This window comes from Lactuca saligna, chromosome 4 (genome assembly GCF_052625555.1).
Source record: "Lactuca saligna cultivar CGN05327 chromosome 4, ASM5262555v1, whole genome shotgun sequence".
NCBI lineage: Eukaryota > Viridiplantae > Streptophyta > Magnoliopsida > Asterales > Asteraceae > Lactuca > Lactuca saligna.
Genome location: NC_136420.1, coordinates 7,474,938 through 7,547,026, shown reverse-complemented (window position 1 = coordinate 7,547,026; position 72,089 = coordinate 7,474,938). Strand labels below are relative to the sequence as shown.

At 35.8% G+C, this 72,089-nt stretch overlaps 1 protein-coding gene, 1 long non-coding RNA gene and 1 pseudogene across 2 annotated transcripts; 1 reads left to right on the top strand and 2 right to left on the bottom strand.

Moving 5' to 3' along the window:
- Positions 1-2,518: 2,518 nt before the first annotated feature.
- LOC145041143 (RING-H2 finger protein ATL46 pseudogene) lies at positions 2,519-4,289 on the bottom strand (annotated as a pseudogene).
- Positions 4,290-53,805: 49,516 nt separating this feature from the next.
- LOC145044312 (uncharacterized) lies at positions 53,806-55,234 on the bottom strand. The gene is made up of 3 exons (XR_013681276.1): positions 54,946-55,234; positions 54,612-54,741; positions 53,806-54,529 (listed from the first exon to the last, which is right to left on the bottom strand). It is a non-coding gene; the product is annotated as an uncharacterized LOC145044312 (long non-coding RNA).
- A 1,724-nt stretch (positions 55,235-56,958) lies between these two features.
- On the top strand, positions 56,959-60,908 carry LOC145041142 (Threonyl-tRNA synthetase). Its single transcript, XM_078989091.1, has 19 exons — positions 56,959-57,268; positions 57,373-57,610; positions 57,710-57,769; positions 57,871-57,960; positions 58,067-58,141; positions 58,250-58,378; positions 58,467-58,556; positions 58,640-58,728; positions 58,809-58,905; positions 58,975-59,061; positions 59,152-59,236; positions 59,322-59,416; positions 59,512-59,544; positions 59,614-59,700; positions 59,783-59,968; positions 60,051-60,272; positions 60,356-60,427; positions 60,524-60,595; positions 60,681-60,908. Exons 1-19 carry the CDS (start codon positions 57,000-57,002, stop codon positions 60,774-60,776), a joined length of 2,172 nt encoding a protein of 723 aa, XP_078845217.1. The 5' UTR covers positions 56,959-56,999; the 3' UTR covers positions 60,777-60,908.
- Positions 60,909-72,089: the final 11,181 nt, after the last annotated feature.

Genomic DNA, 72,089 nt, shown 5'->3' with positions numbered 1-72,089 from the left:
AAATACGGCTTCACTAAGACTTAGAAAATGTAGAAAATAGCCATAAATAGAGATCTAAGAAATGAATAGTCAAGGTATCAACTTTATACCTCAAATGAGTTGAGAATGTGACAAAATCTTTGGATCTACTTGTTTCCTCTTTATCTCCCAAGCTTCCTCTTTCTTCTCAAGCTTCAAAAACTCACAAATGCCTCAACAATGGCTCTCACACTTACAAAATGCTCCACGGTTTCAAGTTAGGGTTTTCTGGACTAAGGGAGACGATGGAGGCTAGAATGGAGGCCAGTTAAAGTGTTTAAATAGGATGCAAATCCTAAAATTTAGGGTTTCATTCAGACAGATCTACTCGTCGAGTCGAGGCTTTCGACTCGTCGAGTAGACTCTTCCACCCACGTCTAAGATTCGCTCCTACTTGACGAGTTTGGGGCCTCAACTCGTCGAGTTCAAGTATAAAAATGCAAAAACTTATATTTAAAATACGTACCAGGAATCAGACGTTATACAAAAAGAGAAATATATGTTGAGTCCCATCGAATAAAGTATTAGCTCCTAAAAAACAAGGAGGTCTTGGTGTCATAAGCTTGTGTATCATGAATCTATCATTTTTCACAAGTGGTGATGACGTTTAAAAACAAAACGTAATGCTTTATGGTGTAGTGTAGTGTATACAATTCACAAAGTGGACGGATACAATTGTTATAAATTGACAAGTTTAAATTATACACGAACATGGAAATATATACCAAAAGTTGAAGATGATTTTAAAGTTTTTAATTTTCATTTGTCAACATTGTTTATTAGGAAAATCGAAATTGGTAATTCATGTTATTTAAGGTATGATGCTTGGGCAGATCATAGACCTCTAAAAACTTTGTTTAGGGATCTATTTGCTCTTGAAGGGGCTAAATTGTGTTTTATTTGTGACAGATACTCATTTAATCAGAAAAATGTAGAATAGAGATGGAACTGGAGAAGGTTGCTAAGCATAATGCAAGAGACAAAACATTTCAATGTGGTACAACACATAATGCCCACCATCAAACTCAACACCGAGAACGTTACATGGGAGGGGAATGTAGGTGAATCTGATGTCCATCTGTCAAATCTTTGCATGGTTTATCATCAGAATGCTACTTAAATTCCGAAGCAATAATGTTTTTTCTAAGATAAATGTTTTTTCTTGGCAATGTGGCAAAACACAATACCAACAAGCGATAATCCTATAGCAAGAACAATAAGTTTGCAGTTTCTATCAAGGTGGAATGGATTCAATTTTGCATGTATTTTTGGAATGCGCATTTTCAAAGATATGAAATTTAATTCAAAACTGGTGTTGGCTATATATCTCAGATATTAGCAACACAAGTTCCATCTTTTCATTGGTATCGACAATTAGATACACAAAAAATGCGATACAAATATTTCACTCAATATCGATGGACATTATGAGCACGTAACAAGGCAAATCTTCAATAAGGTGAAATCAATTCTCAAAAAGGTGTTAGCACAAACATTGGCAATGGTCTTCCTATGGGTTAAATTTAGAGCAAAACTCTACTCAATTTGTTGGAATGATTGGTATGTACGGCCTTTTGGCATCATGTAACTTTATTTTCTTATATTGCCTTTGTACTCCTTTTGCATTTGGCTAGTTTCTAACTAGGCGTAGTTTATAATATATCGACTTTTTATCTTTCAAAAAAAAAATAAAAAAATACCAATTTGATCATTACCCATTTACCCTTGTGACAATCTTCCATGACAAATATCACTCATATTTTAACATTATTTCTCTTTAATCATATCCATTTTAAACTTTAAATTTAATTATCATCTTTTTGGATTTGGATTGTACTAATAATCAACAAAGCCGTCAACATTTACCAAAAAAAAATTATGTGGCTCAACTTTCCTATTAGCTGTAATTACGTTGTCATTTTCTTAAACATTAAATACTTTAATTATATCTCGAAAATACTTTATACAAACATTGTATCGAAAAGGACCAAAATTTTGGTGGAATGAATGATTGTGACAACAAGGGGGATTTGTCATATCACTAAAGTTTATCTTTTCCAAAACCATTCTTGTTCCATTTCAACTTTTCCTACAAATGAATGACAAAAAATGATCTTTTACATATTTTGTGGGGGGCAAAAAAGAAGCTAGTGGCCAAACATTCATGTTACAATTACATGACCCACAAGTCATGGGGGCACTAACCCCATGTCAACCCTTGCGTTAAATCATGAATACCTTCCATCATATGAACCTCACTCCCCCCCTTTTCATGGATCCCACTTCATAATTTCACACTCACTCAACTCCATTTAAAAATCCCATTAAAACAAAGAATAAAATCTATTTGATCTAGTGGGTAACGCCTAAAATCCGGTTTTTTATTATTCTTATAACTCTTCGGTTTGAATCTTATACCTATACATGTTATAGATTTTTTTAAATTCATATCGGTTCAATTAAAAACTTAAAGCGTGTTTGGAACATCCAAAATCATGTGTAAATAAATCAATAAGAGTATTTAAAAAAGGACACAATATTAAACAAAATGATAAAAGTAATGAGTACATGTTGCCATCTTTACTAAAGTTAATCATGAAAAGGAAATAAGAATCATTCACAAAATCTTCACTCCACTAAAGAAACAAGAATGGAAAATTGAATAAACAACTTCATTAAAAAAAAAAAAAGTATTGGCTCTTGAAATGTCAACTATGAGTATTATTTGCATTTCTAAACGGTAAACTAACATTAACAGACGAATTAACCATATGGGTATTGGTACCTGAAGATATTTGACCTTTATGATGATCTCTCTTTGACCAAAGCCAAATCTTGGAAACTGAAAAGCTCTCACCTTTGCTTCGATTGCTGATTTTCTTTCCATCATTACCCCCATCAATTGAGCTATTTTCTTTATCTTTATTACCAAAACTGCCCCTTCTACTACTACCCCTATTGGGAACAAATGCCACTCTTAAATCTGAGTTTCCCACCACATACTCATAAGATCCCATCGAGTAACATCTTCTTGCATCAAAATTGCTATTACTTGTCTCCCCAACTTCCTTTTCATCTCTTTTTCCAACATTTGTGGCTCTAAACTTTCCAAGTCTAACCGGATACACCCTCTTTTCGTTACCAATACTACCCTCGGATTGCTTGAAATGACCAAAATGCCCCTGGTCATCATCTTCTTCCCTTGAATCATTAAACTCGAAGACAGGATTTTCAACAGAAAAACCAGGAGTGAAAAGGGTTCCTCTGCATAAAGGACAAGTTGAATTTGAAAGCAACCAAGTGTCGATACATTGCATATGGAAAGCATGGCTGCATAAAGGTAACAATCTTAAATTGTCCTGTTGTGTAAATTCACAAAGGCAAACAGCGCAATCGAAAGGCTCTTTTAACCCCATTAATTCTTTGTAAGAAAACACTGGGAGTGCATCAATGAAAGCTTGATCTAACCCAGAATCATGTAAATTGAAAAGCTGTTGTAATTGTCTCTCGTACGCATCACCATCACCATCATCATCGACACCACTTTCTTGAAATCTTGAAGATTGAAAATGGGAATTTGAAGATCGTTTCCTCTTTATCAAATACCTCACCAGTAAATGGAGTAAACCACATATAAAGAACATAACCGCTATCACAATTATAATGTTTCTAGCAAATAACAGGGTTGAGTTAGTTTTGGAATCCGTATGAGAAGGGGGATTAGCAAGAGGGGTAGGAGGAGGAGGAAAAGATGAAAGAAGGCGCATTTTAGCAGATATGAAAACCTACAAGAAGCATCAAGTTTTCTGTATGTTTTCAAAATGCGTGAACTGTGAAGAACGCTCAAGAAAGGTTTTTTATTTGGTTATTTTAATCTTCAATCTAAACCCAGTTCGTGAATTCAATAAACAACCGATATAAACATCTACTAGTTGAAATTACAACAAACCCACTTGATAAAAACTAAGAAATGCTACAAGAATCAGATCTTGATTCAAAAAAAAAATCAAGAAAAAAGAAAAAGAAATAGGGTTTGGAGAGTTCAAGATTTTAGGTTACCCAGCTCAGAATGTCAAATAAACATTAGTCTTTTAGCACAAACCTGTGCTGATTCGAAGGCGAAAAATACTTCTTTGACACTTTCTTGATGAGTGGAATCTGTTGATATATAGTGGTAAGCGGTAAGTGAATCAAAGAAATCCTCGGAGGGTAAAATTACAGAGAGATGTAGTCGTGTGTCGAGGGAGCCTTAAAAGAGAAGTAGTGAAGGCATGGGTAGTTTTGTCATTTCCTCAAAATGATTACAAATGTTTTAGTGCACTGTGTTAACTGTTCACAGATCACACACCAGACTCCAGAAGGGCTTCTCTTGATTGCACATGGCCCAAGAAGGAATTTTGTGGGCAATAATGGTGCAAGTCAAATAGCAAAACTTTTTTATATATTTTTTTAGTTTTCTTGAAGCACCCATCTTTTCTTAATAACCATAATAATACTTAAAATTTCAAAGCATGTAGTTTAAGGAAAAGAAGTAGTGATATTTTAAGGCTATTGAAAATAACGGTTCATATGAATTATAGAATTGATAACATAAATCCCCTATTATAATAATTTTTTTTTGTCTATATAGCATGTTTATCATGTTTCTTTGGTTCAAGTTCAATTACTAAACTATTCTTTTAAAACTCCAAATTGTTCAGTCTTATAATCTGTATAAAGATATTTATTATCAATCTTGTAAATTTTGCATATGTTTTGCCCCAGATCACGATATCTCCCCATCTTTAGCTTTTTTATTTTGAAAATCAAATCACATAAACACTTATCACATTCATTAGGCTTTTTGTTGTGGGTTATAAGTTATAACTTGTACATGTATTGTAAGCACTATATGAGACCTTTTTACTTGATAAATAAGTGCAAAATTAACTCAAAGTACTCTCTACAGATTGATCATGAATTTAGCATTTTTATTTAAACTAATTTTGTAACATCCTGTATCGAGAAATTTATTATTTTGGGATTGTGGACAATAAATGGATCAAGTAAAAGCCTTAGGCTTCAAGGGAATGAATTTTAGACCTTATTGGATGATGATAATGTTGGATAAGTGATTAAATCATTGGTTTGTGTCTTGGAGTCAAAGGGTAAATGAGAAAAGCGATGTTTCAGACTTCCTTCATGAATTAAGGATTTTAGTTCGATGTGTTAATTCAAAAGTAATTAGATAGGGTTGTGGGGATCGTCAATACCTTTCCGTGCATATAAAGAACGTCGAAAACGAAGTTGAAACGAATAAGTTATAATTGTTTGAAGTTGGAGTGAAATTGGGTGAAAACCTGTTCTCATGGGAAGAGAAGTAATTCTCATGACTCGAGAGTCCTCACAAGGTGATAATATATTCTCACAGCATGAGAACTGTACAACTCAAAGCCCACAAAATGTTTAGGATTTTCAAGGTATTTATGTTGGGTTTTGAGTAATCTAACACTTCCTAAGTGTGCATGCAACCCTAATAAACCTTGGATCTATGTTTTCTTCTAAAATACATGCAAATAATAACTTCCAAGGTTTCTTCCTAACTAGCATAGCATAAGGATTATGAATCATAAAACTACTAGTAGAAATACATACCTTTTGATGATGGTTGATTGTTTGGAGTTTGAGAGTCAAGCACCAATAGTGTGAATGCCTCAAATGGAATCACAAATCACCACAAACGTTTGGAAAACTTTGAGAGAGTAGTATACTTTCTTATGAAATCGGCCACCACTAAGTCTCACACAACTAGCGTCTACCTTTTAGAGCCATATTTCTTGCATCATATGCTTCTTTATATAGTGTGCATGGTTAGGGTGAAACCCTAATAACCCATGTCTTTTCCTTTCCAAGGATCCATGGGTTAAAAGCTCCATGGATCATCCATGGACTTCCATATTAGCTTAGCCCATTAACAAATGAGTATTATCCCACACTATATAAAATATAATAGCCCATAATTTAATCAGTCTTCTTTTTAATCTCTAAATTAATTCATAATTAATTTAAGACTAAAACTAATTAAATAACATGACTTCATATTAATATATTATAACTTATAATATATTAATAAATCGTAAGTATACAATTCTCATAAAATTATCCATAAATCGTTTGGATGAAATGCAACCCAAATGGACCATGTCGGGTCGGGTCAAGTATGTACCAAATAAGTTATGGACTTAGACACCTTATCCAACAAACTCCCACTTGGATAAGTCTAATAACTATATTTGTGTATGTTACTTCAGGAACCAACCATCAATCGTAGCTCTCAAAAACTCTGTTGAACTATGAAGCGCCATTTTAGATAAGTGATCATATAATCCTCTCTTCTAATGATATCAGTCAGACAAATACATGGAACAACGTCGTACTTATTGTCCAACAGTTTGTTTCCCGATTTTCGATTTGTTTGACAAAGAACTTAATCGAACACATCAATTTAGTTCTGACCTGCCGGTACATAGGTCACAACAAAATCATCGAGGGGCCCAGATATCGCTTCTATTTCTAGAAGGAACAGATAAACTTCGACTCATATGCTTGTTCTACTACTTGTTGAATTGTACACAAAGTCATGTTTTATAACATCAATTTACTGATGCATTTACGTGCAATCAATGCACAACCAACTCATAGGTAACAACTCATATCTCTAGGTTTGAAGATTTATATGATATTACTGTCTCACGATCACTCGAGATAAATTCCATGCAGTGATACCAGTAAACGTGGGTTTATTCCAATACTCATAACTTATGAGCACTCATGAATGTTGTAGAAACCATTGCTATGACTAAACCCATTTAGCCATCTACAAACTCGATTCATGACAGTCTTGATTCATACATACTTCCAACATATGAACGACTATGGAGTGTTTAAATAACATAGTCATTCGGAAAGAATAACCTAGCTATTTTGGAAGTCACAACATGCAAAGTGAAACACAATAATAATCGAATCCAATATGGTCTCAGAACCCTTTTGAATATAAATAGAACCACCTTTTATTTATCACCATATTGATTACACATTATTCATTGTATAATGTTTCAAACAATCAACTTAAGACTTGAATAAAAACAATAGTCGTCCCATGCTCCTGGCATGTACACTTTGTTTTTCTAAACAATAGTTATGCCATACTCCAAGTATGCACACTATGTTTGTCTATGATCCTTACATTGTGATGTAGATCAATTGAACATGATTCCAATGATACTCATTTCACAATCCCAAATCCTTATTGTAAATGTGAGAATCCCCGATTCCTATCATTTGCCAAAAAATTTGTTAGATTTTAAACTTTTATGCAATGTTCCTCTTGTAATGATTATTCACAAAGTCACCAAAACCTTGTCACCAGTCATTACAGAGTATTCCAAAAAAGATCAACTTCTATGGAACGGAAGTCTCATATTCAAAGTACATTGCTTTGAACATCCTTCTTGCATTAAGGTTTTCTAATCTTACATAGATTGAATAACTTCCACCTATGGAGACATTTCCATAGTCCCATTTTGACTATCACTTCCGAACAAGAGTTACTTCTTTTCAGAACATGTCAATACGGTCCTTTCCGACAACTTACATCATACTTCCAACTTTCCCTGAGCAACCAATCTTTGGCAAACCTCAGATTGTCCTCAACAATTGCTTAATCACTTTAGTCATATCCAGTTCTAGACTTTTCCCTTCTAAATGCCCTGAGCATTTGGAAAATTTAGAAAGGATGAATATTATAGCACATGAAATCGATCCTATATCCGAAGCATATGGGACACGAGTCATGATGTCTCACATAAAGACATGATACTAGACCAGTCTTTTGCTACAATATTTTTTATTTGTCATGTTTTCAAGATTTAACTATGAAGAGGGATGTCGTAGTCATAATTGAATTTTGAGAATGCAATACATATAGAATTTCCTTAAGTCGAACCATTCAGACATAAAATTCATATATATGTCCTTGACTAAAGGTGATTAAAATCTCAATCTAAGCTTCTAGAATTGAAATGAAGTATAGTTTTCTCTCCCTTAATTATAGCAAAACGACTTTTTCAACCCCTGCAACTTCATGAATTGAAACTTTTGTTTTTCTATAATTAACATTGCTAGCTTGCAATACTAATCATAATTATCATGCTCCCACTAACATGATGATTATTAGCATAACACTTATGCTCCCACTAGCTCTGACATATTTCCAGAAATCTGTTGGACTTTTGAAATTTAGATTCATACACCCTTTCTTAGATAGCTCACATGTGTGTCTAAACAATTTTCAGAACTATGAAAAGGGATGCCATAATCATAGTCTCAATTGCTTAGGCATTTGCCATTTCTCACAAGTCCATGTTAGTGTGCCGGTTAACCACACACTTAGTGAAAACATTTCCTCACCATCATTCTCATGAATCGGAGAGAAACCTTAAGACACTTAGATTTTATGGTGCATGAGTTCCTATCCATGTGAATTTGTCAAAACCATAATCACAAGATAAGGTTAGTGACAAATTCAGTCTTACATGGATTAAACTTGTTCAATATTAGTTTCTTGTCACCTTGGTAGCACAAGGACCACCAACGCTTCCAAGTTGAACTCTGATAACTCACATGCAAATTCAACTTATTTGAAGTAGGTACAGAAATAAGAATTATGTCAACACGATAGGTTGCAAACCTTAAGTCGTGTGCTAGTGATAAATTACAGGTTTTACTCTTGATTAAATCTTGAAACTCATTCAGGATCTTTAAGGCTCCCACTGTCCCCTTGACATATAAGTTTCCCCAGTCAAGAACCATTCCTTGACAAAACAAATATTCAAGGGATAGTGCGGATTCTTATCAAGACTAACACTTCACACAATTGGTCTTAGTTGGTCTTTGTCTCATCCAAGACATCACAACTTACCAATCTCAAATGTACAAGAGTAGAAAACATTTTACTCTTATATTTGACTAGTGTTAATAAATCTTCCTTTATGTCACTCAAGGTTACAATCTTGGAGTATGACTCTAAGAATTGTTTTGGAACGAAGTATGACTCATCTTCTTGATTTTAACCAATCCAACAATTCATGACCTCTCTTCTTAGCCATAACAATGCACTAAGACGTCCTTAGAGTATGAATTTGTGATATGGTTTCATAATCATTAAGATGATCATGAAATATGATACTAAAGTACTCTCCCATCCTTTCAGATTTGAGAAACTTTTATCTTTCTGCCTAATTTGATTCTTCTCATTTGTTTTGTCATACATTGTAACCTTTCCAATGTTACATAATTATTCTTAACCTTATAAGTATAATTATATTTACTAATCTTTAGTAAATCATGACAAATCAATCTTTGTGGTGGACCTTGACCAGCGCACACCCAGTGTACCTAATTCCTTAGTCCTTCAATTGACTCACATATACATGTGATCAAAGAATTAGTCTTAATTTTCAAAGATGAAAAATTTCATTCATCATACAATACAACTTGTATGATTCCAAGTTTCTGTCCAATTGAAACTTGGGTGATGAAAAACTTTCTTCATTTGGTAAATTCAAACACTACCACAAATGAAAGAATTAAATCCACTTTCCAATATTGCTATTACTGGAAACATATAAGCAACAATTTTCCACAGATGCCATTGTAAGGATATTTTTAAAATAAATAAAATTAAAACCCCTTTTATTCTTTTTCTTTTTTTAAACTTTGCGTAAAAACTTATCCTTACAATCCACATGAAAACCTTGTTGTTATCTATTCATAAGCAATATATTATAACTCTTAAGCAACAGCTCAAAATTCTGATTACCGAACCATGCGATCGAAACCCACCTTCGCAATCAGAATCAACATATACTTACTTTAAGCTTTCTATCTTTTCTTTGATTCTTAAAAACATCAACATGTGACCCATTCACATTATGTAATAAGAAATCTCCAAATAGAAACTTAATAGAGTTAGTCAGTGGACTTTAACTGAAGTAGAGTCAAACTTTTTGACTTGATCAATCTTATGATCTTTTAGGTAAATATGGCAGCTTCGCAATCAGTATCCCTCCCTTTGGCAATAAAACATATAGACCCTTTGGTAATGGCACATGAGACTATCTCAGACTTAGCCTTTCTCTTTACCATTTGGTCAACCGAGTTGACTATGGCCGATCCCTTTCCATTGGGAAGAGAAATGCTTTTCTAGATATCCAATGCTACCATTGCCAATGTCCATTTAAGGTTTGGGAAGTTGATCTTCTAATAAAATTTTCTTTACTAGTGTTCCGAATCATTGCTGAATCTGCAACACTGAGCAAATAGATAAGATTATTAAGGCTCGTGTCATAGTCTGTCTCATAGTAGTCCCAAAGAGACTCACTATGTTACTAAGAAAGTGATTGAACATCCAACTTTCACGAGACTTTGACACCCAACTCTCCCGACTTGTCAATATGTGACTTTATCTCCAAGATGTGAGCACACATAGACTATGCTTTCCAATAGGGATTGAGTGACTTTAAACTTTTCAAGAACTTGTGGGCGAGGGAGAATAATTGGAGGAGGTGGAGGAAGTAAAGCATGATGTTGAGGGACACCATCTTCAAGAGATTTGGGAAGATCATAGTTGTCTGAACCAGACATCTATAATGGGAGAAAATCAAGTTAGTTGATTCAAAATCCTTAATATAACACCCAATATGAAATATTAAGGCTAGGACCCAACACAATATTTTATAATTTGGAAGAGGGATGCCGTAATCCAAGCTATAAAATATTTGAAGGTAGGCGAATGACGATTCACCAATTTCCACCATGAAAAACGAAATAATTTATTAGGTTTTAATTGGATTTGAAATTCCTAGATCTTTTGAGATTCATTGAACTATTCATTGGCATGTTTCAATCTCGAGTGTGCCCTCTCAAATTTTGTGATTGGGATGCCGAGGATCACAAAACAAGGTGTGAATAACCATATCAATTCACTTGGTACCCTTAATATTATCACCTAATCAATGTGCCGGTTAACCACACACGCTCCATTGATCTATGACAAACATTAAGTCACCCTTCGTGATCTTTACCAGTCCAAGTTAGTGTGTCGGTTAACCACACACGCTCCACCAACGACTTGGTAAGGTACAAAGTGTGAATTCCATGGGCTAGCACCAAATTCACATTTTTCCTAAACTAACTAAGATTGAGAATTAAATAAAACATAGTTACTTTATAATATTCATCATACTTTTAATGGGAATTTAAAGTCATTATCTTACCCGTTCGGCTAACGACCCTCCACCGATCAAGCAAGCGGTGGGTGAGAGTGGACACCCATTAAGTTGCCATTTTATAGGCAACAACCTTATACCCACCTTATAGACCGGCTTCGTGAATGAGGCCTACTAACGGTAAAACGACTTGTTCTTATACATATATATAATAATTAACCATTAACCTTATAATAGTATAAGGGTAGAATTTTAACTTTTAAAACTTCTAGGGTATGGAATTAAAGTTTGTGTGAGACTTTACAAATTCCAAAACTTGAGGGAAAGTTTTGAACAATTCATAAACTTTGGATATTCATAACTTATGAGTTTTAATTAATTGTTTAATACTTTTAATGAAGAGTCTCTTGGAAATCCATAACTTGAGGACAAGTTATGAAGTCCATAAAAGCATTTGTAAGAAAAACTCATCAAAAGTGTAACTTATGACTTCTTAAAAAAACATTTAAAAGAAATTTTTTTGGAATTCCATAACTTAAGGAAAAATTATGAATTCCATTAAAACACATTAAGATCAAGAATTAACTAACAAACAATTTGCAAATAATTCCTATGATCTAACAAAACTCATATGAACATGAACATCCACATCAACAATTTCAAGAATCATATGAACACATATAAACTTAAAATTTTGATTATAACTTTGAAATTAGTCCACCATCATCATTACCACATCAAAAATAGATTTTATAAGATCAAAACAGTTTAAGGTAATGATTCTAGACCAATTCCAGCACCAAAACTCGAAGATATGCTGTCTAGGGGTCCAACTCGTCGAGTGCATGAACCAACTCGCCGAGTTAGATGAATTTTGTCTTGGACTCGTCGAGTCCTTTCATGTACTCGGCGAGTCTGCTGTGCAGACAGCACATAAACTTCGATTTTCAACAATTTGCATCAAGTATTCAAGAAAACAAGCCTAGACTTTGATACCACTGTTGGGTTTTGAGCAATCTAACACTTCCTAAGTGTGCATGCAACCTTAATAAACCTTGGATCTATGTTTTCTTCTAAAATAAATGCAAATAATAACTTCCAAGGTTTCTTCCTAACTAGCATAGCATAAGGATTATGAATCATAAAACTACTAGTAGAAATACATACCTTTTGATGATGGTTGATTGTTTGGAGTTTGAGAGCCAAGCACCAATAGTGTGAATGCCTCAAATGGAATCACAAATCACCACAAACATTTGGAAAACTTTGAGAGAGTAGTATACTTTCTTATGAAATCGGCCACCACTAAGTCTCACACAACTACCGTCTACCTTTTAGAGCCATATTTCTTGCATCATATGCTTCTTTATATAGTGTGCATGGTTAGGGTGAAACCCTAATAACCCATGTCTTTTCCTTTCCAAGGATCCATGGGTTAAAAGCTCCATGGATCATCCATGGACTTCCATATTAGCTTAGCCCATTAACAAATGAGTATTATCCCACACTATATAAAATATAATAGCCCATAATTTAATCAGTCTTCTTTTTAATCTCTAAATTAATTCATAATTAATTTAAGACTAAAACTAATTAAATAACATGACTTCATATTAATATATTATAACTTATAATATATTAATACATCATAAGTATACAATTCTCATAAAATTATCCATAAATCGTTTGGATGAAATGCAACCCAAATGGACCATGCCGGGTCGGGTCAAGTATGTACCAAATAAGTTATGGACTTAGACACCTTATCCAACAATTTAAAGGTAAGGATTCATGTTTTAGGGTATTTTCTTAGCCTCCATCATATCTAAAACCTCTTGGGAGAAATCCTAGCCTCCATTTTCAAGATTTGAGCCTTTATATCTCATCTATCATCCATTTTTGGAGTTCTTGGTGGTTTTGGAGCAATATTTTCATGCAAGATTAATCCTTGCAGCTTGGCATTGAAGATCTCAACTTCTATATTCTTTCTAGACCTTTGTAATTTATAGAGATCCATGATTTGTTGCATTTCATCTTTGGATCTAAGTGTATTTGGTGTTTTGGTCCATTTTAATGAGTTTTGAGTGAGAGCTGCGAATAAATTATCAACTTTATTACTCCCCAAGGTCCTAAGAACATTGTATATTTCCAATCTAGATTCCAACACCTGTTGATCAATGTAGAATGCTTCTTGGACCTCATGAACTAGGATTTTTTTGATATTTTGCCTTCCCTTTCAGCCATGAAAGTATATTGGTCATTTAGGTCATTTTGGTGCATTAAAGTTTAGATCTTGGAAGCCTGAGATATTATTATGGATAAAGTTGGAAACTCTAAACATCATGTTGATTCAGATCTGAAGGTTGGAGATTTGGACTTAATGGATTTAACTGAGAAATATGTGTTCTTGATCCCTTTGAGACTTAAAGGTTAGATTTTGGTTGTTTAGACCATCCTAATGGATAAAGTTGGAAACTTTATCCATTATAAAGCTATTTAGGGACTAAATATGAGGTTATGGGACTCGGTCTGAAGAAATTAAGCACTAAATGAAGATTTTGGTCTTTTGAGCAGAAGTCACGATGTGACATAAGATGTGTCATGGCGTGACAGTGTCCAAGAATCGTGATTGTTTTGTCGTTGTATTCTTAGTACGTGACCGAGGAATGGTCACGATGTGATGTTGACTTTGATCGTTGAATTTTTAACCAATGTAACTTTTGGTCAAACTTGGGTAGAATTGAGTATCTGACTAAGGATTTGGTCTCGGTTCAGTTTTAGGAAGCTTGGGTTGGATGTGTTGTTGCTGATGTAGCTATTGAGCTTTTGTTGATTAATTCAGGTTAGTATTCCGCACTGTACTCATGGGTCGAAGGCACCAATGTTGATCCACTAGGTCGTGTTATGTATCCTGGTATATAGGATGTTGCTTTGTTGTAGTGATCTATTAAATTGGTAAATATGTATGACTACTTATACTTGCTTGTTATATGTTTATTCGTTGCATATATCGATATAATGCAGTTGGTTTGAGGCAATATTACTCTATGCAGAAGCCAACAAACGTGGAAGCAATCTAGACATAAGTTGTGGGCTGAAAAGGAAAGCCAAACTTATGTTGTGGGCTTGAGAGCAAGCCATACATAAGCTAAGGGCCGGTAAGGCAAGCCAGACTTATGTTGTGGGCTCGGGAGCAATATAAACATAATTTGTAGGCCTGAAGGGTAATCTGGACTTATGTTGTGGTCTCAAGGGTAATCCAGTCTGATAGTTGTGGACCTAATATGCATGCGGTTATATGTTTTGTGTGGTGATACTTTGGGGGAACTCACTAAGCACTGACTTACAATTTTGATTTTATGGTTTCAGATTCATCTGAGGATATGGGCAAGGTGAAGGTGTGATTGTGTACATCATCCCAGATGTTTATTTGACTTATGATTGTGGGGTACTCTGATTTACATTATGACTTTTGGGAAACTATGTTTTGTATAATTTATGGATTTTAATATGGTTTAAAAAATTGTCATGATAGTTGGGATGCTACAAGTTGGTATCAAAGCCCTATTTTGAGAGAATTGGACGAACACTTGTGTGAATCCAGACTCAAACTAAGGATCTACAAAAATATTTTTCAATATTAACTCTAAAAAAAGAGACCGGTAAAAAGGATGTGATGTGTACAATCAACAGTAGCCAAGTAAAATGCTCCTTAAGATACCCACACTTGTTATCTGTATTATTGATATAATAGAATTGCATGGTAGCTGTAGGCTAAGGATCTTCAGGAATTGCATGATTTATGATGCCTGAGAACCTAGGAGAATTTCTTGATATGCTATATGCAACTGACATTATTACTATGGTTGCTTAGTGTATGCATCATAGTCATACATAACTAAGATTTAATAGCTTGAGAATGTTTGATTTATCCTTATTTCATGTTCCTTGTCTAGTTTTGGGCTTAGGATAGAATCAAGTTTTCGACTGTCTACAAAATCTAGTGTTATGTATGATTAACATACACGAGCGGCTGCAGGGTTAGTGGAAGTTTCATGAGTGAGTATGGTTTTTAGTATTGCCAATAGGAGGAATGATTGGCCACTCTCAAGAGAGTGAGTATAGGATGTATATGTATCCTAAGAAGTGATTTAGTGCGATCGGTGCTCTTTTTATCAGGTTTAAGAGTATCAACATGATTAGTTACCTAGAGGATCTGAAACAATTCTTGAGGAATGTGCAGATAAGTATGGAAGGTAGTATTGGGCATGTACTACCATAAGCACAAGATCTGTACTCGAATCTATGAAAATTTTAGGGATTCTAAGGATCTGATTGAGGGTAGATTGTATGGTTTGGAACCATGATTCATTGCAATGTGTTTCTGTCTTATCCGGATTATCGGTTATGGTTGTTTAGGCCGAGGATTAGTCAGATGATTGTTTGGGCCTTAGTGGCCATGTCAGTATTGGGTTTAAATGGTGCGGACCTAGGTGAGTTAGTTGATTTTGAGGTCTCGGGGGCCTTGCTCGAGGTAGTGCTAGTTGAGTCGTAGGACTCAAGAAGGAAGCGATTGTGATGATCGGCTCGAGGGTTGTAGTTGAAAACTGGGTGATTGGAAGATGGATTGGGATGTCACTATCCACAATAGGGTTTATGTTACTCCAGCTTTCCGTTTTTGGATGAAAGAGAGAGCAGACATGTGATTTTCAGAGTTAGGATGTTGACCCGACTTGGGGCTAGTAGTTGTGGTTTTTGGCAACAAGTATGATAGTGTGGGAATACACAAGAGGATCATTGTCGTATGATTGTCTTGATATATACTTTCTTTAAATATAGTCAGGTCAGGTGCTATTTGATTGTTTCAGGTGATCAAGGAAGTCAATCGGGAATGAAAACCTTTATTGTCTCATATGTATCCCAAATATGAGAACGATGCCTCTTGTGTTTATGAATGATTCTCGCAATGAATTGATGGTTGAGGATTTGCATATGAGGTGTGTGGTATTTCATTTGTTTCTAGATAAAGCATCAGTGCTATGAATGGACTGTCAAAATTATTGCTTGTGCATTTGTATGGACTTCTTGAGGTTAGAGGCGGTTATGATTGGGAAGTTTCTGAGGTCTCCATCTGATATTCAGAATCTATTTGATTTTGATTGGTCTTTATATGTAAGATCATCTTGTGTTGTGTTATATATTCCAAGGGTCAAAGATGTTGTGTAGCTGGTTGAGTTCCGGTATGTTTGCAATGTCACTTGGTGCTAGTTCGAACCCTAAATGGGGGAGAACTGGGTATTCTGCTTGGGGGATCATCTATGTTAGAGTTAATGGTTTTAGAAGAATGGGTCATAGGGATCCGTGGTCCGAGTATGTGAGACTTAGGTTCAAGATAGGTCAAGTTGGGGATAGAGAACAAATTTGTAATGCATGGTTTCCTGGTATGAATTTAATTTAATTATTTATCTATTTTGTAAGAAGGACTCGACGAGTTGGTGTCCCTAACTCATCGAGTAGAGGGCAGGATATGTGTGGGGTTTAAGCTATTTACTTAATGATTTGAGTCCCTGACTCGGCGAGTAACCCGACCAGGGTGAAACCCTAATTTTGAGGTTTTGCACCCTATTTAAGCATCCTAATCCCCACCCCTTGGAATCATTTACATCCTCCTTGTCCTAAACCCTAATCTACGAAACCCTAGAGTGTTCTCTGAGTGTGAGAGCCATTTTGAGTGTTCTTAGTGTCTTTTGAAGCTTGTGAAAGAAGAGGAAGGTAGAGGAGTCAATAGAGAAGGAGTAGATCTAGAAGCTTCATCCCTTTAGCTGCAGTTTCTGGTAATAAAGCCTCAAACTTGATCATTATTTTCTTAGATCTATTCATTTCCATTTTATATGGGTTTTTAGTCCAAGATTGATAGTTTTTAGGAAAGGATCGATCATGGTGGGTAATCTTCCAAATGTAGTGTCTAGAGGGGCTATGAGGGCATAAAGGTGCAAACTTTATGCCCTTATGGTCCCCATGCAAGTGATAAGGACATTATAATGGATTTTAAGCTTAAAAAGGCCATGCATGGAAGCAAGCTTGAGACTTTTCATGGTTAGTTGGTATCTAGGCCATATATCTAGGTTTTCATGCTTTGGTTTGGAATACTAAGGTTGTTTAGACAAGATCTATGTCCTAAAGGAATTAGGGTTTTAGCTAAACCCTTCAAAAAGGGTTATCAACGGGTAAAGTTGGAAACTTTACCCTTATAAAGGTCATTTCGAGTGAACAATCGAAGTACGGGCTTTAGACCTAGAGAATAAGGGCTTAATTTATTAAGATCACCAAATAGACAGAATGACTCGTCGAGTCCATGAGGGAGCTCGATGAGTCGGGTCATGTTGTCCCGTTCCAGTTTATGGTAGAACCCGACGAGTCTGTAGAGGGACTCGACGAGTTGATTCGCCAAGTCGTGACTATGAACAGCTCGATAGGACTCGGCGAGTTGAGTTGTGATTCTAGGATTTCTGAGTTATAGAACTCAACAAGTTGAAAGTTTGACTCGGCGAGTTGGTCAACCCAGAATGTTAACTTTGACAAGAGCATTGACTTTGACTAGGGGTAAAATGGTCATTTTACCCTTAGATGGATTTTCAGTTTTCTAACTAAGACTGTTGTATAGAGTTAGCCAGGGAGTCGTGGGAGCAGCCAATAGATATTCCTCACGCACGAGATCTATATCCAGTTTGAGAGGTGAGTTTTCCTCCAGTAGGAGCGGGTCGAAGGCACCAATGTCGGCCCGTTCTTGTATGTTAGTGTATGTCGGACTTAGGTCCGCAGCTTATATGTTCCAGACTCCGGTTTGATGTTGGGGAAAGCCCATGGAATGTGGTATGCTTGATGTCTTTGTGATTCGTGCATGTACTTGTTTGTATGTTCCGGACTTCGGTTTGATGCCGAGGCAAGCACGATGAAGATTTAGCTTATATGTCATATGTTATGTGTTCCGGACTTCGGTCCGATGTTGGGGCGAGCCTGAGGAAGCTTTACATGTTATATGTTATATGTTTATGTGTTATGTGTTGTTACTATGATATATATATATATATATATATATATATATATATATATATATTGGGCTTCAGGTCCAATGTCGGGTGGGGCCCGATGCTTGACTTCGGTCCGATGCTGGGCAGGGCCCGATGCAGTGGGCAAGGCCCATTATATGCAATTATGTGTTTATGTATGGTATGTGGTAGTTTGGGTAGCTCACTAAGCTTCGTGCATATAGTTTTTTTTTTCAGTTTTGGTTTCCGGTACTTTTGCTAGCAAAGGGAAGGGCTTGGGATGATCGCATGGCACACACCACACCTCTTATCCTGGGATATTTACTCTGATATTTGTTATGAGATCATTATATTGAAATTTGTTATGACATTTTGAGATACATGGTTCAAGTGTGGCCGAACTGGGCATATGAGCAAGGATTGTATAGCTACTACCACCACCACCACAACATTATATCTAATTTGCTTTCAGTGCAATCAGAGGGGACACAAGAGGTCCCAGTGCCCGAGTTTAGCAGCTACAAGGCAGGTGGCAGCACCTTCCCCTATAACATTGAGGATTACGGACGGCCGTCAGGGCCAGGATGAGACGAATATGGTGAAGATCAGGGCCTTTCAGTTGATAGTTGAGGAGGCACGGGTAGCTCCTGACATGGTGAAGGGATCGTTCTTAGTAAACAACATATCATCTTTGGTACTATTTGATTCGGGTGCCACCCGATCTTTTGTGTTGCTTACACTCAGCAAGCAATTTGTAGGAGCTTTGGGGGAGCTGGATTGACCATTTGATGTAGAGATAGCAGGTGACGGGACTGTCAGGGTTGCTAGGGTTCACCGAGGATGTACTCTACAGTTATTCGACGAGCAGTTTTCAGTGGATTTGGTTCCTATTCCCATGCGAGGGAATAATGTTATAGTTGGTACGGATTGGTTGAGCCCCAACAGGGCAGTTATTAACTATGAGCAACAACTAGTGAGGATTAACACTCCTAGTGGGGGAGGGTTAGTGATCCAGGACGATAGGACACAACGCGGACCGGTTCTATTTTGAGCAGCGAGGGCGAGGCGCCACCTTCAGCAGGGTTGCGCAGGATATGTCGCCTTTGTTATGGATACCCAGGATAACGGTAAGGTGACAATTGATGATGTTCTGGTAGTGTGAGAGTACCCAGACGTATTCCCGGAGGATTTACCAGGGATACCTCCGGAGAGACAGGTTGAGTTTAGGATTGACCTAGTCCCTGGTGCGGCTCCGATAGCAGAGACACCATATGGGTTAGCTCCTCCCGAGATGCAGGAGTTGTCTACACAGCTGCAAGAGCTGCTAGACAAGGGTTTATCAGGCCGAGCAGTTCACCATGGGGAGCCCCGATCCTATTTGTGAAGAAGAATGACGGGTCACATGGCATGAGTATAGACTACCGGGAGCTGAACAAGGTAACGGTGAAAAACCTTTACCCACTTCTGAGGATAGATGTTTTGTTTCACCAACTTCAGGGGGAATCTTGGTTCTCCAAGATTGATCTACGGTTAGGGTATCACAAGATGCGAGTTAGGGAGGATGATGTGCAGAAGACAACTTTTAGGACTCGCTGTGATCATTATGAGTTTACGGTGATCCCATTTGGGCTCATCAATGCTCCAACCGCGTTCATGGACCTCATGAACCGCGTGTACAGACCGATGCTGGACCGGTATGTATTAGTCTTCATTGAAGACATCTTGGTTTATTCCAAGACTCAGGAGTAGCATGAGGAGCATCTGAGGGAGGTGCTGGAGACGCTGAGGAGGGAGAGACTTTTCACAAAGTTCACCAAGTATGAGTTCTGGTTGCGTGAGGTGCAGTTTCTTGGGCACGTTGTCAACCAAAAGGGTATTCTGGTTGATTCGGCCAAGATAGAGGTCATGATGCAGTGGGAGATTCCAAGGTCTCTAACTGAGATTCGAAGTTTCCTAGGTCTAGTGGATTATTACAGGAGATTTATTCAGGGCTTCACCAATATTGCAGTTCCTTTGACCCAACTGACCAAGAAGTCGATGGTTTTTTGTTGTGGGGCTGAGCAGCAGGTGACCTTCGAGACCCTCAGGTAGCAGTTATGCGAGGCACCGATTCTGACCTTGCCGAAGGGAGTTGATGACTTTGTAGTTTAATGTGATGCTTTGATCACAGGCATGGGAGCAGTTTTGATGCAGCGGGGTCATGTGATAGCTTATGCTTCAAGGCAGATGAAGCCTCACGAGGCTAACTATCCAACACACGATTTAGAGTTGGGGGCTAAGGTGTTCGCCCTCAAGATTTGGCGGCATTACCTCTATGGGGTCCGTTGTACCATTTACATGGACCACAATAGTTTGAGGTACAACGTCGGTGGCTAGATGTGGTGAAGGATTACGATTGTGAGATCCTTTACCACTCATACAAGGCCAACGTTGTGGCCGACGCCCTGAAATGCAAGGCGGTAGGGGTGCCAATTCGACACATTTTTCTGAGGATGACAGTGATCACCCTATTGCTAGAGTAGATTCAGAAAGCGTAGGTTGAGGGTATGAAGGAGGACCGTCGGAAGTGCGATCGGATCATAGGCCTGGTGGCCTCCTTTGATTACAACATCCGTGGATTGTTGACCCTGCATGGAAGAGTCTGGGTACCGTACTGGGGTGGAGTACGAAAAATATTGATGGATAAGGCCCACAAGTCCAGGTTATCCATCCATCCTGGGGCGAAGAAGATGTATAGAGATCTTCGACTCGATTACTGGTGGCCCTGCATAAAGTTGAATGTAGCATGGTACGTAGAGAGGTGTCTGACCTACAGGAAAGTCAAAGCAGAGAACTAGAGGCCTCATGACAAGATGCATCCGTTAGATATCCCCATGTGGATTTGGGAGGATATTACTATGGATTTTATCACTAAGCTTCCCAGGATCGCACGTGGGGTCGATTTGATATGGGTCATCGTAGATCGGTTGACCAAGATCGCTCACTTTATCCTGATCCAGGAGAGCATATCGGCCAAGAAGCTGGCCGAGATTTATGTGCGAGAGGTGGTGGCATCACATGGAGTACTTGTCTCAGTGGTGTCAAATCGAGATGTTCGTTTTACTTCTAGGTTTTGGAAGCATTTTCACATCGAGATGGGTACTCGTCTCCACCTCGGCACCTCTTTCCACCCATAGACCGACGGACAGAGCCAGAGGAGGATTTAGACTTTCGAGGACATGCTACGTGCATGTGTTTTGAATTTCGCTAGTAGTTGGGATACATATCTTCCGTTAGCAAAATTTTCGTATAACAACAGTTACCACGCCAACATAGATCGACCTCCCTTCGAGATGCTCTATGGGAGGAAGTCTACGACCCCAATATGTTGGGGTGAGATCGGTCAAAGGGTCTTAAGGAGTACTGAGGTAGTACTCAAGACCCTAGAGTGGATCCAGCAGGTCCGAACTAGGTTCCAGACTGCTCAGAGTCGAAAAAAGAGCTATACTGACAAGAGGCGTTCACATTTGGAGTTTCAGGAGGGCGACATGGTCCTCATGAAGGTGTCACCCTGGAAGGGTTTTATCCAGTTCCGGAAGCGTGGCAAGTTGGGTCTTAGGTATATCGGCCCCTTTAGAGTCATTTCCCGGGTGGGAAAAGTAGTGTATCGATTGGATCTTCCCATAGAGCTCAACCAGATCCATAACACTTTCTATGTTTCCCAGCTATGGAATTGCTTGGTGGAAGACATGGAAGTTGTGCCCTTAGAGGATATTTAGGTTGATGACAGCCTGAATTACATTGAGAGACCGGTGGCGATTCTGGATCGCAAGACAAAGGAGCAGAGGAATAAGAGGTGTTGAGCTAGTGAAGGTGCAATGGGAGCACCGTAAGGATTCGGAGTGGACATGGGAGCCCGAGGAAGAGATGAGGGAGAACTAACCTGAGTTGTTTCCAGATGCAATAGACTTTGAGGATGAAGTCTAAGATAAAAGGGGTGAATTGTAACACCTGGTTTCCTGTTACGCAATTAATTTAATTATTTATCTATTTTGTAATAAGGACCCGATGAGTTGGTGGCCCTAACTCTTCGAGTAGAGGGAAGACTATGAGCAGGGTTTAAGCTATCTACTCGACGAGTCGAGTCCCTAACTGGATGAGTAGCCCGACCAGGGTAAAACCCTAATTTCGGGGTTTTGCACCCTATTTAAGCATCCTAATCCCCACCCATTGGCCCCATTTACAGCCTCCTTGCCCTAAACCCTAATCCTCGAAACCCTAGAGTGTTCTTTGGGTGTGAGAGCCATTTTGAGTGTTCTTTGTATGTTTTGAAGCTTGTAAAAGAAGAGGAAGGTAGAGGACTCAAGAGAGAAGGAGTAGTTCCAGAAGCTTCATCCCTTTAGCTACAATTTCTAGTAATAAAGCCTCAAAATTGATCATTCTTTTTCTTAGATCTATTCATTTCCATTTTATGTAGGTTTTTAGTACAAGATAGATAGTTTTTGGGAAAGGATCGATCCTGGTGGGTAATCTTCCAGATTTAGTGTCTAGAGGGGCTATAAGGACATAAAGGTGCAAACTTTATGCCCTTAGGGTCCCCATGAAAGTGCTAAGGACGTTATAATGGGTTTTTAAACTTAAAAAGGCCATGCATGGAAGCAAGCTTGAGACTTTTCATGGTTAGCTGGTATATAGGCCCTAGATCTAGGTTTTCATGCTTTGGTTTGGAATACTAAGGTTGTTTGGACAAGATCTATGTCCTAAAGGAATTAGTGTTTTAGCTAAACCCTTCAAAAAGGGTTATCAGCGGGTAAAGTTGGAAACTTTACACTTAGAAATATCATTTCCCATGAACAATCGAAGTATGGGCTTAATCTATTAAGATGGCCAAACAAACAGAAGGACTCGTAGAGTCCATGAGGGAGCTTGATGAGTCGGGTCGTGTTGTCCCGTTCCAGTTTATGGTAGAACCCGACGAGTTTGTAGAGGGACTTGACGATTTGGTTCGCCAAGTTGCGACTATGAACATCTTGATAGGACTCGACGAGTCGGAGGACGACTCGGCGAGTTGAGTTGCGATTCTAGGATTTCTGAGTTATAGAACTCGACGAGTTGAAAGTTTGACTCGGCGAGTTGGTCAACCCAGAATGTTGACTTTGATCAGAGCATTGACTTTGACTAGGGGTAAAATGGTTATTTTACCCTTAGATAGATTTTCAGTTTTCTGACTAAGTATTGTTGTATAGAGTTAGCCGGGGAGTCGTAGGAGCAACCATCATAAATTCCTCACACACGAGATCAACATCCAGTTTGAGAGGTGAGTTTTCCTCCAGTAGGAGTAGGTCGAAGGCACCAATGCCGGCCCATTCATGTATGTTAGTGTATGCCGGACTTAGGTTCGATGTCGGGGATAACCCGATGTAGCTTATATCTTCCGGACTCCGGTCCAATTCCGGGGCATGCCCGAGGAATGTGGTATGCTTGATGTCTTTGTGATTCTTGCATGTACTTGTTTGTATGTTCCGGACTTCGGTCTGATGCTGGGGAAAGCCCAATGAAGATTTAGCTTATATGTCATATGTTATGTGTTCCGGACTTCGGTCTGATGCCGGGGAAAGATTGAGGAAGCTTTACATGTTATATGTTATATGTTTATGTGTTATTTGTTGTTATTATGATATATGTATATCGGGCTTCGGTCCGATGTCGGGTGGGGCCCGATGGCAGTTTTGTCTGATGTTGGGAGGGGCCCGATGTAGTGGGTAAGGCCCATTATATGCTATTATGTGTTTATTGTATGGTATGTGGTAGTTTGGTGGAGCTCACTAAGCTTCGTGCTTACAGTTTTCAGTTTTGGTTTCAGGTACTTCTGTTAGAAAAAGAAAGGGCTCGGGATGATTACATGTCACACACCACAACTCTTAGTCTGGGATATTTACTCTGATATTTGATATGAGATCGTTATATTGACATTTGTTATGACATTTTGAGATACATGGTTTATAATTTTTATCTGATGATGATATTCATGGTTTTATTAATGATTTAAAAACGAAAATTTTGAACTATATTTTTGGGATGTTTCAAAATTACCATCAGAAGTATGTGCTAAAAATACATGACTTGTCTTCACAGCAAGAAGTTGTTAGACAAGGAGCTCATTATAGTCAGTGGATCCTTTTGGTATGTCAATGAATAGATCAATAGGCATTTTGGTCACTCATGTTGAGTATCGGTTGTTGAGGGATATGTCAACTCTATTTATAAATGGATATCTATAGTTTAGGTTGGGCAGTTATTGATCAGTAAATCAGCTTTAGAGGTAGGTATGTTTAGTTCCACATAGGTTATGTTCTGTAGTGTATTGAGTACCATTAATTACTGGTTATGGAAGTATTGTTCACAGCATGCTCGGGTTTGGCAGTTGTCCTTGGTTATTGGAATTTCGTATGTTGGAGTGGCGTTGTTTAGTTTTTTAGGTGTGGCTTGGGATTTACGCAAAATCCAATTTTGGCATGTCACGACAAAAAGGGTGGTATCTGTTTGACCCACTTCGGGTTTTGAAAGCAGTTTTTATCGAGCTAGTTACGTATTAGTGGGATCTATCCAGTTTTAATCGAGGTGTGGGATCTTGTATCGATCGTTCATGAGGATGTTTCTATTAGCGGTTGAGGTTTTTCATTTTGGTTAGATCTACTGGTATCTCACCCTTTGGGAAAGGTTGTGAGGAAGAAAGAATACAATACATCTAGGGATGGTTATGTGTTTCCCTTGGAGGTGTATATTGTGGTAGTTCATCAAATATAATCATGAGGGGGAGGTGTATGTGGACTGAGTAAGATAGTATGATAACATTTGGTTCAAATTATTGGCGTGGCTCTTATTTAGTTTATAACCTTTGAATTGGAACAAGAGTACAACAGCCTGTCTCATTCTATGGTTGTGTGTGACCATGTTGTTTTCTGTTTATGCATCGGTAATAGCCTGTTTTATGAAGGGAATTGTACGTTATCAAAGGGTATGGCTCAGGTTGTGTTTGGCTAATGCTGAGAGGGGTATTGATTGGATTCCTACAAGTAAGTGGGCTGATGATTGAGTATATTTAGGCCCCTAAGGTGTTGGCCGTGAGAATTTAGGCTAATGATGGAATGACCGCAAGATCGGAGTAGTACCGTGTTGGCGTCAATACCTTTCCATGTATATAAAGAATGCCAAAAATGGAGTTGAAACAAAGAAGTTATAACTGTTTGAAGTTAGAGTGAAATTGGATGAAAACCTGTTCTCACGGGGTGAGAAGTAATTCTCATGACGTAAGAGTACTCACGAGGTGAGAATATACTCTCACAACGTGAGAACAGTGCAACCCAAAGCCCACGAAAATTTTAGGGTTTTCAAGGTATTTTAAGGTAAGGATTCATATTTGAGGGTATTTTCTTAGACTCCATCATATCTAGGACCTCTTGGAAGAAACCCTAGTCTCAATTTTCAATATTTGAGCCTCCCATCTCCTCTCTCATCCATTTTTGGAGTTCTTGGTGGTTTTATATCAATATTTCCATTGAAGATTGATCCTTGAAGCTTTGCATTGAAGATCTCAACTTCCATATACCTTCTAGAATTTTGTAAGTTATAAAGATCCAAGCTTTGTTGCATTTCATCTTTTGATCTAAGTGTATTTGGTGTTTTAGTCCATTTTAATAAGTTTCGAGTGAGAGTTGGGATTAAAGTTTACAACTTTATTACTCTCCAAGGTCTCAAGAACATTGTATGTTTTAGATCTGGACTCCAACACCTTTTGATCAGTGTAGAATGCTTATTGGACCTCATGAACTAGAAAAGTTTTGATATTTTGCCTCCCCTTTCAGCCATGAAAGTATCTTGGTCATTTAGGTCATTTTGGTGCATTAAAGTTTAGATCTTGGAAGCCCGAGATATTATTATGGATAAAGCTTGAAACTTTATCCATCTAAACATCATGTTGATTAAGATATGAAGGTTGGAGATTTGGACTTGATGTATTTAACTGAGAAATATGCATTCTTGGTCTCGTTGAGACTAAAAGACTAGGTTTTGGTTGTTTGGACCATATGAATGGATAAAGTTGGAAACTTTATCGTTTATGAAGCTATTTAAGGACTAGATATGAGGTTATGGGCCTTGGTCTGAAGAGATTAAGAACTAAATGAAGATTTTGGCCTTCTGAATAGAAGTCATGATGTGACAGTGCGCAGAATCACAATTGTTTTGTAATTGCATTCTCACGACGTGACCTAGGAATGGTCGCGACGTGTTGTTGACTTTGACTGATGACTTTTTTACTAGTTTGACTTTTGGTCAAACTTTGGTAGAATGGAGTATCTGACTAAGGACTTGGTCTCGGTTCAGTTTTAGGAAGCTTGGGTTGGATGTGTTGTTGCTGAGGTAGCTGTTGAGTAGTTTAGGTGAGTTTTCCTCACTGTACTCGTGGGTTGAAGGCACCAATGTCGGCCCACTAGGTTGTGTTATGTATCTTGGTATATGGGATATTGCTATGTTTTAGTGATTTGTTAGATTGGTAGATCTGTATGATTACATGTATTTGCTAGTTATATGTTTATCTTTTGCATGCGTCGACATAATACTGTTGAGTTAAATCAATATTGCTCTGTGCGGGAGCTAACAAACCTAGGAACAATCCAAACATAATTTGTGGGCCGGAAAGGCAAGCCAAACTTTTTCTATAGGTTCGGGAGCAAGCCAAGCATAAGTTGTAGGATGGTAAGGCAACCCAGACTTATGTTGTGGGCTCGGGAGCAATCCAGACTTATGATGTGGGCTTGGGAGCAATCCAGACATAAGTTGTTGGCCTGAAGGGCAACCCAAACTTGTGTTGTAGGCTCATGGGTAATTCAGTCTGATGGTTGCGGACCCAATATGAATGCGGTTATATGTTTTGCGTGGTGATATTTTGGGGAAACTTATTAAGATTTGACTTACAGTTTGATTTTATGATTTCACGTTCATCTGAGGATAGAGGCAAAGTGAAGGCGTGATTGTGTACATCATCCTATGTATTTATTTGACTTATGATTTTGGGATGCTCTCATTTACATTATGGCTTTTAGAAACTATGTTTTGTATAATTTATGGATTTTGATATGGTTTTATAAACAAAAATTCGATCATCATATTTAGGATGATATAAATTTTATTAGAAAACTATGATTCAACAAAAATCCATTAAACAAATCCATTAAAGTAAGTTATTATTTCTAGTGTAATGAAAAGAATGAAGCTGTAATAAAAAAAATCCATTAAAGTTCATTATTACTTCTTGCAATTAATAATATTTTTTGATCCTAGGTTCATCCTTTTTTACTCAATATGAGTGAATCGATGGCTTAGATTATACATAGAAAGGATCATATCACATGTTTTGAGGTTACATACTTACATAGGTTAGATTATACATAGATAGGATCATATCCCATGTTTAGAGGTTACATACTTACATAGGTTAATTAAACATTTGTTTTTGTTTCTTGGGACGTACCTCTTTATGTCTAACAAAAAGTATTTTCTGCCACTTGCCTTTTTACGTTTCACAAAATGAGATTTTATTATATTTCAAATCAAAATATGTGCGGTAACCATACAAAGCATTTTGGTGTGATATTGTTATAGCAACCACTTTAAACAATTATTTTAAAATTTTACTTCACTCATTTAGAGTTGACATACAAAGTTCTATTATATTATCAAACCGTGTATTAAATGGGTTTTAATCTTAGATATATAGTAAGTTCTATAAATTATAACTATATTAAGGTTGTGTTTGGCGCGCCACAACTAGTTGATAAGCTAATTTATTTTTTGAGTTTTTTTATGTTGTCATATTTGGCAAGCCAAAAAGTAGTTTATAAGCTAGCGTTTTGAAAAGCTACTTAGACTAGCTTTTTAGGAGTTTTTTTAAAATTTTCCAAATATACCCCTTAATTAATTATAGAAACAAATATTTTTAAATGTCTTTTTATGTAATTTTATATATTTCAGCTAGTTTTACCAAACATCATTTTTTGTCAGTTAGCTTTACAGTTATCAAGTAGTTTTTTATTTGACAACTAGCTTTTCAGCTAGTACGTCAAACATAACCTAAATGTTTTTGTATATATAATATGGATTTTCAGCTATCAGCCAACTTTTCAGCTAACAGCTAGCTTTTCAGCTAGTACGCCAAATATAACCTAAATGTTTTTGTATATATAATCTAGATATTCAAATAAAAAATTATATTAATTTTAAATTTTAAATAATCAATATAAAAGTTTAAACAAAACTTATATTTACCAGTAGTTTTCACGGGTTATAACCTAATATATGCAATAAGATAAGTTACGATTGTATTTTATTTTTACATTCTGTTTTTAAAGTTCGAAATCATTCTATTTTATATAAAACAACAAAAAGTATATCTCAAAAATATTTCTTTTCTCCGAGTTTATGTATTATATAGATTGCGTTCTAGATTATAATGTTTTAATAATTCGTGTTAATTGTGATATTAATAATAGAAACATTTTATGAAATAAACAATTTTATTCATAACATATTAAAATAAATATTTAGAGTCGTTTATATAAATATTACACACATATTTGAGAAAATATTACACATACAATTATTTTTTGAAACAACAAATCTAACCTACTCCTAAACTACTCATTAAATTCACCTATGTTTACGATGGAACTTGAATCGCTAACCTCAAGGAGAGATGACAACATGAGATCCTGTTAGGCTAAATGGCCTTTGGTACACATACATTTAAATAAATACTATATATTTATGTGTTGAGTTTTTTCCCCACAAATGATCAATTAACGCATACCGTAGGCCGACATGAATTTCTTTGTATTTGATGCATTTATACCGAGCAAGAACTATAAATATAAGCTGTCTTCATCTATCGTTTTTTGACGTTTTAAAAAAAATGTTTTAAAAAAGATGTTATCAGGTTATAATGTATTAAGAAGTATTAAAATTTTAAATACCTTTTAAATTTTTTATCATATTTAAATATAACAATATAATTAAATATTCTCAAATTGTATAACAAAATAATTTTAAACAAGTTAAATAAATTAGATTACATGGGGTGAAATGACCGTTTCACCCCCGACCCATTAAGGCCCAAACTATAAAATCCATGAAAGCCTATTAGTGGCCCAGTTTTCCAAATTGGACCCAAACCCTTACATGGAACTACCCTTTAGAACCCATTTCGTACTTCATAACCTCTAGGGGTCAACCTTGGTCAAGTCAAGTCAAGGTCAAAGTCAACATCCAAGTTGTGGTCAAAGTCAACGCTTCGAGTGACTCAACTCGTCGAGTTGTCCATCAACTCGGTGAGTTCCCATAAACCACAGGATCGTGATACTATGAATCAACTCGTCGAGTTCTCTCGTTTTTAAAAGAATCGGGACACTTCAAATTAACTCGTCGAGTTCCTTCATGAACTCGTCAATTTCTTCAGTCTGAATCCCCTTTTTAATGCATCAAGCCATTATTCTTCAGATCTAAACCTTATACTTTAGATCTAGACTGGAAATACCTTTTAGAAGGGTAAAGTTTCCAAATCTATCCATTAATCCCTTCCTAAAGAGAATAAGCTCAAACCATAACCCTAAAAGGGCCAAAGTGTGACAACCGTCAATTTCTGGTCAAGTCAAACACAAACAAAGTCAACAAGTCAAACCGGTCAACTCAATTAACCCTTGTATATTAGGGTTTACATTATGTTTACTATTGTACAACACACTATCTTAATGGAAAGTATCACTTTGAGTTTTCACGTATATAGAAAATCTAAACCCTAATCAGGGTAAGTGATGGAACTACTCGATAAAACATTATTACATACCTGACAGGGGTGTATAACACTCATAAAGAAGCTTAATGGGGTTTACAAACCTTGAAATGTGAAGCTAAACACTCGCAAAGGTCACAAAAAAGTCTCTCTCTCCCAAATATCTCTCACAACCTTTCTCAACTTTTTATAATCACTCGGAGCATCCCTACCCTAAACTTAGTCAAAAATCACTCGAAATGGGAACATTAATGGAAAAACAGCTTAAAGGGGGCGAAGCCTCTTAGGAACCGAAGCCACTTATGGACCGAACCTACCTAAGATCCGAAGCCAGCCTCTAAGAACCGAACCATAAGGACCGAACTTGCTTAAGGACCGAGTGACACTTCGGTCCGAGTTACTGCCGAGAGACCCTTCGGTTTAGTTCTAGCCATCTATCGCTTCGCTTGCCTTCCCTTCGCTTTTGTTTCCCGTTCAATGAGTTTTGCTTGCGAGCTTCTTGGACCGAGCCTACTCTCGGTTCTCATGGATCGAACCTCGCACCAACCGAACTCTCACTTCTAATCTCAGATTCTCGCAAATTCGCCTATTTTTCCTGGTTTTCGACCACTTTCGCGTTTTAAGCACGTTTTTCATGATTTTAACATGGGATTTTCACCCAAACTCATATTTTGACATATAAGACCCTATATATTCATATTTTAATCACATTTTGTGGGAAATCTTTAACTATGGATAATATATTTTGTGCAAGATATTGTCTATGAGTGTTGACCTTCTCATAAAGCTTTGACAACAAGCTATCCCCATACCCACTCTATGACAACCTCCAATCACTATTCACCTCTAGCTAGTCAACTATTTGTACCTTCACACCCTTCTCCAGCAAGTTACATTAATCAAAATCTAGGGAAAATCCTTGTCTCTTATCCAAAATATTCACCTTTTCACCAAAAGCAAACATATCTCTCTCTCATTTCCTCTATCTCAAAACTCGAGATTTCAAGGCTGATCTTAAGCTTCTTCTCCACTCTTGGTAAGTATCTTCATGTTTGTAACGCCTATGTTTATGGGCTTGCCATTTTTAGCAATGTAATAGTCTAGGTTAACCTTTGTAACCCGTTTTGAAATAATAGAAGCGTATTATTTGAGTATTATGTGTTTTGTGCTTAATTGCTTAATTATGTGGTTTGATTAATTAAGAATAAAAATAAGCGTCAAAATTTAAGTGTGAAATAAACTTGATATCTTTATATAATGTTGTAGTAGTTGAAACAAGGTTTCCGAAGATATAAAGAATGCCGAAATCCGAGTTATATCGAAGAAGTTATGACCAGTCGAAGTTTCGCGACAGAACCGGCAACGCTGAATGACGTAAAAAGTGAAATTTACGTTAGAGCGATATTTAGCCTTAGTGATCTAAACGAGAATCGAAGATCTCGTTGATTAGTGTCAAAGCGATAAAAAGTTAGGCGAGAACGGACGTCAAACGAAGAAGTTATGAATTTATAACGAAATTTTCTGTACCGGCCTATTAAAAATAAATAATAAAAAATAAAGTCGAAATTAGCCGACGGAGTCTATACGAAAGTTGTAGAGTGTAGTCTCACCTTCGCGTGGATATAAAGAACGTTGAAAACGGAGTTCGTATGAAGAAGATATGAATTTTCGAAGTTTATTAAATAATTAATAATTAAATTTAATTATTTAATTTCGGTATTATCCGAAGACGAGTCACCAAATTCATCCGGAGTACGCCCCGCGTACAGCGAAGAGTGTCGACACTTCGGATGACGCATGCCAGTACGCCCCGCGTACTAGGAGGCTCCAGCCTCCTATAAATAGGATGCGAGGCTGCCGAGTTTCTTTGCTATTTTTCTCCCTTCTCTCTCCCGTTTTGCACCGTTTTGCGTGCCAGAAGTACCGCGAAGCCCCGGTAATATTCCCGAGTCCCGAAGCAAGTCCCGAGATCCCGAAGATCCCGAGAAGTGCGGTTTCCGAGCCGAAGCTCTGCCGGCGAGAAGTTCGATTTTTGTAGAGATCTTCCAGATCTGCTGAGGATTACTACTTTTGCAAGTCGTAGTGCTGTCCGATCATCTTCTGATCAAGTGAGTGTATACTACCTTTCATAAACACGATAATAATACAAGTATGATTTGAGTGTACTAAGTATATTGTTGTTTATATGTGTGAGTGTGTGGTTACTTTCTTCTAACGCATAATTATCAAGTATTTAATATAAAATACGTGTTATGTGTATATTTTTTTGTTATATGCGTGAATGTATATTCACTTTCTTCTATCTCATAGATATGATTTATTCTCTATGAAATACGTGTTATGTGTATGTGTCTCATCTGTTGTTTTGGAATATGTATTGAATGAGAATGTTATGCAGGTTTTAAACTATGTATAAAAATATATATTTTTATCTACTAATATGTTGGGTAGAACATGGGTAGATAGTTGGTGTGTAATAAACAGATGAGAGGCCTCGATGTTGTTTTGATCCAGTCATCTAGCGGAATTTAGATGACGACCACGGGCTTTTCTAGACAGTCCAGTGGAACGCTAGCAGGCTCATAACTTGTAGGTGTTAATGAACTTGGGTGTTCATTCGTTGTATTCCATCCCCCTCATGGTTGCCTTATTTGACTTATATTGCTGAGGAACCCCCGAAGCATGTGTTGTCACCCCGATGAAATATTCTTAGACTAGGTCCCTTGTGTTAGGTATTTTAGGGACATAAAGTGAGAATAACGGGAATGGGTAATTGGGTTATTGTTGGTTGATAATAATTAATTTAATTATTTATTGTGGGTTGAAAACCCTATATGCTCACCATGCTCCCAAGCCTGACCCACTCAGTTTTATTTGTATTACAGGAAGTGGCGCAAGGGCGTAAGATGGATGAACCATCAAGTTGTTTTGTTTACAAGTCTATATATGTATATATTTGTTGAATGACTTGTAATGTTATCGTTTATGCTTATTGGTCTGTATCGGAACATGACACCCCGAGTTTTGATTATATAATGAAAATACATTTCTTTTATGAAATGCTTTGGTAAACATTGTTTTATCATGTTTTGTTTTAGGAAAAAATTTCGCAACTCTTTCAAATCAAAAGGATTTACTCTAAAATTATTTTAAAAGCATAAATGAAAATCGGTCTTTTCTGGCCGAGATTTTGGGGATGTCACAATGTTACTCTTGAATATTCTACACTCCTTCACTCAAATCATGGATCTCTCATACAAATATCGTCATATTTGTTCTTAGGATCTTCAAATATTCAAGCATCTTCCAAGTGTTATTGACTTCGAAACTTCTTCTCTTCATCATCCATCCCAAGAAATTAGTCAAGGTGAGTTCATACCCCCCCCCCCCTCTTTTCATGTTTTTAACTAGTTTTATGGGGGGATAATACAAGTCATTCAAAAATGTTTAATATTCAAATAGTTCAGGTTTATACCTTTAAAATGACTACTTGCACATGTTCATACGATTTTTCTACAATTTATGGTGATTTTTACAAAATTGTCTATCACTATAGCTAAAATTTCGGACCAGTCAGTGAAAATGGTCATTTTGACAATAGTTAGAGACTATTAAAAATCATAATAAATTTTTTGAGTATACTAGACATATTTTCTGAACTTCCAGAGTTTACGGATTTGAATTTCGACTCACGATGGTTTTTCTGTGATTTCACTAAAGCGGGGACTGAAAAGTAAAAAAGTTATAACTAACAGTGTACAAATTATTCACACTTTATAATTTGTTGAGCAAAGTGTTTATCTACGATGACTACATATTTTACATGTGTTTTCTGTTAAGTTACATTTAAATAACATAAATTACTCATTTATTGTAAGGGTTCTTAGTCATTACAAACATACAAGATAAAACATAATAAGTATAGTTTAGGTTTTGCTAAACTACTAATCACTATGAAAATGTTCAACTCTCACTACAAACGAGTTTTCACTTACCACATGATAAACTATAATAGGTATAGTTTATGGTTCCTTACACTTCAAACATACTACATGAAAGGGGATTCAATTCCACCACAAAAAAGGTTTTACACTCACACTACACGTAAACTCGTTATTGTAAATTGCGAGACATTCTTCATTGTACTCTTAGAGTACGGGTTAAAATTCCTGTAAGTTATAACCAGAGTCTCTTGTAGGGAGAGCGTGATAATTTTATATAGATCTATATTGGGATTGACACCCCACACCTTGCTGCTAGCTACAATGGGACTTGTAGGTCTACGCGTGACAAATGTCATATCTATTCCGACGCCTGAAGAACGTCGCAACATGTCTTCTCTGTCATAGTATGGTTATAACGACTCACATAGGGAGATAACAACACATGTAGTTTACGGGAATTTCTACTTTAAAAGGTATTTTTATTTATTTAAATCTGCATACACTATTACAAATACAAAATAACACACATACACTCGGTCTTGGGCTTTAAGACTACATATCATTTTATAAGGAAAATATTGGATTTTCTTGAGTATACATTACATTTACAAACAAAGGTTTTACAAACTCTACATCCAAAAAGCTTATGCACTCACCAACTTAATTGTTGATATTGTTTCAAAATTACTTGTATTCTCAGGTAATCAGTAAAACAGGTAACTACCGGCTTTTGAGGATGGGACGCTTCGGTGTCAGGGAAAACATTTTATCATTATGATGTAATCAATTTTGAAACATGTAACTCGTGAAACTATGTAACTTTCTCAATTATAATTATAATGGTTGTATTTACTTTGAGCACTATTATACTCGTTGTTGTGAAACTATACATGAAGTCCTCCATCCACAGACGTTTCCGCCATCCCTGGTTCGGGGGTGTGACACAAAGTCTTAATCTAAAACCACCAAAACTACAAGGTATACCATGAGGTCATAGATCTTGACCATAAGAGCCAAAATATCACATAAAGTCCTAAACTGTGTCCACATGCATGGACATTTGGGGCTTGAAAGTCCAAAACAAGAGCTTAGAGGTTGCATGGGCTACTAGGGCCACAAATTTGGCACCTTTATGCCATGAAAGCCCCTCAAGACCCTAGATCTGAAAGGGTTTTCCCAAATGGGACGTCCAAATCTCAACACCCATTATACTTGGACCAAAACATGAAATAAAGCATCCTAAGACGAGATCTAAGCATTCCATGGATAAGGTTGAAGCTTTATACCTCAAATGAATCAGAAACGAAGCCTAACTTCTGGATCTACAATCCTCCTACACATTCTTTCTCCTCATTCAAGCTCCTTCTTCTTCAAACTCACCAATAATGCACAATATTAGTGCACAGTCACCAAAAATGGCTTAGGGTTTCGAGATTTAAGGTTAGGTACTTGGAGGCTAGAAATTAGGAAAAACCCTAGGGCTTAAGTTGTTTAAATAGGTTGCAACGTCCCGATTTTAGGGTTTCCCAAACCCCGTGCAACGTTTCGAGTTGATCCTCCCCAGCTCGTCGAGTTAGTCTTCCAAAATGTGCGCCCTAAATTTCCCGCACGTCGAGTTTCTTCCCCCAAACTCGATGAGTTGATCCTTAGAAATGGGGGTTTCACTTCCATAATTGACCTTCTAGATTCCAGATGTTACAAATTTCCCCCACTTAAACTAGACTTCATCCTCGATGTTTTCTGCAGTCACCTATCCCGACTACAGCTCCCGCGCCATGCCTGCGTTCACCATTAGCTGCCATGAACCAACTGATGTTTCCACGAGTACTGATACCACCATCCTGAGGGTACTACCATCACCCCGTGTAATCAATGGCCTTCCCGAGGCAACCAAGACTTCTATCTTTGAAATAACACCCAAACCTTCAACCCTTGCGAACCACTTCTACCTTATGAGACCTAAAATCTACAATAACCTGACTCCCCGACATCTCTCCCGTGTTGAAACCACATTCTGCCAAACTCTCAACGAGTTGCAGACCAATCATAACACTTTCAACAATGATCTATCTAGATCTGCCAAAACCATCCTCGAAATAGTTCCCCAAATCCGATGAAGAATGAATCCTCGAACTCTCGAATAGAAACCGACCCCACTTATCTGGAATTCAAAACCTAAGTCTCAATGGTTTGACTCATTTTCAGACCCCTCGCACCGAATTGCCACCAAGCCATCTTCATAGAGTCTCGCACCACACAAAATGCTTCCAATCCCTAATCACATTGTCATCTCGATGGATACAAAGTCATTGACCACATACTGTTAAAGAACACTTAACTCGACAAAAGGCTTATATAATTCTTCGAGTAGAAGATTCATCCCTGTAATGGTTAGACTCAGATAAGAGCTATGCAACAAGGTCAAATCAATTACTTTGAGATTATTTGATCCAACTACAAGTGACTTAGCGTCTTCCTGTCCACAAGCTACTCTATGAAAAATCCCAAATCACTGTTGCTATCTAGAATACCGGATTTCTACCCGGCTGCGGAGCCAAAGAGCAACCTCACAGTCGCTCCCCGCAACTTCCGAAGAGAACTACAACTATCTAAATCTGCCCTAACCATATTGCCACGCATGGCTCGATTATTCCTTCTAATCCTCTTGATCATAACAGCCTGACTACCTTTCGCCACTGAATCTAATACGAAAAGTGAATGCTACCAAAACCAGTATAGTCTTACATCAAACCTGGTCTACAATGACCTACTGTTTCCCGAATCTGATCGTATTGTGGCCTACTCACATTTTTGCGGCTGACCTGCCCTGACCTAAACTATTTGAAGGAATCCATGAGTGAATCACAACTCTGTCACATTCTCACTCTTCGAACAGGTACCTGTGAATACTACAGGCCACCCTGCAGTCTTACAACATTCCGATACTAACTAACCACTAGTGGATGCTATGGGCCAGCCCCATAATCTTACTATACAACTATACTAATGGCTAACTAATGAATGCTACGAGCCACCCCCGTAGTCTTACAACGTTTCTACCCTATCTACCAACTAGTGAATGTTACGGGCCACCCCACAGTCTTATAACACTTCTATGCTATCTGCCAACTAGTGAATGCTACGGGCTACCCCGCAGTCTTACAAAACTTCTACACTATCTACTAACTAATTCTACAGGCTACCCTATAGTCTTACCACATTTCCCACGCTCTCTGGACGCTGGTGAATGCTACAACTATCATGTAGTCTTACAACACTTTCCACGTTGTTGACCATGGTCTTACCGGCGATTACCAATCCAAATACACCTAAAGTTGAGCACTCACACGGTCTAACATCCCACACCGAACTCATGTCCTGACTGGGATCCTCAACCTGGTTTCCCATAGTCTGCTACACATCAATCAGATTGGGTCGCAAATTCGGGAAGTTTTTCTAAGCTTCCCATTCACATTATTCCCCATTCGAACAGCCACCCAGGCTGCTTTCTCTTCCCCGATGGGGATACGAGATCATCCCAATTTCACACTTGCTTTTGACCTGGATACCTGAATGATTCTCCCCCACTTCGATCCGACTAAGTCACCACGACATACGAGAAATAGAAGGATTTTCTATCCTTCCTACCTTCCAATGATCGATCTGCTGACAACTGATGCTTACTAATGCTAGAGATCCATTACTAGCCGAACTTAAAAGACCATACAACCCTTGAAGATTAGATGAATACTTTCTGAATCCCATAAATACTGATAACTATGGATGTCCTGAAATGATACCACCCTCAAATCTTGAAGACCAAAAGACAAATGCTCTAACCAATGCCTCAGCAGAAGCTACTTCCTTGGCGTTTCCAACAGCCACTCCAAGGACAACTACTAAAACCACCGAATCCCAACGATGTCGAATAACCATTCTGCAGACCTTGATCGCATACCTTCACACAATGCCCCTGAACGGATCTTGAACCTAACCCAAGATAACACTGACCACTCCCAACCAGCTAAAATTGAAACAACCTTCCATTAACCACTTAGTACTTCACGGCATGCAAATGACATATAACAATATTTGAAGATATAACCCATACATGGGCGAAGAAATGAATCGGATACGTGCTTATCCAAACTAATGCAAGATTCCAACATATATAACTAACCTGAAAGAAGGCAAAAGATACATACTTGTAGAACTCAACTCCTCTTGATCTAATGAAACCCTTCCCCAACAGCTCCTGGAGTTGCAAGGATAACTCCTGCATCTCAGGTGGTGCAAGGAAATAAGGTGCCTTGGCAATAGGCGCCACCCCCATAATCAAATCGATATGGAACTCTGCTTGTCTCTGATCCGAGAATTTCTCGAGGAAAACATCCGGGAACTCACATACTACTAGAACATCGGAAACAGAACTCAACCTCTCAGTGGCAACCCACGTATCCGTCACATACGCTAAAAACCCCATACATCCCTGTTGTAGACTCTGCCTCGCCCTAGCGGCAGAGCAGAAAGTTGATCCCGATCTAGTTCCCTCACTATAAACGGTAAGTACTCCCCCACTAGGGTCTCGTATGATCACCATCTGATGCTCACAGTCAATCACGACTCCAAAGCGGCTCAACCAATCCATGCCCACTATGACACAGACATCACCCATCGCTATCGACACTAGATCTATCAGAAAATCGACACTGAAGACCTCTAAAACACATCCCCAGAATACATCAGTGCCAAATACTGCATGCTCATCGGCTATAGAAACCCTCAACGGTCGACTTAACGCCTTGCGTCTAACACTAATGTGACGACTAAAGGATAAAGACACCAAAGATCGACTCGCACCCGAGTCAAATAACAACAAGGCATGCACAGAAGTCACAAGAAAAGTACCTATATAAAACTCAGTATAATCATAAAAAATTTCAAAATAATATGAATAAGGAGATACGTACCAGCGTCAACATCAGGTGCTGCGCGGACCTCCTCCACGATCAACTGGAAAGCTCTCTCACGAGCTCTTGGAGCTTCGGCCTTCACCGGTTGTCCATCAGTAACATGTAAAGCAGCAGGAGTAGAAGCCTGGGCCGATCCCTAAATGAGCTAAGGACACTCGACCTTCCGGTGGCCAGTCTGGTTGCAATGAAAGCAAACCAAAAATACCTTGGGGCAGTCCTTAGACATATGCCCCTCCTTGCCATATTTGTAGCAAATCCATACTCGACAAGATCCCTCATGACTCTTGTCGCACTTGCCATAAGTGCGGCCCTTCTGGCCTCCTGCTCTCGAATCAGCGGGCTTAGCCCTCTTCGTCGTCGGCTGCGACTGTACTGGTCTCCTGTCTATCCCATGAGACTCTCCCTATTCTATGGTCTGAATCTCCAGCTCAATCTCCCTCCTCATTGCATTGATCTGTAACTCAACTAATGTCTGATATGATGAGTTCGCCACGGACTCCTGAATGTCCCTCCTCAAAATGCTCAAATGTCGACTTACACGTGCCTGCTCAGTAAACATGTGCTCTGGGTAGAACAACACCTCTCATGAAACATCCTCGTAATCATTGTCACTGTTTCTGTCTTCTACTTGAGAGACAGAAATTCATGTGCCAATCGTTCCCTCTCCACCCGGGGAACATACTTGTCTCTGAATAGCTGGGTAAACCTCTTCCAAGTCACCGCAACCTGATCTGCAGGAGTAAAATCAGTCGTCATGAACTTCCACCAGTCCTTCGCTCCCAAGCGAAACTGGTTCAGTGCAAATCGAACCCTCAAATGCTCCGGGAAGGAATACGTATAGAAACACCCCTCGATGTCGAGGATCTATATCATGATAGAAATTAGGTCCTGGGTCCTGTCAAAATATGGTGGCTTCGTGTTGCTGAACTCTCGAAACAACAACGAGTCACCCGTTGTGGCCTCACAATAGCCTCTGCGACAGCAGCGTATCGCTCATCAAAAATCTCAATTATCATCGTCTTAATAGACCCGAACATCTCTGGTATGACCTCTTTGATAGCTTCGACAACCTCTTTCGCAATTATCCTACGGATCTCATCGTTATTGGTACCACCACCTAGGGGTTGTTGTGGGTGATCACCACAGTCTCTTTGAAACACACACACAAAAATCATTAGGGTCTTAGCATCCTAAGGTTCTTACTTGGGTTGCATACAGATCCGGTGCTTTCAGTAGTACAAGCCTAATACTACCTTCCACACCAACCCATAGTCGCCCCATGTCCTCCTCCTAGGATCTTAATTCACAAGTACTTTATCATTCACAAACATCAACCTACTCTCTAAGTACAAATGCTCACCAAGGTATCTCTCCTAGATTACTCCTCGACTCAAAAATCTCTCTAAAAGATTCCTGCTATATACCCCTACTCAGCACACACATAGAGCAAATATAAGATAATATCAATCAATAGCATCCCCCTAGGCTAAGGCATCATGATTCAGTTAACTCTAGCTCTAAATTCATGAAATACCTAGCCTATCATCTAGCATGCAACTCTAATATATCATAAGTATCTCATTTCATAATATAAACAAATAAGGGTATTTTAGGAAAATCATCGCCCAAGCTCTGGCTGATTGTACACACTGGTTCATCTCGGTTTCTCTTAAAACTTTTACTCGTTTAGAAACCCATTTTTTTAGAAAAATTCATCAAATCCTCAGTTTGAGTCCAGACATACCTGAGAGTACATCCGAATCCCTCAAACCAAGGCTTTGATACCAACTTGTAGTGTTGTAAAACTCGTCGGGTTGGCCGATTACTCCTCCAAGTACTAGCTACTCAGCCCCTTACCGAGGCGAGTTATAGAATCCCGAGTACTCCCCGATCGGCCCCTTACTGAATTGAGCAGTGTTGTAAAACCTTGTCAACTCGGTGATTAATATGTATAATCTACTTAATGATTTATTATTGAACACTTACACATGTGATAATTACTACATATACATCTTAAATTTTCCTTAATTATTCACGTAGCGAGACCATTATATGTTTTTCAGTTTTTGTGTATTCACGTGTATCTAATTTCATTATATATTTCAATCAACTTATGATTTTAACTTATGATTTTGACATATATAATTTCCCTAAAAATATTTCTACATGAATTACTGAATCTGATTACTCCTTGAGTACTCCCGAGTACTCGCTACTCGGTAGTCAGCCGAACATGTACCGAGTAACGAGTTCTACAACCTTGCCAACATGTAACGCTATAAATTTTCAAATATATATTTTTTCATTTTTAAAACCACCCAAAATACAATTTGACATCCCTCAAATCCAAATTAATAAGTTGTTCAAAACACAAGTCAATAAAATGTTTAACATTATCCCAAAATCCTCATAATAACATAAACTCTAGTTGGTGTGTACAATCAATAGGACGCCTTCACACGATTCTGAGAGGTACCTGAAACACATTTCACACAACACTGTAAGCACTAAGCTTAGTGAGTTCCCCAAAATACCACACACAGATAATTAGCCTCTCATGCCATACTCATTAAGGACCCTTCGGTCATGTATCTCAGTGAAAACCCTCTGGTCTCACAGTTCGGGTTGGACCCTCCGGTCATGTATCTCAGTGAAGACCCTCCGGTCTCACAGCTTGGTTTGGACCCTCCGGTCGTAACTCAATAAGGCACAGAATAATACATGCCATAAATCACAAAGATAAAATACATAATATATATATATATATATATATATATATATATATATATGTGTGTGTGTGTGTGTGTGTGTGTATATATATATATATATATATATATCATATAACTCAGTGTAAACACATAAGACCCTCCAGTCAATAACTCATATAAGACCCTCCGATCATACAGTGTTACCACTCAGGTAAGTATAATGAGAAGACTCACCACGTAAGTAAGCAAGTATGTCTCGTACTCAACGGTAGGTCTAGACTCCTCCTACATATATCGTAATCATATCTAATTAAGAATTTATAATAACAACTCTAAGAATGTTAAACTACTACTTTTACTAACTTTTGGAAAGGGTGAAAGACCATTTTACCCCTCCATGGTCTCCAAAGTCCACACTTGACCAAACCCTAAAAGTCAACGTAAGTCAACGCTCAAGTCAACAGTCTATGTTGACCCAAATCATCGAGTGCATCTATGCGACTCATTGAGTTTCTCCTATTCTCACAAATATTGAGAAAAATCCAACTCAACTCACCGAGTTGTCTCACCAACTCTCCGAGTTTGTAACACGTCCAGACTATCGGGGAAAACCCTAACCAACTTGTCGAGTTGGCTCACTAACTCGTTGAGTTCCCTCAATTGATTCTCTCATTTAAATGTTTTTTAGAAAGACTAAGGTCCCAAACTCTAGATATAGCCTTCTAAGGATGAAGTATCACATAAAGTTGCGAGTAATGTCCATGCATGGCATCTAGGGCTCAATACGCTAAAACAAAGCTCTTTAAGGCATGGAAGTTTTCCAACGCTTGATAAAGCTTGAATCTTTTGGCCTAAGGGACCTAATAACATGTAGATCTGAAGTATCATCTTCAAGGCATGCTCAAACGGCTAAATGACTCACAGGAAGATAGAAATAGCCATAAAATCCCCAATGAAAGATCTAACAACAAGTGATCAAGTTAGCACCTTTTTACATCCAAAAAGCTGTAAAAATTGAAAGAATGATGGATCCAAGGACTCCTTGTCGTTCCAAGCCTTCTGCTCCTCAAGCTCCTTCAAAGAATGCACCAAATCACAAGCTTAACCAATTTCTCTCTCACAGATGATACCAGCTCGTTTAGGGTTTCTCTCAAGGTGCTATAGTGATCATGGAGGAAGAATGAAGGGCTTAAGGTACTTTAAATAGGGTACAAACCCTGAAAATTAGGTTCTTCACACTCAACTCCTACTCGTCGAGTTGGGTCGTCCAACTCGTCGAGTTGTCTCTAAAACCCACGCGATTATTTAAATCTCCACTCGACGAGTTTGATCCCTCAACTCGTTGAGTTTACCTATAAAAATGAATAAAAATAAATTTAAATTTATACCTGAGAGTCGGGATGTTACACACTTGTAGATGCCTAGAACTTTAGATTGACAAACTCCATCGTGCAGTTTCCCGCACGTGTTGCACTGGCTTTGGCCATGCTGGCCTCTCAACAGCTGGTCGGAAGTCTTAGGTCTATTTTCGGGACCCTCTAAAATATGAACTTGATATGAACTTTTCTTCTAAATGTGCTCCAAACCAATCTCCTGCTCTTAGGCTCTAAAGATCATATGATTCAGGGTCTCGTACCCTGAAATACTCAAAAAAATTCTGATGTCATCCCGCAACATATCATGATACCTCACTTTGTTCATCTCATCGTATGCTACATATTGCGGTACCAATAAAGCCCTCTCCCGGAACTTGGTAGTGATCTCTGCCACCGTCTCGGTAGTCTGGCGGAGATCCATGAGCTCTCGCGCCAATTGTTGCACCTTAATTGCTAGTGCAAACTCAGCTCAGAACCTGGTCGAGAAGACATCCCACGGCATAGCATCGACTGCATCATCACCTAACTTACTACTGATCTCCTCCCACCAATCACATGCCCGATCCTTCAACATGCATGAAGCATATATGACCTTCTCTTCCTTGGGGCAGAAACTCATCCTGAATGTGTTAACCATATCTACTAACCACCTCCTACTGACAATGGGGTCCCTCTATCCATGAATCGCAGGAGCTCCACAAGAACGAAACTCCCAGAAAGTCATTGTGCGAGCTCCAATGATAGTCATAATCTTCGCACGGAACGTGCCCAAGTGTTCGTCCACTACAGGTGATGAGGGTCTAAGAGAACCCTGATTGTCCATGTCTTCTATTATAACCCTTCTTGGACCAGTTGGGGACATAAAACATGTAAGCAAGTTCGTTTGACCATACTCTGTGTACACTTTAATCATTTTGTCATGGGCAACATACCGTGAGAGATTACACACATCATCATCGTTACCTAATGCTCGGAGTCCAAAGTCAAATCCTTCATTAGGCAAACGGAAATGGTAATACATGATTTCAGTACCATCATACCCTAATTCTCTCATCATCAAGTCTAGTTCATGAACAAAAAATTCATCAATATCGACAACATCAAAGTACCTTACTTGGCCATTAATATACCTGATATTTGGAAACTTTGTGAAACTCCCTCCGTGATGAAGTTGAATAGAGAATATGTTGGGGTAACCATCTCCAAAACAGAAAGAGATGATTGTTAGATTTTTTCGAAGTTTGAAGCTTGAGCATCATATATAGTGTTCAGAAATAGAGGAATCTTACCATAAACTTCTTGAATGTTAACATTCTCTCCAACATTTCTAAGTCCCCACATTTTCAAAAGCATGAACACAAGCCAATTCTCAGACAATCGTTAGGGTTTTTGCGTCTGGATAATTGAGGTATGAGTAGATGACGAAGGAGTGAACTATAGTCTGCAATCTTATTAATTGAAGTGGCGGCAACGGAGGCTAGGACCTAAAATGACCAAAATACCCTCACATGGAGGGCACATGATGGCATTAACGACACCAAACAAACGGACAATGACAGAATGGACTAAAAACCCATGAAAACCTTGATTTTGGACCTTTGGTGCAAGCTGGAAACTTTTTGGACCTCATCCAAAGGTTTTGGCAAACCACAAGGACCAAAATTGCAGTTTTGTCAAGTATTATACTATTATTACCCACCCACCGTCTTTCCTGCACTTACATATTGCAGAAGAGTTCGAAGTTCAAAATTGAAACATCATTCCTCTTTCAGGTACGACCTTATGAAGTTGCTTTGATTCGCATTATGACATTAATCACGTATGCTTCTTCATGCGTATTTCTACGTATTTAACCTAGTACACACTGGAAGAAAGTCAGAAATCAATCCTAGAACTCTTTCATATCATTCCTTTGCTTGTTAAAGTCGTTTCAAACCATTACACTTGGTGTATTTCTTGTCAAAAACCTTCATATATATATATATATATATATATATATATATACACACACACACACACACATAGGTTCAAGTTCATTTGACACCATTCTAATTTTATTAGACCGTGAGACCAAATCTAAAAATAATTTTAAAATGCAAAATAAATGGAAAAATCCAAAAATTCTTTGTTAAATATTATTTTTGGAACTTGAATTAACAAAAAATAATAAAATAAACTAAAAATTAAAAAAAATCTCGTTTTTTTTTTGAAAAATACGTGAAATATTCAAATAGAATATTATATTGACATATTCTAAAAAATAATTTTAAAATGCAAAATAAATGAAAAAATCTAAAAATTCTTTTTTTTTAAAATATTATTTTTGGAACTTGAATTAACTAAAAAAATAAAAAATAAATAAAAAAAATAAAAAAATCCCGTTTTTTTGGAAAAATACGTGAAATATTCTAATAGAATATTAAACTATACATATTCTAAAAAATAATTTTAAAATGTAAAATAAATGGAAAAATTTAAAAATTCTTTTTTTAAATATTATTTTCGAAACTTGAATTAACTTAAAAAAAATTAAAAAAGAAATAAAAATATATGTTTCACGATCTCACAAAATTAAGCCGTCTCACATGAACACACACATACATATATATATATATATATATATATATATATATATATATACTATCTTATAAAACAAATCCCACTATTTCTAAAAATAGATTGAATAAAATAATAATATTTTTTAAGACGTTCAAATCATTAAGCTAATTGTACAACTAATCATTAATAAAATAATATGAAAAATTAAACAAACTCCTAAAAATCTTATCTTCCAAGGTTTTGACCAGATCTTTTTTCATTCAAATAAATATTCAACACCCTATAATTTGGTCATTTCATGAATTTTCTTTATTTTTAATATGACATGTTTCCTAAAACAAACTAATGATTGAATTGAAAATAATCATTTCCATCGAAAAAAAATTAATTGTCGAAACAAACTATTTGTCGCCCGCCGCTTTGCGCGGGTAAACAGTTAGTATATATATATATATATATATATATATATATATATATATATATATATATATATATATATATATATATATATATATATATATATATATATATATATATATATATATGTACACATACGGTTTTATTAGTTATACTAAATTCCAGCCTATTGTTGTGTCACAAAACCCATGGTCATCTATTGCAATGTTTGCCTCGACTAAATATTGGAAAACATCATAAAAAGCTTAACTTGTAATCGTTTTTTTTTTTTTTTTTTTTTTAGTTTATAAATACAATAAACATCGGTTTTATGCATTGTTCATTTGGTCCTAATTGGTCTTCATTAAACATCTTGGCATTTTTCACTATTAAATACACAGTTTGTTTTATAATTGAATGCAAACTGGTTTTGAAAATAACCAAAAAGATGTCACATTACATTTCTTTCTGGTTGATATAAACTTAATGAACAAATTGGTAAATGATCATATCATAAAATATTGGATTTTGAATATTTATTATATATGATATTTCTTTTATGAAGTAGCTTTTGCTAAATACATTTTTTTGAATTTGTTTTATCATTATAAATAATCATGTTATTTTTATTGAAAAATAATGTTAACGGAATAAAACAAAAATAGTAAACCATGACCAAAATAAAAATAAAAAACCATTATCCTCTTGGCCTCTTATAAAATGCTAATGACAAGGACCAATGATCAACCAGTCTTATATCATACATAATTATTTTATGTGAAATATTAAGAAAACTGGAAATTTATAACATTATTTTTTAGTTAATTTAAATTATCAAATAATCACTAGCGTATTTAAAGTTTATTTAATTTATTATATAAACGAAAAACTACTTTTGAAGTTAGTTTTCATTTTTCAATTTAAGCGTGTTTTTATATTAATTACATCTATTTTTAATGTTTTATAACATCATTTAATTTTTCCTTTCTAACTAACTTTCCTGTTTGATATTTGTGTTATTTTGATAAAATATGTTTAATAAAAATAAAAAACAATAGAATTTATATAATAACACAAAATATATTCTCTGTACTCATGATATTGAATAATACTACACTTTTAGGATGAAAAACAAACAACAAGTCACATTAGCTATTTCTAAATAATAAAAGTATTTAAAAAAACTATAATTATAGATTTTGGGTTATAAGAATATTATGCATGTTCAATTGAGCTCTATTAATGAACTACATAACATTTAATTTAATGAAAATAAACTAAAAGTATCAAATATAATGTTATAAACATGTATTGAATGTTGATTATCTATTCATGATTTTTATTGATTTGTTATTTTACACACAAACACACACACACACACATATATATATATATATATATATATATATATATATATATATATATATATATATATATATATATATATATATATATATATATATATATATATATATATATATATGGGAGAATTTCATATATGCCCTTCTTAAACTTCAAAATATCATATTTGCTCAGTTTAATTTCTCAATATCATATTTACACTTCATAAACTTTTAAAATATCATATTTATCCAAAACATTTTTATAATGTTTTTAATATTTTATAATCATTTTTTATACCTTAGAATTATTATAATAATTAAGACATTTAACCATATTATCCTTACGTCTATGATAATGGAATGTGAACTTATAAATTGTTGGAATGTCGGCCTCTCGACAGACAAAAATATTCATCTTTAACCTTTTCAATGGAATGTATATTTGATTGTTTAATTTTTTGTTGTTGTTGTTGATTATTATTATTTTGTAGATGGAGGATATTTTAGATATTATTATTGATATTTTGATGTTTAAAAAGTTCATATACGTTATTTTGATATTTAAGAAGGGCGTATATGATTTTTTGATGTTTAAAACGGACAAATATATATATATATATATATATATATATATATATATATATATATATATGTGATATTTTGAAATTTTTTGAAGGGTAAATATGATATTTCAAAATTTTATGAAGGGTATATATATATTTAGAAATTTTATGAAGGGTAAATATAATATTTAGAAACTAAGTTGGGTAAATATGATATTTTGATGTTTAAGAAGACCATATATGAAATTCTCCTCTCTCTCTCTCTCTATATATATATATATATATCTTTACTATCTTATAAAAGAAATCTTACTATTTCTAAAAATAGAATAAATATAATAATATTATTTTTTTAAGACGTACAAACGATTAAGCTAATATTACAAACAACCATTAATAAAATAATATTAAATTTTAAATTTGTTTTGACTCCTTATATTTCTCAGCAAAATCCTAATTTCATGGTCATTCAAAATTTAAAACCTTTTCATCCTAATACGCTTCAACAAATATCCTTTAAATGTTGCATTTGCAGCTGATTAAAATATCTCATAGCAGACGTGTGTTTGTTCTCTCCACCTTATAAACCCTGCTATAAATCCCACTGCCATGAAGTATTTCCTTTATAAACCCTAATCGTTTTTCTCCCTCTCTTAGACGAAGACAATGTGTTTTTTTTAAGAAAAAAAGTTTGAAAATATTCCAATTTCTCAAAAAAATTTACCCCAAATGCGAAACTGGGTAAAATTTTCCATTTTGCGAAGACTACAGGGATGCGAAATAAAAATTCTGCACTTTTGTCTTTTTATGACCCCATTTTGCGAAGTTGGACCACTTATATTATTTCTTGAAAAGATCAGGGGCCAAATGCGAAACTCTTAGCTTTCTTCCCCAATTCGCATTTATACATTAAAAACTTCGCATTTTCATTCAAATTCTTCGCATCTTGCATCCATCTGTCTTTGAGTTCATTCGCATTTCATCGCATTAACTGAGAAATTAATCAGTTGTCTCATATTCACATTTCAGTTGTTTGAGAAACCCAGATACGAACCCAAATGCGAAACCCACTGATTTCAAATGCGAACCAACCAAAAATCATCAACCACGTACTTGTGTCACCAAATGCGAACTGAATATCACCATTAAATTCTCCTCGCATTCTATAGATGCGAACACAATCCAGATCTCCGACTCCAAGCTTGCGAAATCAAAATCAATTAACCTCAAACAACAAATCGTGAACTTCTTATGCGAACTGTTTTCACCCACAAAACCAAATGCGAACTCAATTGATGTCATATGCGAACTGATTTCATAGATGCGAACACAATTGATTTCATATGCGAATCCACATCCATCGATATGAAACCAATACCAGTTACAAGCAATTAGTAGCAACCATCGATCCTCTAATTTTCAATTACTCAGCCTTCGCTTTTCATACAACCCGTCGACCCTGAAAAATCGATAAACACCAAATGTCTCATTTTTAGATCGATTTTCTGATTAAATGTCATATTTGAAGAATGATCATCCTGTTCTTCATCATATTCAACATGTTCTTCATCATATTCAAAGTTAGGAATCAATGTTCCGATTCCATCAAATTTATCATCTCAAATCTTCGTTGTTTATCCCTTAGAATCAAAATCACCAATCACAGTCTTTGTTCTTCAGTTATCAACAACCCTTAGAAATCAAACTCGATCTCAACCCCAAAAAGAGTAGCATTGGGTTTGTTCACTGATTTTTCAGGATCTTATATTTCCTCGGTTTTTTTCTATTTAGTTTTTGATTTTTAAATGTTTGTTTTAAAGGATAGTGATGGTGGTGGAGAATGAGACTTATGTTGAAGAATGGAGAAGTTTGGTTTATTTCTCTTTTCAGTTTTACTGTTCTTCTAAAAAATAATGGTTCGTATTCTTTCTTATTTCGTTAAATGAGTTTCAATCGACATCAGTTTTTGTCATTAGGCAGGATCTAATAGCTAATAACAAAAAAAATATTGGAACAATTAATATTTGAGAAACTAATATTCGAAGCAAGAAGTTTTGAATGGATATTAAACGATAGTTTCAAGGGTTCTCTGATTTTGCTAATGGTAATCAACAGAATGCTTACTTATTGTTTTTCCTTATGAGCTTGTAGACTTGTTTGGAAGCCAGTTCCAAGAAGTTGAAGCAGATATACAAGTTGCCATCATTTCCAGGAAGGCATCTAAAGAAGTTGTTTCTCAAATTCCTACTTCTGCTGATAAGAATGAGGAGAAGACAAAGTTAAATGTCGAAATTACCCATGTTAATGAGGAGACTAATCCAACTTCACCATCGTATCCAAATATATCTACTTCAAGTATTATATACTATATAAGCATTGTGAGTTCAAACATAAAACTAATTTTCAAGTTCATTAATTTGGTGGACTATATTTCTTTCCATGGGCTCAATTTGGCAAGTTGGCATGTACAGAATGTATTTTTTGACCAACAAAGGTTGGGTAAGTTTGTTTTTCCTATTTTAAACAATAGGTTATTACTATATTATTTTCACCCTGAGCCTGTCTATGTTCAATGGATTATGAAAGGTTTTTTGTTTCTAATGTTCACAAGGTTGTGAATTTCTTTTAATGTGAGGCTGTTTGTCATTTCCAATTTATGTGTTTAGGTTTTTAGCTGTTATTGGATTTTTTTTTTCTTATAGTGTATAGCAATGTACTTTGCTCTACTACCTGATGTGCGGTTTTTATAATTTTTCTTTTTGTTAAAAAAAAAGATTAATGAAAGAACGTGGGAAATAGCAAATTAGCAGTGTACTTACATAGCTGAACCTTTAGTTTATTCTACTAATTTGTAATCTCCTGCATGTGTTGGATGTTCTGTATGAAAGATGGACTACCTTTTGGATACAAGATAGATAGGTGTTTTTTGGGGCCTCAATTTGGCTTTCACATTATCTCATATTTTAATTTTCATCCTTAATTTTGGTATTTTATGCAACTTTATATTTTTAAAAGGCATAACACATTCCCTACCTTCTGAAGTTGATGAATCATTACGTCTAAGATCATGTAAGACAACATTAAAGAAATAAAGACAGGACTATTGGTTGATCTCCAGGTGGTCTAGAAAGACCACACAATTGCTTTTGTAAGAAGTCTTCAATTGCCTGTAAAAGTATTTACATGCCTTTTGTTTCAAGATTAATGTCATTTTAGTTGAGATTAGTGCTTATATTGAAATGTATATAAATTGTCTTTCGTGTTTGGTTTGAATTATATGGAATTGGGTTCAAGCATCTTTGTGATAATAAAGCCAATTAGTAGAGTATTTATTTAAACATTCTTATTATAACAAAATTAACTAAAATTTAAATGAAAAGTTTCACTATAAAACAGGACACGTAAAATAGGAACTCTCAGTTACAAACCTCCTTATCCAAAGATAAGTACATCGAAAAAAAAGCTATTCGTCAAAAAAAAAAAAAACACAATTCAAAACTTCTACAGTTTTTGCTTGCCTTGCATGAGACTAAAAATAGCAACTAAATTATTTTTTAATTATTTAAGCTAAAACAGTAGCAAATATTATTTAACCTAAAACTAAAACCTATTTTGTTTTTAAACTAAAATAGCAAGGTACTTTAACATTTAACATGTAATAGCAACATACTTTCACATTTAAAATATAATAACAACTTATTTGTATTTGTAAGCAAATTAACGTAGTATTATATTTAACTCAAAAATACAATGTATTTTTCTTTTTAAGCTAACTTACCATCTTTAATATTTATCTCGTAATAGCATATCAAAAGAAAACTTATTGCCACCGAAAACAATTCGCCAAACGAAACTATTCGTTGAACATAAAGTATTTGATTCCACAACAATACGTGTTCTGTGTAATATGCAATTTGTTTTGAAAGAAAAAAAATTCTGAAAAAAAAAACTATTTACCATCCGCCAACAGAAAACTATCTATCCAAATCTCCGAAACAATCATGTGAATTCGAAATAAAAGTTAAAGCCGCAAAGAACCTAATAACCGAAATGAATTAATGTCCGCCCGCTGCTTTGCGCGGGTTTACAACTAGTATATATATATATATATATATATATATATATATATATATATATATATATATATATATATATATATATATAATTAAAAGGTTAAAATAAGAATATTATTAAATCGAGAAGATTATATATAATATTATAATAGATTAATAAGCGATTGTATAATATTAGATGATAATTAGATAACAACAAAATAAATCATCTACTTTATCAATATTTAGTATTAATGAAATAATGATAATTTTTATATTTTTATTTTTGTTATTGAGATATTTTAGAGCATTTTGAATGATAGATTTTTTTTTTTTTTTTTTTTTTTTTTTTAAACTTTTAAAATTAGTTTTTGATATGCTTTTTACTATTTGAATTGTGAGTTTTTTAAATATTCTAACATTTTAATATTTTAATTATTTCATCAAATTTGGTTATTACATTTAATAAAATTTTATTTTATACTCTAGTTTTGTTTAGATATTAAATAGTTAAATTTTTTTTATTAGTTAACCCGTTTAATTAAACATAAAAAATAAAATGAATGTATTTTACAAAAATAAATAATGTATAATTTTCAAAACTTGAAAACAAATCCGATATAATTATTTTAATATTTTTGCTTTGTTGTTTTTGTTACGGCTGCATAAGTTTTTCTCGTCTTTTTATTTTTATAATTATATGCGAAAATTTTATTATCTGAAATTAGTTATTTTTTACTTATGTATGTCATATTTCCAATATTACATGATATTAAAATATATATTAAATTATGAACTTATATATATATATATATATATATATATATATATATATATATATATATGTGTGTGTGTGTGTGTGTGCTAGTAGAATACCCGCACGATGCAGCGGCAACGAATAATATATTTCAGCCAATAGTTTGGTTTCGAAAATTAGTATTTAGGGTTTAAGTTTAAATTAATTTGTAGAGTTTTGTAATATTATTTATGATATTGTACAATAAGCGATTTTGGGACGGCAGAACCATGCCTAATATAGATGCTATGGGTGCTTATGGAATGGCAGAGACCCGTCATGGTACCCCGGGCGCTACGCCTTGTATAACTTTTATTGTATATATAAAGTTTCGTGACATTGTATGTTTTGTGATAATTCCATTAAAATGTATTCTTAATCAAACTTTTATGAATTATCCTAATTAAATAAAATTTTATTTTGTAATTATCTAAAGTTATTCCAACCAAAACAAAATATGATTAATTTTGAATTTGATTAATGTTTAAACTTATGTTTTAATTTGGAATTCATGAACCAAGATCCTAAATGGACCGTATACTCTTTTAATTGTTCCATTTATATTTTCTTATTTTTATTTTATTTAAGGTTCTAGCTATTTTAATGTATGTTTTTTTCTTATTATAATTTTTATTTTTTATTAGTTTGACCCACCTTTTGCTAATCAAACATATTACAAGCTCCCACACACAAGAGCATGTATGTAAGTCTACTTATCAGTTTATTGAGGACTCTCAACCATTCTTTAATCCAAATTCCTTTTAGAAATGATAATTCCATGTATTGTAAAAATTCCTTATTTAATAACGAACAAAAGGACCAAAGAACAAACAAATGAAATTTGGAAAACAACCATTGCTATTTCTTGCAGCTAATCTACTTAATCTATATAATTCTATTTCTAGAACATATAAAACTTGTAAAGGGTCTGACATGTTTATTTATAATATTCTGATAAAAAAATAAATTCCATAGAGCCAAGAAAATACCCTCAAGTCTATTTGTTGTAGTAGGAAAGTATTCAACATAAAATAAACTACAGAGATAAGAATCTAAGATAACTTTAGTACCCCACCTTAACCTTTCAGAAGTAGATCTTGTTTTTTGGCACCACAATATCCTTAAAAATGAATCTGAAACATACTTGCTATTTCTAAACATAGTCAACATATGCTTGGTTGAATTTACCTCGAACACATGATCACCAAATAACACCATCAGTTGCTTTCATATCAACTCATCATCTGCACATCAAAACAAACGTCTTTTGAGCAACTTCACTAAAATAATCATCAAGAAAAAGATTTTGAAACATGAGGCAGAAATAAATATATCATGTCTTTTAGAGCACTTAATGGATTTCTAAAATGCAAGGGGTAAAAAAGTCAGTACTTAAGCACATATAGTAATCATAAGGTTAACACTAATCAACGATGCAAGGAACAACTTTGTTGATCATTCTTTCCGTCCAATGGGTGATTAAAGGCTGCGCATACCTGGTGGCGATAAACCAAAGATTCAGATAGAAATACAAAATCATTAGTAATAAAAAAAATCAAACAACCAATGCCACAAGACATCTTTTACGATCATGAATAGTTCAATAGCCCAAGCCATCTTTTACTTTCAATGATGTGAGTCTCCAGCTTACTTTCAATCTACATAAAAATTGATATTTTTAGCATAAATGTGATCATTTGACCTTAAAAGAAAAAGAAGAGAGTAAACCGGTGATCTCACCTCAAGAAAACATACTTAGCTAGGCGTAAGACAAAGCCACAAGTATTCATTTTCATTTTTTGAAAAAAAGAGGATGCTTGGATAAGGGTTATCTTCAGGATGGAATGATTACAACTCAAAAGTTGGAACTCTGCCAAATCATAAGATAATGATTTCAGAATACGAACAAACACAAAATGTACAAGCCCCGAGATCCCATTTTAGAAATCAGTATGAAAGTTATTGAGTGTTTCTGGGATTTTTAGTGTGACAAAAGGTGGAAAAGAGAACGCGTACGTGTGTGGAGGAGGCATTCAATAAGAAAAAGGCAAAAAAAATTGGATTTGTCACTTACATCCATAAATCGAAAGAGAAATATAGATGATTGTGTGCTGCTCCGACAGTAGAGATAGCATCGGATGGTGGTGATTCCATTTGTATGTCAAAAAGTCTATACCTATAGAAGCAAAACCCTAAACAATATTTTTCTTTAACATCAATCACTGGTTGATAAAGGAATAACAGAAGAAGTTGGAAAGCTTATGAATACTTGAATAGTGAATAGAGCAAATTATGAAGAACATGTATATCTTGAATTTATCAGAGATGAAGACGAAAAGATGAGGGAGAATCATAGTTTTCAAATTTTGGGATTATTTTCGGAGATAAAGGCGGAGGACCAGGCTTAATATAAGCAAAAGATAATATGAAAGATAAAAAGTCGTGAAAATGAAATAAGATATTCTTTTATTGCATTATATGATTATACATGTTGTATTATTTTTTTGTACAATTTAATTTAAATAAGGTTAAGTTTAAATTTTAATATTATTTTATTAGTGATTACTATAAGCTTAATGGTTTGGACGTCTTAAAAAACATCATTATTATATTCAATCTATTTTTAGAAATAATATGATTTCCTTTATAAGATAGTAATATATATATATATATATATATATATATATATATATATATATATATATATATATATATTATATTCAATCTTACTTGACCCTTGTTTCCTTGCAATAGGTGTAACATCCCGACTCCCAGGTATAATATTTAATTAAGTTATATTCTTGTTGTCTGATCAACTTGACGAGTTGGAGGCCCTAACCCGCCGAGTAGAGAGTGTTAATGGTCGCGTAATTTCTAGAGTCTACTCGACGAGTTGGAGGACCCCAACTCGACGAGTAGGAGCTGAGTGTGAAAACCCTAATTTTCAGGGTTTGTGTCTTGCCAAAAACTAATGCATTCCGGAAGCCCCAAATAAACTAAAACGTAATAATGACAATTATTGTAATATTACAATAATTGTCATTATTACGTTTTAGTCTATTTGGGGCTTCTAAAATGCTTTACTTTTTGACAAAAAAAAAAAAAAAACAATAAATGATGAACCATGTGGGATTTATCTTATGTCGGGGCTTCTATAGTGTTGTAAGGAAACAAGGGCCAAGTAAGACTTGAGCCAATGTATTAGTGGTTGAACATGTGAGATTCGTCTTCTATTGTTAACAACACTATGGACAACGCCATTAGTGTATGGGTTCAAGTCATGGTTAGGTAATAGGAACATCCAAGTGTTGGAACCACGGTTTAAGTCATGGTTAGGTAATAGGGACATTCACATAATCAACAACGATTTTCTCCGTTCTTTATTTGGAGATTGAAAGATGATCATAGAGTTGTGAATGAATAATTTTGGAAAATCGATGGAGTTAACAAGACTTGTGAGTGAGATTTTTGTTGTTGGGTTTGACGACACCGATAAAAGCACACAGTGAGCCTAGAAAAGCATAAGAAAGAAGACATGGAATAGTACATATTAAATTAGATCATATAATATATATTAGTTTAAAGGTAATCTTCAGAAAAATCCAAATATTTTGGTTTATTGGTAATAAATAATGAAAAAGCCCTAAAATTTTGATTAATTAATGAAAAAGCCCCAAAATTTTGATTAATTAACGAAAAAAGACGAGATACCGACTAAATCTGTGAAACCGGCCACGAAGGGTTAATCCGAAGTTTTAATCGGTAATCTGTCATTTTTTGTAAACAAAATTTAATTTGGAACTAAATCGTAAACTGACCTAAAATATTGGGACTTTTTCGCAAATTTCCCTATATTTTAATATCATGTAATATTGGAAATATGATATACATAAGTGAAAAATAACTAATTTTCTCGGGCTAAGATTTTCTAAATTTGGATAAATTAAAAAATACTCTAAATTGGACCACTAAATTTGGGCTGTCTCATTAAACGGTCCGTCACAAGAGTAATACCCAAATGACCCAATCAGTTAACGACTGAAGAACAATACGGTAGCGTTTTGCAAAGAAACTAGAAGAACTGAGTAGACCCTAAAAGCCTTTTACGGGCGTTGAAGAAGACAACTAATGCTATGTTCCCAATTCCTTAGGCGATTCTCTCTTCATTGCCGCCGTTCGCCGTTGTGTACCACCGTTCCTCGTCATTTGTACGCCACGTCACCATCTCCACCAGCACTGATGGGAAAGGCTGCAAACTCCGCCCCGAAGTCTTCCCTATCAATCACCAAGGACGATGCTTATCTTCAATCAGTTATCCCCAAACGAATCGAACTTTTTGAGTCCATCAAAGCTCAACAGATTGCGCATCGCCAGTCTATTTCCGGCGACCCAATCAAGTAAGTTTCGAATTTAATAAACATATTGTCGAACAGCTGGTGTGCGTAAGCTGAAATAACTGGACTGAGTGCTTGTTACTGGTTTCCGTTCTTTTACTTTTTAGGGTTACTTTACCGGATGGGACTGTGAAGGAGGGGAAGAAATGGGAAACAACTCCTTTCGATATAGCCAAGGAAGTATCCAAGAGCTTAGCGTCAAATGCTTTGATTTCTCAGGTGGATGGAGTACTGTGGGACATGTCAAGGCCCTTGGAAGGTGATTGTCAGCTCAAAATATTCACTTTTGATAGTGATGAGGGTCGCGACACATTTTGGCATTCAAGCGCTCATATTCTTGGCCAGGTACTGAACTAAAGATGAATCTGTTTTATGGGGAATGATTTCTGTTTATAACGTGGATGCTTTATTCATTTATATAACATTGTTTTGAGCTCATTGCAGGCCCTTGAAATGACATATGGATGCAAATTGTGTATTGGGCCATGTACTACAAGAGGAGAGGTATCCTTCTAGTTCTTCATTTGATTGATCAAGTAAATCTGTCTGATATTTTTGATGCAAATTTTGTAGTAACAACAGGCTTCTTTCTCATGTTGTAACAGGGTTTCTACTATGATGGTTTCTATGGTGAACTGGGATTAAATGATGATCACTTTGACCAAATTGTTTCTGGAGCAAAGAAAGCTGTTGCTGTAATTTACATCTCCTTGTCATATAAGTTCATGAATAGGCATATTTTTTGGTATCATATTTAGAAAATATCTGCATCTTTATTATGTTTTCATGTTTATTTTGCAGGAAAAACAACCTTTTGAGCGAATTGAAGTGTCACGAAAGCAGGCTCTTGAAATGTTTTCTGATAATAAGTTTAAGGTAAACTTCCCTATCTGACATGCCATATTTTCCATGGATTTGTATGTGTAACACATGTTAATTGATTATAATATTATTATTATTATTCTTAATTCTTATTCTTATCAGGTTGAAATTATTAGTGATCTACCTGAAGACAAGACTATCACAGTTTACAGATGTGGCCCTTTAGTTGATTTGTGTCGTGGGCCCCATATACCAAATACCGCTTTCGTCAAAGCAATTGCTTGCTTAAAGGTAAAGTTTTTTATTTTATAAAGTGACATTAAATATGTTTATATATTTGCTTTACTCATTTATATATATTTTTAATAAATAATATTAGGCTTCAGCAGCTTACTGGAGGGGGAACAAAGATCGTGAAAGCTTACAAAGAGTCTATGGGATATCTTATCCTGACCAAAAACGTCTCAAGGTAAATTTCTTTTCATTTACCCTTTTCTTTTCTTTTTTCTTATTATTATTTTTTTTAATAATGGGTTTGTTATATTTATACAGGAATACATTGCCCTGCTGGAGGAAGCCAAAAAATATGACCACAGAGAACTGGGCAAAAAACAAGAACTTTTCTTTTTCCATCCACTTAGGTAAATTTTCATAGATAACAATATAATCTATAGTTTATACATACATTGTAAGTAAATGTTTTTATTTTTTTATTTTTCAGCCCAGGGAGTTGTTTCTTCCTTCCCCATGGTACTCGAATAACAAAAAAACTAATGGCATTTATACAAACAGAGTATGAAAAAAGAGGTTATTCAGAGGTAATTTATATTCATGTTGTAGTATCTCACATATTAATAATTAATGTAACAATAACATTATTTTTTCAGGTCACCACACCAAATATGTTCAACATGCAACTATGGGAAACTTCAGGGCATGCTGCCAACTACAAAGAGAACATGTTTGTATTTGATGTAAGTCATGACTTTTCTTAATAATATAGATATATAATTTTTTCTCAATGTAATTTACAGTTGTTACATTACATTGATTTTAATGCACAGATTGAAAAGCAAGAATTCGGGCTTAAGCCAATGAATTGTCCTGGACATTGCTTGATATTTGATAACAGGGTTCGTTCGTATAGAGGTCAGCCTTCTTACTTAAATATTATATTATATAAAAATATATCTATTTTTTTTATTAACATTAATAAACCTTTTCAATTTTATAGAACTTCCACTTCGCATAGCTGACTTTGGAGTTTTGCATCGCAATGAAGCCAGTGGTGCGTTGACTGGTTTGACCCGTGTTCGAAGATTCCAGCAGGTAAAATCTTATCTGCTTTCTGGATCTTGATTCATAATTAATATATTTTGTGACAATGTCGTGTGTTTATTTTATTTTTTTATTATTTTTTTCAGGATGATGCTCATATTTTTTGTAGAGAATCACAGGTGAGATTAAATTTATTTTTGCATCTAAACATCTTCTTTTCCTGAGACATTTTTGTTGATTTTATACAGATAAAAGATGAAGTGAAGAGTGTTTTGGAGTTCATCAATTACGCATACGATATATTTGGTTTCACCTTCGAACTGAAGCTATCAACCGTATGTCCGTCCACCTTCTTATCAATTACCATTTACTTGTGTATAGATAAAAATAACAATAATGACGATTTTACCCTTACAGAGGCCAGAGAAGTATCTTGGAGATATAGAAACATGGGAAAAAGCCGAAACCGCCCTTGCGGATGCACTGAATGAATTCGGGAAGCCATGGCAGATCAACGAAGCTGACGGGGCATTTTACGGGCCGAAAATCGATATATCCGTTTCTGACGCCATGAAAAGGAAATTTCAGTGTGCCACCCTACAGGTTATTTTTATTTATTATTCCGCCAAGGAAGGGTATTTTGGTCGTTTTGTTATATAACATAATGTTATTTATTTATAAACAGCTGGACTTCCAACTCCCTCAACGTTTCAATCTATCGTATTCAGCGGAAGATGAAAGTAAAAGGGAAAGACCAGTGATGATACACAGAGCTATTTTAGGAAGTGTGGAGCGTATGTTTGCTATACTTTTGGAACATTATAAAGGAAAATGGCCCTTTTGGCTTAGTCCACGTCAGGCAATTGTTTGCCCTGTGTCTGACAAGTCACAAGCCTATGGTCAACAGGTACCTACTCTACTATATAATATAATATAATATAATGATCTAATTACATTTCTTTTATTTATTTTTCAAACTTTCTTTGGCAGGTTATGGACCAGATTCATGAAGCTGGTTATTATGTTGACATTGATAAATCCGATAGAACAATCCAGAAAAAGGTATGATAATGATATAATTTTCTACTTTGGTTTATTTGTTTTTAATAAAAAAATAAGTAAAAGTACATTGCTGCCTATAATTGTTTTGTGTTGTAGGTAAGGGAAGCTCAGTTGGCTCAGTATAACTACATACTGGTTGTTGGTGAAGAGGAAGTCAACACTGGAAAGGTACACACACATCTTGTCTAATATGTTTGATGATTACTAATGGACAAAGGGCGAAAATGTAATTTGGATTGTTGTGTATTTGCAGGTAAGTGTGCGAGTGAGAGACAAGCAGGAACATTCGGTGAAAACCATTCCGGATCTTCTTCAACATTTCAAGGAAGAAGTTGCAGCTTTTCATTAGGGGTAATGCAATATTTATGGATGTTGAATGCTAGTTTTTCATTTTTGCATGGATAGAAGAAACATATGATTTGATATGATTTTTCCAATATGTTAAAAAGTTTTGTATGGAAGTGTGGTTTGATTTTGATGATTTGCAGGATTTTGCTTAATTTATTAACTAGTTTCAGACGGTTATAACTGGGTGACCTGTTTTTGGCCTAAAATCGGGCTTTTATGACCTATTTTCATGATTTCTAAATATCTGAAACTGAAAATACAGTTAATTTTGGTAGCCAATCGGTGTCTTCATGAAATCAAAATTTATCTAATCTGAAAATTCTTGAATGGTTTCTATTTCACCTTTATCTACTTCTGTCGTGTGACCTTTGTTCCGATATATTGCTCTGCATTTCTTTCTAGAAAGCTAAAATATCAAGATGTTTAAATTCCGTGACACTAGATGCCTTTTATAAAGTTTAATGCCATATAGTTTTCTAATTCATTAGTTGGGGTACAAGTTTATTGTTATTTACTAAAATCATATCTTAAAGTTTATTGTTATTTACTAAAATCATATCTTAAACTAGAGCTTCTAGCATAGCGGCGGTATCAGTATTAAGTCTTGCGTTTTCTTTTTGAGATTGAAGGTTTAAGTCCTGTCAGGAACATTTGTGAAATTAGTAGTAGTTTTAGTGATGGGATTTGTCATTAAAAAAAAAACTATTATACTATTAGGTGTAAAACTTGTGTAACACATGAATTGATTAAAAAAGATTAAATATCAAAGTGTAAATAATAAATATTTAAAAAAAAAATATTGGAAGGAGTGAAAAACATATTAATTGTAATTTATTATCATATTTATTATATTTAATATTTTACATATATAAGTATAAGTATTATATGATTTTTATTTTAAAAATTGAAAAAACATAGAAATTGAAATGTGGATATTATTTTATTTTAAAAATATCATTAATGATAAGTATCAAAACTTATAAGAGATTGACACGTGAGAAAATTGATCTCATTTCATTTATTATAGTTATTATAGTAGAATTTGGCTGAAAATAACTTTTAAAAAGTTTTATTGAAAATCAATATTTGATTTTCAACAAATCTTGGTTTGGTTTGGGATATATTCAAATTTGACGGCAATGTTTGAAAATGAAGGTGATACGCCACTCTTAACATTTATATTAGAATTTAGGGCGGCAACACAAGTAGAGCCAAAGGTCATTCCCAAAAATATTTTAAATTTTTTTTGTTTCATAAGAGTAACCATGTCAAAAGACATGCACTTTTTAGACGTATTGTAATCGGATAAATTTTCAGTCATTAAAAAAAATAAGAATAAATGTTTGATAATAATGTGACGTAAGCTTGAAAAATAAGAATAAAATGCTTGATAATAATGTGGCATAAGCTTGGCCACAATGTGGTGGCTTGGTGTGTTAACTTTTGACCATTGAATTTTTTGACATGTATCACTTTTATCAAATTTGGATAGAATTGAATATTTAGCTAAGAGACAATCATTGTTTGACTTTAGGTAGCTTGGGTGGCTAGTTCTCTTGTTGAGACTACTTTGGAGCTTTTGTTGTTTAGCTTAGGGGAGTCTTCATATTATGTTACCTATGTCATACTGGTGTGAGTGTGTGTAACACTTGGAATCTAAAGGGTTAATTGTGGAAATAAATTCCCTTTCCTAGGGACCAACTCGGCCAGTTTATGGTGGGAACTTGATGTGTTGGAGGTTTTTGGGACGCACGTTTTTATGGACCAACTCGACGAGTTTATGGAGGAAACTCGACAAGTTGGACGTTGATTGAGAAAGCCTAAATTTTAGGGTTTTGCACCCTATTTAAACATCTCCTTGAGTGTTGTGAGCTCATTGTGGGTGTGTTTTGGTGTGTTTGAAGCTCATTGAAGGAAGAGAAGCTTGGTGCAAGGTGGTGGTTTAAGTAGGAGCTTTCAGATCTTGATTCTCTGCCCCATTTCCAGCACATTTCGGGTATAAAGTTCTAACATTGCTTAATATCTGCTTAGATCTCTTCGTGGGTTAGATTGTATGTTTTTAGCAATGGATGGGTGGTTGTTGCGGAAGTAGAAGTCCCAAGTGTTTATTCCTTCAGAGTTAAGATCTACATTAGCTCTTTTGACATAATGGTGCCAACTTTATGAATTAAAGGGCTTCATGCATTCATTGAGTCTTTCATTTAGCCCTTTTTGAGCTTTTGCGTTCCTCCTGGTCATGCTTAAGCATAAATTTGGAAACTTTATGTGACCATCTAGCCTTATGGGGTCAGATCTGCATTTTGGGGTCTTGTCTTTGATGATTAAGTGCTTAATGATTAATCCATCACTCTTTTAAGTCTAAGGTTTGGATTTGGATCCATTTAGGTGGTTCCTAGGGGTAAAGTTGGAAACTTTACCCTTTTTGATCTCATTTTGGTCGAGATTTGAGCTTTGGAGCTCTTGGATTCGATGAAGGCAGCTTAATGCATTAAGCTATTGGTTCTTGGGAGAACTCGGCGAGTTTTTCGGTCAACTCGGCGAGTTGACCTGGTTTTTCCCGATCTGAGCAGTTAATGAAGAAACTCGACGAGTTGACGGTCAACTCGGCGAGTTGGGTCAATTTGGACCGTTGCCTTTGACTTTCGATTTATGTTATTGAACAAGTTTGTCCCAAGGGGTACTTGAGGTAATCTGAATTGAAATTAAGGGAATTATGGGTATAGGATAAGGCCCATATGGGGTTTGGGCCTAATTTGGAAAATTGGGCCATTGGTTGATTAGTGGGCCTTTAGGCCTTTCAAATTGTAATTGGATCATGGTTTTAGGCAGGGCTAGGTTAGGGGTAAAATGATCTTTTTACCCCAGGTATGAAGTTGTGGTTATGGATTGGAACCCAATTGTTAATTAGGTGTTGTTTTGATCTGGCAGTTCAGAGGTGTCGCTAGGGCAGCAGCTAGAGAATTCTTTCAGTGAGCTTCTACATTCGAGGTGAGTTTTCTTACTGGTTCAGCAGGCCGAAGGCACCAATGCTGCCCTATGTTTATGTTATGTTGTTTGTATGCTAGTTGTCTTTGTGACTCTTGCATATGCTTGTGTTTATATGTTTTTCGGGTTAAGGCCCGATGTCGGGCGGGGCCCGACGAATATTTCTATGCTATGTATCTATGTGATTAGTGCATGTGTATGTGGTTATTTGATAGATGTTATTGTATGTTGGGCGGGGCCCGTTTATCGAGCTCAGCTCGATGCCGGACGGGGCTCGATGACAGGGTGGGGCCCATTATATGTTTCGTTATGTATGGTATGTGGTATCTTGGGGAACTCACTAAGCTTCGTACATACCGTTTTCAGTTTATGTTTCAGGTACTTTGGTTTTCAATAGAAGAGTTCGGGATGGTTGCAGGGCACACACCATGTAACATCTAGAATTCCGAGACCAAAAATTTCACTTTAATAAAGCGATTTATAAAACATTTGTAATAAAACATCACCGATTAACATCTTTTCGTAAAAACATAATCACATTTCTCAAAACCATATCATACAAATAGTACTATCGTCAGAGTACAACCCCAAGAACATCATAGTGCGGAAATCTTCTGTGTCTGTGTGATGCGTAGCTACCACACCAACTCCTTCCCCTTCACTGAAGAGGTACCTGAAACAAAACTGAAAACTGTAAGCATGAAGCTTAGTGAGTTCCCCCATCATACCACATACCACATAACAAGCATACTGCCGGGCAATTCTGGGGTGTCCGACCTACCCTGTCTGGCCATTATGGGGTGCCAACCTACCCTTTCCGGCAATTCTGGGGTGCCGACCTACCCTGTCTGGCCATTCTGGGGTGCCGACCTGCCCTCCGGTTTAACTCAACCGGCTACGGGGACTATTTCACCCCTACTACTACCACTACATAATAGCATAACATAAACATACTGTCAGGCCTATCTGGGGTGCCCGACCTACCTTGTCGGTCCTTACAACCTATACTGGGGTCTAACCACCCCTACTACTACTATCACATACCATCATGACATGCTAACACATAACTCATAACATATATTGACATACTAGACAATCATCATGCAGACAACTGTCTTAACTATAATCAACTACTAGTGGGCCGACATTGGTGCCTTCGACCCACTTTATTGGGAGGTATCTCACCTCAATGTCGTGCTGTGTCGAACTGTCCTCGATTCCGGGGTCAACTCCTCTCAACTCCTACACATAACAACCTTCCTTAATTACCACTTCATGCTCTTAACCCCTTTTAAGGGTCAACTCAGGTCAAAGTCAAAGTCAAGGTTAGCACCTTGGTCAAAGTCAACATTTGGTTGACTCGATTCGCCGAGTTGGTCCACCAACTCGTCGAGTTCCATAATCCACAAATGCTACAAGTTTCGATCCTACTCGTCGAGTCTTTCAAGAACTCACCGAGTTGTCCTTCCTACAGAGTCGGGACTCTTTGCACATGACTTGGCGAGTTTATCCTTTAACTCGTCGAGCCCGTCTTCAAGCTAGTTAGGACGTTTAGTCCTTGACTCGTCGAGTTCCCCATGAAATCGTCGAGTCCTTCTTCATGAAAGTTGACACTTTTAGTCCTGGACTCGCTGAGTTCTCCATGAACCCGTCGAGTTCTTCTTCATGTAATTGGGACTTAGTCTTGAACTCTCCGATTTTGTTCTTAAACTCGCCCAGTATCATGATCTTTAGGTCCATAAACGAACCCAACTGGCCGAGTCTTCTTCTAACTCAACAAATTACTCGTTATCAGAAAAGGTTTGGGGGAAACTGCGACCCGACTCGCCGAGTCGCATGAGCGACTCATCGAGTTCCATAAGCGACTCACCGAGTCCCTCTATGTCTAAAACTATTCAGTCGATTTCAGTCAGCCTTAAAGCATTCAGAACACAAATCTAACCTCGTAGGGTCCATATTACACTTAAAGTCACAAACTTTACGTCCATGCATGTGTCTTCAAGCTCAAAAGACCCAAAAATGAGGTCCACAAGGTGCATGGGACTCCCATGGCCATAAAGTTGGCACCTTTATGCCATGGGAACCCTCAATGGTTCAAGATCTAAAGTTATACCCCATTAGAACCACAAAATCTCGAAAATGGCTCTACTAAAGGTTAGAAAAGGTAGAAACTTTCCCTAACTAGAGATCTAAGACATAAATGGTCAAGGTTGAATCTTTTTACCTTAAACAAGTTGGAAATGTGGCAAAACTTCTGGATCTACTTGCCTTCTCTTGATCTCCCAAGCCTTCTCTTTCTTCTCAAGCTTCTAACACAAACAAAATGGCACAAAGAGCTCAAGAACACTAAAAAATTGATTAGGGTTTCGCGAGGATGGTCTGAGGGTGCTGGAGGCTGTAAAGGAAGCCAGTTAAGGTGTTTAAATAGGGTGCAAACCCTTAAAATTAGGGTTTCATCCAGACAGGCCAACTCGTCAAGTCGGGGCATACGAGTCGGTGAGTAGGTCCTTCCACCCGTGTCCAAGTTCACCTCTACTCGACGAGTTGGGGCCTCCAACTCGCCAAGTCCCAGAGTAAAAATGCAAAAATTCATGTTTAAAATACGTATCCGGAACCGGGCGCTATACACCACATGTTTCCGTATATAATATTCTACTATGATTTTTATGACAATTGATACATTAGTTTTCTTTTGAGTTGTATACTTGGATTTTGAAAATACTATTTGATCTATTTTAAAAATGAAAATTTTTGTTATAATGTGCACTGCAGACTAGTTGAGTTTTATTTGCTGATTGCTAATGTGTATTATTGAGTTGCTGATAACTCCAGGACTGGTGATAGTACCCAGGGTTGCTGATAACCCATAGGGCTGTTGAGAGCCCATAGGACTAATTATAGTCCTAAAGACTGCTGATAGTCCCAGGGTTGCTGATAAGCCATAACTGTTAATTATGTTGTGTTGTATGTGATATTTTGGGGAACTCACTAAGCTTTGGATTATAATTGTGGATTTAAATGTTTCAGATACTTTATCGGTTCGTGGGAATGTAAAAGCGGGATAGTACACATATACATCTACAATTTTATGATCTGAGATTCCGTATTGTTTTCCCTTATAACTCTAATTTTGAAATATGGTTTTTGTAAACAAATGGTTTTTTGACTTGGATGTATTTTACAAAAAAAAATGTTTATTCTATTTTAAATATGAAAAATTTATTCTGGAATTTGGAACGTTACGCATAGTGTCTGCATCTATGGCTATGTTTCAACAGCCGGATTGGGACCAATCCACCAGACCTTGTGGTCGGTCCGTGTCCATCCCACAACAACACCTCACATTTCTAGCCCCGCTCCATGGACTTGTTTCAGTCCGAACAACAACCTCAACACAACCATTCCTCATTCGTTACAATGAACCTTAGAGATCATGGACACAAAAGATAGTTCATGGACATAGGTTCCACCATACACCTTTATTCCGATGCTGATATACTCTTATCATCGTCCCATCAACAATAATTTTTGAAATTTTAAATTTGAATTTAAAACATCATTTTATACATAAACTGTGATTTTAATGGGCAATTGTTATAGGTGAAATTTCTAACTTGAATATGACGTAGGATTTGGAGTAGCATGCTAAGCCTGGATCTTGGCCAACATCTGATCACTCTCATTTATAGGAAACTAGATGTCCAAAAAACACACACAACTACACGATCACTCTCTCTACTACTTGTCCTCTGTAATCACGATTATCCACAACTTATAACCGTTTATTTATTTAACAAAAACATCAAAGTCAACCGAATATTTTCCGGCGCTTGAGATTTTGTACCGACAATCTCATCAAGGATCAAGAGTTTTCCTTGTAATTTTTGTGTCTAGCACTTCAGAACATTGGGTATGATTCCGAATACATTACTACAACCCTTACTAAATTGTTTGATTCTTTCCTTGCATATTGTTGACCAGAACAAACATGAATACAACAATATAATTTTTACTCATTCTTTTCCATTCAAGAAAATCCAATTTTTTATCTCATGTCCCCACATCTCATCCCAAATGAAAAATCTGAATGTATGCCTGACACCTCTAAAATCCGTTTGGCGATGAAGCACCCACCCCAATATGCATTGGGGTAAACTGAATAAATGCAAAACCACCAGGCACCAGGGCTAGCACTAGCGTCTCACCAGCACCAACGTGAAGCTCAATATACAATGCCGTGTCAGCGTGTAAACTATATAAATGCAATATCTTGTATATATAGATAGATATGTAGTTAGTTAATAGATCAAAGATCTTAGGGATATTAGATATACTCTTTTGTTTACGTAGATTTGGTGATATCTCTGTTTTGTAAGGATTCACATCATAATTATTTTTATGTATGTACTAGGGTTCGTATCATTAGTTGATTATCGAACCCTAGAGAGCTTTTTGCTCATTCTCTTTGTGAGAACCTTTCTTAGTGAGAGACCTTTGTGACATCTCTTTGTGTTATTTTACTTGCTTTTGTTAATCAATTTAGATTAAGGGATCCTACAACAAGCACCTATGTAATACCAAAACTTTTTAAATCCAAAATTTACTGTGGTTGTACAATAACCATGGTAATAAATCACAGTAAAAACAAGGCTTTACAAAAACTTTACAAAATCATTAGAGTTTACAACTGTTTGGTGTTATAAACTAATAACAACAACCATAGTAAGAGGGAAATGATTATACAACATTAAGACTTCACTAAGTCCTTCACAAGACTTCTCTAGCAGCTTATTTATGGGCCTAAACTTTCATACATGAGTACATAACAAAAGTATGTAACTCGAAAGACTCGTGAGCTACATGGGTTTTAACCTACTAAACAATTCAAAAAATACTTTCAAAAGTAATTCTGAAACATACTGGAAACTATATTAAGAAAAAGTAAGTCATAACTTTCAAAACATAACCCTTGCAGGTAATTTTCTTACCATGGAATCTACACCCCTAGATCTTGCACATACATATTGTAATTATGGGGAATCTATATCCTTAGCCAGTAAAGTACCAACTCCTATATGGCTGCGAGAGAAGAAATCACATCGTAACCTTTACGTAAAATCTATACCCCTCAACACTACTTTTGATGAGAGGTACTATCCACATAGTGCCTCCTTGTCCTGTTATGAGGATCTGTAACCGTCTCCCATGATAGGGACCTGTGACCGTACGCTGTCAAGAGGATCTAGCTGGACCTATTTGTAAAAACTATGAATGCATTCATATCATAACACATAACCAATGAAAATTCATCATGAGTAATCAAATCCAATCAAATAAAATATAACACGTGAGACTCACACATTAAACAACTAGTAATACCTTTTTTGAAAATCATTAAACATATGACATGCTAACATTTCAAAACATTGCTATAATAAGTGTTTCCTCTTCTATCAAACCAAGAAACTTGGGAACACAGAGACTCACACTAAAGGATTGCTTTCTATCAAACACTTTCACATAAAACAATTTACTTTGCTTTGTAGCCCAAAATCCACATGTACTGACATGGCTAGTTAGTGAAAAATAACTTCTGCTTTAGCCTATAGTTTTCGCGTCACCTCTCATCTGATCACTTTGCCAAAACTTATTCATAAAAAATACCAAGTTCTTCAGAACTTGTCTTAATTCACTAGAAGCTTAATCATCATGTCTATTACAGTGACCATTTGTCTGACCACTAATTAAACTTGCTAACCTTTTGTTACCAAACTAATTAATCTCCACAATACAACTGCTAAATGCTCAACCCTTTAAGTCATTAGACTAATCTCACATATTTGACAATTCCATAAGCTAGGGTTCATAACCCTTGCTAACCAGATCAAGAATTCCATCATGGAATTCATCCATTGAGCTCATAATAACAACATATCTTGAAATCTAGTAACTAGCTCGGGTCCTAAGAAAGCTTCAATATTATACTACGTAGACACAATTATGAAATAACAAAATGAGAAGATACCTGAACTCGTTCGGTAGTCATACAATTGTATACTAGCATAAAGACTCCTTTTTAAGTTATTAATCAAACATATTCGCTCTGATTTTCATCTGCAAAAATACGTTACGTCACCAGGATGGAGGCGTCGTGTCCATGTGTGTCATTTTAGAGTCCGCCACATAGCTTGTTTCCTTGTCACACATCTTATTTCTCCACCACATGTCACACTTTTGCTACACATGTCCATCATATGGGGAACATCGAAACATCGTGTTCAAATAATTCAGACATCTTGTTATTTTGTTGACTTTCCATTGGTCTGTTTAAATTGACCAAATGCTTTGGGTCTAAGGCCTTAACGAGTCATGTTCTCCCTTACATGTCATAATTAACTTAAAGTAATCTTCCTTTTTTCTCAAAAATAACAATCTACTTTTGACGCATATGTCAAGACTAGCTCTATGCGTCATATAGAGTATAATCAAATACTTAGATTTTTGGTTTGTTACATCTCACTGCCCTTTAAGAAGATTCCGCCCTTGAAATATTCCGCCTTCAAAATCTTTTCAAAATTTTCTTAATCATATCTCTAATCTATGACCCTTTTCTGTAAATAATTTTAACTTAATTGGTTTTGCATGTTATAGCAACTTACTTTGCTTTTTCCTTGCATTCATACACAATAATGCAAATTTAAAAATTTCTTCATCAATATACTTGTAAGGCATATTATAACATATCACATCATATATATTATCTACAACCCATCTGCTATACATATAGCACCAATTATATATGGTCACTTTTAAACAACTACTAGCACATACATTGATCAATTTTCACTAGCCTATACATGCTACAATTCCCCCCTTTTTGAAATAAATCTTGCTTAAGCTTCACTAAAAATCATCATGTTGAAAAGTCACAATCTTCTTTGGAATGCCCATACCAAATTCTCTTCATTTTTATAATCAAAATATGATCATAAAACCTTACAATAGGTATGAAAATGTACTCAAATCAAATATATCAATGCTATACTCCCCTCAACAAGTGGAATAAATGTGAAACTTCAAAACCGAAAAAGTTAAAATATGTGACAATTTTTGAAATATTGAATTTTCGGACTGCATTTGACTTGAATAAAAATCCAATATATACTATTCACGTGAAATTTTCTTACGAAATGGAGGCGGACACCATACTACCCAAGCTTGCCCATGTTGCTGTAAAGAGTGACTCTCTTAAATGAGAGGTAATGGGTTTTAGTCTCGTTAGAAGACATAGGTGGTATTTTAGGCGCATGTTTGTTTTCCATTTCAAAAAGAAAAAAAGACTAGGTATGTAGAGACTATTGTTGTTGCATGAAGGGCCGTAGGCCACTAATTACGTCTGCTGCCGACGATAATTCCTAAGCTCGAACTATAGTTGTTCCATCTTCCTCAGTTGTGGTTGTTTCCTTATAGTTTGATGAGTGAGTTTTGGTATTCATAATATTAGGAGTCAATGAGTCTAAGTGCGGGGATTGCTGATCTACTTGGGATATGCATCACTCTTTAAGTAGGATCATTAGCTGAGCCTCCAAGAATGTAAGGAGTGGGGATAGATGACAGATTAATGATGCAATGTAGTTGTATTTAGGCATTAGACTATTAATCATATATGTCACTATGTTCTTTTCAGGTACCGACCAATCAATGTTGGTAAGAAGTTCAGATATAGATGTGAGCTGGGTGTAGTAGGAGGAGATGATCCTGTCACCAATGGAGATGTTGCGTAGTTCATTGTCAAGTTGAATTGAATTTTCATCCTTGTTAACCTAAAATATATATTGAGATTACGTCAGATATATTGGACAACAAAGTTCTTTTTCAGTACCATCTGAAGAGGGAGTGTAAGATCGTTCCATAAGTCCAGAATTTTCTAATGAAATCAATCTTTTTTCATTCTTGATGAACATGGTTAGAAGATCGAGCGTCACTGGAGTCGTCAATGTGATTAATAACACTTTAACACCAATATAATGGGTTTCAAAGAGTTCCATGCATACATCATGTCAAATACTAATGGGAATAAGTCCTTGATGTTGGTGATCCTATATAGTTTCTCGACGGTGGCTTGTTGCTTAGAGTAGTCAACATAGGCATGGCAACTGTCGGAGGTAGAGAGATGTCGACAAAGAGATGAGGTTGATGTGTGAGAGCTAGAGAGACAGAGAGAATAATAAACAAAAGAAGATTAGCCTTTTAGCTATGCATGCAGAATATATTTTCCCATGAAATCCCTATTATATTAATTTACAATATATATATATATATATATATA

What these genes read in the sequence shown, in the direction of transcription:
- LOC145041142 (XM_078989091.1), top strand. Translation starts at nt 57,000, where the DNA reads ATGCTATGTTCCCAATTCCTTAGGCGATTCTCTCTTCATTGCCGCCGT. An exon ending in CTGACCAAAAACGTCTCAAG is followed by an intron (nt 58,557 to 58,639) that starts GTAAATTTCTTT and finishes ATATTTATACAG; the next exon opens with GAATACATTGCCCTGCTGGA. An exon ending in GTGTTCGAAGATTCCAGCAG is followed by an intron (nt 59,417 to 59,511) that starts GTAAAATCTTAT and finishes TATTTTTTTCAG; the next exon opens with GATGATGCTCATATTTTTTG.